Consider the following 72,089-nt stretch of genomic DNA (forward strand, 5'->3'; position numbering starts at 1 on the left):
GGCGTCTGGGAAAGACCTGTTGCTCAATGAGATTTTCAAAGTGTCTAAAGTTCTACTGTTGGCAGGATTCTTTGCTTTACAGTTCTGAGACCTTTTAGGAATTCTCTGTAAATACATATCTGTATCTGCTTATATGAGTATATAGAAACTCTGAAAAGATACACAGGAAACTAATGAAAATGGTTATCTGCAGAGACTTGGGATGGGAATTGGCTCAATGGAAGACAGGTGGGTGTAGGAATGAGAATTTTTATACTGTTTAAGTTTTGAGCCATATGAATGTATTACCTTTTCAAAAATTAAGAAAGAGTATATCCATGAGAGTGCAGAACCATCAGAAGCCATTATCAGCTCTTAACAACTGGGGTGGGGGGCATTTATTTATAGCTTGTTTTTCAACTGGTGCAGCTGGTTTTATTGCGGGAGGCCATGATAGACTGGGCAGGAGTGGTTTGTCCTTGTTGAGGAAGGGGAGTCAGAAAGAAGGATGAAGAATTCAGGGGACCATTTGGAGAGATTTGGCCTGGGCAGATCACACACCTGACAAGGTGAGAGGGAGAAGAATTAGGCTGGTTGAAGGGAGGGGTAGGGCATCAACGATCCTCTTTCCCAGGGGCCCACCTGTCTCTGGCTGGACTTGATAATTTCCAAGACTCCTCTTATCTAAAAAAGTTCCTGACACCCCCATCTGTGTATCTGTAGGCACGTCCTTTCAACTTTCTGAGCCTGTTGACTCGTCTATAAAACAAAGGGGCTGGGGCTTCCCTGGTGGTGCAGTGGTTGAGAGTCCTCCTGCCCATGCAGGGGACGCAGGTTCGTGCCCCGGTCCGGGAAGATCCCACATGCCGCGGAGCGGCTGGGCCCGTGAGCCATGGCCGCTGAGCCTGCGCATCTGGAGCCTGTGCTCCGCAACGGGAGAGGCCACAACAGTGAGAGGCCCACATACCGCAAAAAAAAATAAATAAATAAAAAATAAATAAAAATAAAACAAAGGGGCTGGATTAATGATCCAGTCCTAAGTCCTTTCCAGTTCTGATGATCTTATGCTAAGATGCTGTCTTCTCTCCCTGTGACCCCTGTGATAAAGTCCCACCCCTGTTCAGAAAAGACACAAGTTATAATCAGAGAATAACACATGTACCTTCAGGACATGCCAAGCTTAAACCCTGAAGAGAGCTTGCCTGTCAGAGCACCTAGCAAGAATATTCACGGTTCCTTCTTGTGTTTAAATGTTGCTCGCTGAAGTTAAGTGAACGAGCAGGTGGTGAATCAGCTGACAGTGCAGTTGATGTGCTTCCTGCCCCACTCGCCCTGCATCCTGGGGACTCCCTTGCAGGCCCCCTAATGCCCTCGTGCTGCAGCGCGCTCGCCCACCGGCCAGTGGCCTTCTGCAGAGCTGAAAACCCGTGCCGGTGACCGTGACCCTTGAAAGGCTGCTGCCCCTCACCTCTGAGAGAACCCCAGTGAGAACGGGGAAGGCCCTCACCTTAGGAGCGCAGTGGTGGCAGTTGCTATGGTTGTCAGTGATCAGAGCAGCGAGGTGGGTGATAGGCCGCATTTGGTGATGACCGGAAGGACACTGACCTGGTGTGGGGTGATGGCGGAGCACCCAGGCTGGTCCGTGGGTCTGGAGGATGGGTGTCCCTCAGGCACAGGCTCTGTCGAGGGGCAGGAAGACAGGTGGCCCGGTGGGAACATTCACAAGGGCTCAGCTTTAGATTTCGATACGACAGCAAATGAGACAATAAATTCAGGGACACAGGTACAGTGACAGGACTGAAAGTTGTTTGTCACATCACTGAAAACGGGCAGCTCCTGGCATCCAGACCTCATGGTAGGGCAAGAACAGTAGCAGCTGCTCACAGAGGGGCGGAGAGAGTGGGGGGCAAAGGTACCATTCAAGCCCCATAGACCCTACTGCCTATAATGTGCTGTAAAAGAAAAAGAAAAGATATACAGTTTATATATTACATATGTGTCATTAAATTCTGTAATTATTGCATGGCTTGTGCTTTTGTGTTAATACAGTAATTTGCTCAATGTAATCATTTAAATGATATCAGTATTTCTGTGACTTTGTTTTGAGCCTTCATTTCCTAACTGACTGGGAGTCACAGTATGTGGAGGTGGGCCAGGCTCTTCTTTCCCGGAGGCTCCGTGGGGAGCCCTCCTCTGAGGATGGTGGGCTCATGGTTGCCCAGGCAGCCAACAGGGAATTGGAACAGCAGCTGAAGAACTGACTCAGCTGTCTTCTGGCATCCTGAGCACAGGGCTTTGCCCTCCATCTCTTCACCTAGATCACCTGCCCCAGGTGCGGAGCATACCACCGGATGTCAGGTGCCTTTCTGTGCCAGGGGCTTCTGCACTGGGAGCTCCAAGTTACTATCTCCAGGTGGCTGGGACTGCATTGCCTGAACTCTCTGCCCAGGCGGTCAAAAGCTACACACAGATTTCTTTTAGGAATATGACTTTGGTTGGCTTCTCCTACTTGGCATTTCTCAAAGATTTTTCATTTCCCTATTTCTCCCTGACCTCCTCCCATTCTTAATCCTACCAACAGGAACCTCCTAACAACCTCATGGTCTCACTCCCTCCCAGCCTCATGTCCTGGCCCCCTTTCCCCATGAAGCCCTTTGCTGATTTTGAAATTATGGCTTACGTCTTGTCAGCAGCCTCTGGCGGTGCCAAAGCAAAGGGAGTGGGGAGGAGAGGACCAGAGGACAAGCCAAATGTTTGTTCTTTTCCTTTTTTAGTTCTGTGGTCTCCAGAGGCTGCTCAGACAGTATGACCCAGAGTTTGAAACTTCCACTGCTATTTATCTGAATACAATTTGAGTTACACTGTGTGCGAAGGGAAGCTGGTAAATGAAATGAGTTTGGGCTTTGAAGTTAACCAAATTTGGGTTGAAATCTCAATTTAACAATTTAGCTGAAGTGGGCAATTTTCTGGAGAAAAATAATTATTAAATTTGATGCAAGAAGTGATGAAAATATGTATGAACCACTAATCTCTGTACTTTCTCTGTACAGAGAAAGTATTCCTATTCTCTGTACTTTCCTGTATGTTTGAAATAGTTCATAATTCAATATATTTTAAAATGCTAATAATGATCAACAAATATAGAATCTTCATCCCATTCCTTTAGGGAAGAAACTAGTCACCCTCATCCATAGTTCATACTAACATACAAGTTGAAGCAATCTTGTGAAAGAGTAATTTGACAATATCATCTAAATTAAAAATGTGCTAATTTGATCAAGCAATCTTTCTTTTTTTTTTTTTTTTTTCTTAAAACCACCACCATTTAATCTCACAATTTTGTGGACCATGAATTCAGACAAGGCTTTGCCTTGGCAATTCTTCTGCTCCACATTAACTGTGGTCACTTGCTAGTACTGTATTTAGATGGCAAAGGGGCTGATTTGGATGGTCTAAGACAACTTCACTGAGTAGGAAAGGCGGGGCTCCACTGGCACCGTCAACCAGAGGGTCTATATACATGGCCTCTTTGGCATCTGGATATATCTCAGATTAGTTGGACTTTTTTTTTTTTTTTTTGGTGGTACGCGGGCCTCTCACTGTTGTGGCCTCTCCCGTTGCGGAGCACAGGCTCCGGACGCACAGGCTCAGCAGCCATGGCTCACGGGCCCAGCCGCTCCGCGGCATGTGGGATCTTCCCGGACCGGGGCACGAACCTGTGTCCCCTAAATCGGCAGGCGGACTCTCAACCACTGCGCCACCAGGGAAGCTCTGGATCTGTTATTTGATGGACTACTTACATGACCTGGCTGCTCGAAATTTGGTCCATAGACCAGCACTATAGGCATCACCTGAAAGCTTGGAAATGCAGAATCTGACCAGAAATCCCATTTTTAATAATCTGTAGGAAATACTAGTAAGTGTACAGATATCTCTACAAAGATATTCCCTGAAGCATTGTTTTTTACAGAAAAAATATTGAAACAGAAATCTCCATAAATAGAAAAATAGTTAAATAAACCTTGGAACATCCACACCATGGAATACCATGAAGCCATTACAAATGAGATAAATCTATGTATACTGGTCTGGAAAGATGTCCATGATATACTATTTGGTAAGAAACAAACAAACAAATAGCAAGATAATATATCTATATCTATCAGGACTCCATTTTTGTTCAGAAAAAAATTTCAGGAAATATCTCTATCATCCATCCATGCATCTATCCATCCATCCAAAAGTTCAGAAGGATGGGCATCAAATGTATAAAATTTACCTTTCGGGATAGTGGAGAGATTTTCACATTTTTCTATATTGTATTTTAATGCACAAAAAAAAGTGAGAGTAGGAAAGAAGTTTTTATTTTCTGTTTTGCTTTCTCTATATTTAAATGAAAAAAACAAGCCTTAAAATAAAGCCAAATCACTGTATTTTGGGAACATTTGTGCTGAACAATCATGCTTAAAGGTCAGGAAGATATGGTTTCCCGGTCTCAGAAAGCCTGTCAGCACAAACACCCTCACCCTTGCAGTTTCCTCAACTGCTTTTGACAAGCCTGTTACCTTGATTTCCCATCTTTTGTTGCGAGGAGTCATTTCATTGAAACCCTCTAACTTTAGATCCTATTATATTCCTTGAAGTGCTCAAGGAGTTGATTTTTGAAGTGAATCCGTTAAAATGTTCCACTTTTCTTCCTCACCTGGGTTCACAGCTCAAGACAAGTGCTTCCATGTAGAAAGCGCTGTGAAATATTCTCGGTAAGACTGATCTAGTGTTTGGTGCCTACCCTTTTCTCCGAAGAACAAAGACAGGTGGTTTAGACTAGGGAGGATTTCTATTTTCAGGCAGAGAAAGACATTTAACTCCACCACTACAAGATAACTTTAACAACAGCAAGCAGATTTTGATGAAAAACCGGAGTGCATGATGTTTGGGAATGTTCTTCTGGGTGCTTTTCCCAGAGACCAAAGCCCAACAAAGACATGAGATCCGGTCCTCAGTGCAGGTCTGCCCCCTATGGGCTAGATTCTCAATTTATTAGTTTCACTAAGTCAGCCTTACTCAGAAGAAGGGTCTTTTTAAATCACCAAGTAAGTCCCTGGAACAAAATTTGTCCCTTTCTTGTCCACTGTGATGAGCTGTTGCCGCGAAGGCTTCTTCAGGACTTCCTTCCTTTTCTGGTCCTTCAGGCCTCAGGGATGGCTGGTGTTGGGCTCATAATGTGGGTTGATGACTAGACAGCTGACCTGGAGTTGCAGCAGGAATTTTAGACTATGAAAGGGGAAGTTTAAGGAAGTGCTTTCCTTTCTCCTTCCCTGGGGGCAGTGTATGTTTCTAGCACAAGCATTGACACATGGGTTAGCAGTTTCCATTTTGGTCACATTAGAATCAACGATGAGCAAACAGGGAGATGTCCAGCAGTGAATTTCGCTTGGCTGTGAAATCACCTCCCTGCACCAGCTGTGCCTGTAGATGTCGACACTTTGATGTTTGGTACCGACCAGAGTCAAAGACACCTAACTCAAAAGACCAGTTATCACCATTCATTAGGAAATGACCCATGTGTTACCAACTCTACTCCTGTCTGAAAACTATCACCTCCGGGCCCTGCTGCCACAAACCCGGCACAGTGCAGGCAGGCACTTTAGGTGAAACGTGCCTGTGCTTTGAAGCTCCTTTTAAATGGGTCGCTTTGGGTCTCCTGCTATAAGACAAAACTTGGTGGTACTAAAACATGCTTAAGGCAAAATGGAGAACACTGAAGGAGAGGACCTATCTAGAACCATGGCAGAAAGTTATCTTTAAGGTGTGCATTTTTATATTGACAGAGATCTTAGCAAAGAATTCACACTTAGTGCCAGGCACATTAACCGTTTTATGTGGGTTATCTCACTCACTTCCTCCCAGCAATTCTGTGAGGTCAGCATTCTTACGGTCTCTGTTGCACAGGTCGGGGAGAAGGGGCTCAGGGTGGATTAGTGACCTGCAGAACACCATGTCCCCTGCGTGCTGCACAGCCAGGATTCCAATCCAGGCCATCTGCTTCCAGGTCTGTGCTCCTTACCTCACCCACTCCAGCAGCTCACGTAGGGCACTAAATACTGATTAACTGGGCAAAGGCAAGGAGGCGCAAGGAGCCCCTTTGCTGAGGACACAGTGCTGGGCCACGTGTGTGCCTGCATAATCTATGCCTTTACGGGTGGAGCCATATAAATCCTTTCCTTCTCATTTCCTGGGTTTATTATTGGACCGGGTGTATTTCAGAATAAATGTGCTGGCAATTAAATTAAATATATAAACGTCTTCCACAGAAGCTGAGTGGAAAGAAGCCCGAGTGGTCTTTTGTGCATAGTCAGCTGCGGGGAGAAACCAGGAGAAGGGATTTGGAAGGCCCTTGCTGGGTCCTTCCGGGCTCCAGATGCTGAGGCTGGAGAGACTTATAATAGGCTATGCCTCAATCCACTGGGAAAAATCTTGTTTAATCCCGTATCCCTTAAGAAAAATGTAAAGGTAAAACATTATATCCTTTGAGAGCAAATCTTTCATAATTTCCCCTACACATCTTGTGGATGTCAATTTTAAAAGAAAAATCTTGAATACAAGATACAAGCCAATACATTGGCTTCTTAGCTCTGTAAAGTTTCTCTACTGACTTAAAATTGTCCTTCATCTCTTTTCTAGAGTCCTGTTTTCTACCTAATATTATTAGTGAGTGCTGCTCTTTGCAATGGAAGATGGTGCCAGTGGCTCACTTTCTGGAGGGCACATGTCTGAGATGCCTCTTCTAGTGGGCAAGGATCTGCACTGTCCACATTTGGAGGTTGCTATTCTTATCCATGTAAGACGAATGAGTCATTATGGGACTCAAACCTCAAACTCAGCACTGACCCCACGCTGTTTCTAGGTACTAAGAGAAACACTGATGACGATACACCCTGAACCCTATATGAAATAATTACTTTAAAATGCTTACATCATGGAAAGAGATCCATGAAAATTTAATCCTGGGACATTAAAAATCACTTAGTACAACCTCATAGTTTTATATTGGCAGTAAGAGCTCTTAGCAAATAATTTTTTTATTTTTAAAGCAAGTGTAGATACTAAAGCCCAAAGAGCAATGAGACATGCTCAAGATCTTATCACTGCTAGTAGATTATCAACCCTGGCCGCGCACTGAAATAAGTGGGAGAGTTTTAAAAAAATACTGATACTTGGGCCTCACTGAAGACAAGAGTTTCTGGGTCTAGGGTCTGGTTACTGACACTTTTTTTTTTTTTTGCTGTACGTGGGCCTCTCACTGTTGTGGCCTCTCCCGTTGCGGAGCACAGGCTCCAGACGCGCAGGCTCAGCGGCCATGGCTCACGGGCCCAGCTGCTCCGCGGCATGTGGGATCTTCCCGGATCGGGGCACGAACCCATGTTCCCCGCAATGGCAGGCGGACTCTCAACCACTGCGCCACCAGGGAAGCCCTGGTTACTGACAATTTTTAAAGCTCTCCAGGCAACTAAACTAAGCCAAAGTTGAGACCCGCTGAGGCTAGACAAGAACCCTGGCCCTAATATTCTCCCAGGGTTATCAAAATTGGGGCAGGCTCTCATTCCTCATTCCTGAGCACATGGAAGCCTTGACTAATGAATTCTGGAACTCCTTCCTGCTGCGTCTAACCTGGCCTCCTTCTCACTGGAAGCTACCACCTGTACTTCAGTGTTGGGAGACGACCTGAAGCCTAGCTCCACCTGGGCACTCTACCTTGCGTCCTCTAAACAAAGTCATGGAAAATATCTGAAAGTATTATTCTGGTAAAGCTGGGATTGTGTATTCTCACATCCAGTGTACTCATCAGTGAGTCGACCAGGGCTCTGCTGGGGAATACCAGGGTGAAAGCCCTGGGTTACTCAACTGAGGTTCTGCTTTAGCTCATCTGGCAGAAAGCAACTTCTCCTTTCCCTTTACACACAGATGGAGAGTCAAGTGGATCTAGGTTTGAATCCTACTCTGCTATTTACAACCTATGTGATTTTGGGCAAGTTCTTTGTGTCTCAGTTTCTTCATCTGTAAATAAGAATAATGATAAAACTATCTCCTGAGTCCAGCCTTCTTGCCTCTCCTCTGGTATTGATCTCTAGCAAAACTGAAGCCTCGGCCGGCCGGTCTTCTTTATCTGTCTGAATCTCGATCCTTTCAGGCCCCTGAAAATAACTTGTTTTGATAAACAAATCCTTGAGAAGAAAGGCCTTACTCACTAGTATTCAGAGTTCCTACAAATGGCCTTCTGATGACGATGACTACATTACAAAACAACTTTTCTTGGGTGCTTTGTACTCTTCTAGGCAGAGATGAGCTCTGCAGTCTCCTAACAATTTGGATTTTATCAGAATCAGTTCTATTCAAACCTGAGAGTAAAGGGTAAGACGGCTGACCAGATGCAAGACACAGCAGTCCAGCAGCCTGGGTCATCACTCAGGGACATGAGCCTATGTCATGCAGAGAAACCATCTTGCTTCTAGTTGGAACCAGAGTTTGGTTAGATCTGTGAGGCCAGCCAACCCCCCAGGTCTCTCTCCCTGTTGCTTTTTGGCTAAAATGTAAGTTCCTTCAGGCTCTCATCTCAACACTGCTCAACATCTCTAGCCATCCCCTACTCACTCACCTCCCCGCAGTGTTGCCCCTGGGCAACTTCATTCCCCACACCTTCCGGAATGCCCTTTTGTGGTGAACTCCACATGCCCTTACACTGCCTTAACTAACAAGGCTTTCTTGGAATGGCTCCCTGAGGTCCTTTCATTCTCAAAGTTTGAGATGTTATTCTTCTCCCCCTGAGTTCAGATGAGGACACGCAGTCCTCTTGGAAGGAAGGGGAAGATTAATTGTGAACAAAAGTTCCACACAAATAGTACGCGTCACTCGGAAAAAGTGTTCGTCATCTTTCTCCCTCGACTGCATCTTCCAATTAGTTCCATTTCCATCTCATGGGACTACATGGGACAGGTTCTTAATCCAATCCTACCTCTCCAGTGCAGCCTCTTATCTAACCACACCACTCTGCCATATTTGTGGTATAAATCAAGCCAAAGAAATTTACCTGCAGCTCTTTAAAAACAACTTAAGAATCATTACCTACAAGAAAGAAGAGCCTCCTTCCCTCCCACTTGGATTTCAATGCCTATGCTCTGTAAGGACGCTGTTTACTTCTCTCAGAGAGTATTCATGGCCTCAGGAGTCAGTGGTTCACTTCTTTCTGCCACTGGCTGAAAGCTCCAAGGGGGTGCAGATCATGCGTTTTGGAAACCTGCATCTCTCTGACCCCAGAATCTGGGCTCTTCCTCACAACACGAACACCATCTCCCAACGTATGGCTAGCACAACACTGGACCCACAAGGCATTCTAAGAGGAATGGTATTCAAGTATCTCAAGCTGCAAGGAAACTCATATGTCATTAAATTCAACTCTCATTTTGAATTTGAAGCCCAGGACTCAGTGGCTTACCCACGATGCCCCAGGAAGTTAGTGGCACACGGTCCCAGATAGTTTCCCCTGTACCACTAGGAGATCATTGCAGACTATAAAGAGATTGCAATCTAATCTCCAAGATGAATATAAAATAAGCACACAGATAATTATAATACAAGGCATTATATGAGAAATAGAAAGTTTGAGAGCAGATGGGAGGGGGAGAAATCACACCTTTAGGCTGGGGTGAGGTAATCAAGAATGTGCAACAGTCCTCAACCTTTTTGGTCACAGGACCCTTTTACTGTCTTAAAAATTACTGCAAACCCCAAAGAGCTTGTTTTTTTGTGATTATATCTATTGATAGTTATCATATTAGAAATTAAAACTGAAAACATGAAAAACTATTTAATTAACTGAAATCCACTGCAAATCACTTGTTCGAATCACTACTAGTCTCATCAGTAAAGTCTCATGCTCAGATTGGTAGATACGAGTTTTCCAAAATTCTAATTTTTGCTTGAAGACTTACGTTTTATCATTGGCAACAAATACTAACCAGTAATTTTCCTGGAGGTGACTCACTTTGTTAATTTTTGAGAAAATGTATGCTAAGTAAGTCTGAATACCCATAGTTTGTCCGTTGTTCTTTCAAGCAAAAGTGGATTCCATGAAAAAAGTGGTCTGTGCAGCTCACAGATTGCACAGGTGCTTTTTGTGTACTCCCCATTAATCACACAGAATATTTAAAAGATATGCTTTATTAATCTTACTGCCTTTATGAAGGACATTCTTAAGTGAAACTGACTTTTTCTATTGCAAGTGCATGGTGCCACTGCTTTGAATCGTAAGGTGCCAGCAGTTTTTATTATTTGCACCACGAGTATAAATGTCAACAAAGTGAAAACGTGTAAAAGCACTAACGTCTTAGTGTTATGAAAATAGGTTTGACCATGTGCGCCCCCTGAAAGACTCCTGGGCACTCCTCTGTGAGTGGACAACACTCTGAGAACCACTAGGGTACAAGACACAGGCTTTGAAAAAATGAGTCGGATTTTGATAGAATAAGATGAGGGAGGGCAGGAACATTAAGACAGTAAGATGTGAAGTATATCTAAGGAACAGTGGGGGGGCTGTAGGTCTAGGTGGAAGAGGAGGGAAGAAGAGGCAGAAGAAGCCAAAAAGATACCGTGAAAAGCCTGGAAGGCCTTCATGAAGATCAACTAGGTTTAAACCAGACAGGAAGAAGAGGTTAGGGTGAGCAGGTGTTTTGTTTTTTTGTGTTTGAAAGTTATTTCAACTTATGTAAAAATAAAGCTAGACATGTTTACATTTACTAGTTATAAAATAAAAGTGAAAGCAGAGCTACCTTCCTCATATGGAATATTTAGGGAATGAATAAACAAACGTGGTGAAATGCTTTCCTATAAGAAACATGTTGTACCAATTAATTTAGATAGTATTACTTTTAGAAAGAAGAATGAAGGAATTTATTAAGCACTTATTCTGAACTAAAAACTATACTGCTATATTATTTTCACGTTATATGATTTAATCCCTACAACAAGCTTACAAGAGAGGTATCACCACTCATATAGATGAGGCAAAGGAAACCCCAAAAGTTTAGTAACTTTCCACAGGACATGACTTTCAACTCTGATTTTGTAACACTTCATATTGTCACCCATTATCTTTGGGGAAAGTCTGAAAACAAAGTTAATTATCAACCACATGTATATCTATATATTCCATGCAATATTTTTAAATAGGGCACATTTTGGTGTCACAAACCCAAATAAATGTGATACAATGTGAAATCTCTAAAGAGATTGTATATTTTGAATTTTTTCTTTCCTTCCAGAATTACCTTAAACAGTATGTAAAGCTGATTACTAGCTGGTATCAGCTGATAGAAGTTTTGTTAAAACCTAACAGCCGAAAAAAAAAATCAACATTCGAGTTACTGTTGAGCTTCATCACAATACTTACTGGATTCAGGACCTTTTCCCCACCACATTTAAAAATATCAGATGAGTAAGAAAAGGAAGGAAAACGATTAGAAACCATAGTTTGATGCCATCTTCTTTGGCCCAAGAAAAGAAGTGTTAAGTGTACTGACATCATCGTACAGGTCTGGATGCACACCACCGTATCAACATGGCTCCTTCCTGCACTTGGACCTGTTCTTTCAGCTACTACACTCTCCTACACGTGCATGTACACAAATACACGCTTACACCCACACTAAAACTTATGGCATGCCTCTCTTCCCCGAGGAAAATAAATAAATTCTTTGTTCAACTGGATGGTTGGAAACATTTTGTTGACATTTTAAAGGAAATTATCAAAATTATATCAAATTAATCCCCAAATGAATATTTTATTATAAAACAAAAAATACACCTAAATACAGAGTAAAGCTACTTATTATTTATTCATTTCTAGGCAAGATAAGTGTCTGAGAGTACAATGCAGTTCAAATAAAGTAGCTACCTGGCTTGATAAAAAATACTCATTAAAGGTAGAAAATTATTATGAATATTGAAAATAAATATGCAAAACATCTTGAAAGTTTTACAGACTTTGTCCTTAAAAATTATAGTTGATTAGAAACTATACTGTTCTTCTACATTGATACTAAAATAGATGCATTTTGGCTTAAATTACAACTGGTAATAATCTATACATTTGTATATAAACATAATATTCTTTCTACATTTTCGATTAAAAATTATACAATATTAAAAAGTTTATAAATTGCCAACAAAAATGTGAACTCATTTATACATTTCTGACATTAGAGAACTAATTATTATAATTATTATGTTATGGAATGCCAAACATGGGCAACATATCTAAGTTATAGAATAGTTATGATGAAATAATAAAAGAGGAAAAAAATTTCAAATCCATAATTTAGTAAATTTGCTCATTTAAATTAAAAAAAAAATCACCATTATGATTAAATGTGCCAAATTCCATGAGGTTCTGAATGTGTGGATCTTGTTGCTTTGCTATTTTTTGAAATAGGCAACTTCAATCCAAATCCCCATTTCCTTTTTTATTTTCTTTAAAAGGATCCATTTTTTTTAAATGTATGTATGTATTTATTTATTTATTTGACTGCATTGGGTCTTCGTTGCTGCACGCGGGCTTTTTCTAGTTGCGGTGAGCAGGGGCTACTCTTCACTGAGGTGTGCAGGCTTCTCATTGAGGTGGCTTCTCTTGTTGCAGGGCACGGGTTCTAGGCATGTGGGCTTCAGTAGTTGTGGCATGCAGGCTCAGTAGTTGTGGCTCGCGGGCTCTAGAATGCAGGCTCAGTAGTTGTGGGACACAGGCTTAGTTGCTCCGTGGCATGTGGGATCTTCCCAGACCAGGGCTCAAAGCCATGTCCCCTGCATTGGCAGGTGGATTCTTAACCACTGCGCCACCAGGGAAGTCCCCCACTATGTTTCCGACACAATTACACTGAGATAAAAGTTTAGGGGGTAAAAAATTTTTATTGAAAGATAAGATTGGTAAACATATTCTTAATACAAAAAATGTGAGCATCTGCCACAATGAGATTTATCCTGTTGGAATACTAGACTTACTGGAGCAAGTGATACACATATGCAAATGTGTCACGGTTAGGAGAAGGAGTTTAATGACCAGATCTTTCTTTGCCTGAGTAAAATGGCTGGAACAGATTCAGTATAAGACTACGCAGATCATAACTTTGCTTCAGTTCCTCCCTTTCAGCAAGCCTGTGTCATGCATTTGAACAATATATTAGACACAGGCGGTAAAGAGCTGCTGGCAAATTGGAATCTCTTGACGGGGCTGCGAGCTGGTAATTTTGAGGTGACCGATCTTCTGAATGTGCTGCTGCTGTAGGGCTCCTCAAGTCTTAGTCATATTAAGAAGGAGCCCAACAGGTTACCTGTTGGTTCAGCTATGCTTTCTTTTTTCATGTACTCACCAATAAACAGTATGTCAACCTGATCCTACCAGAAAAATCTACAGGCTGTCTGAGAATATATTTTACTTGCTGTTCTCTTTACTTAATGGAGTTTTAGGGCATTCAAGGCAAGAAGGTACTTGGAAAATCCAAAAATGACCTGTCTGTATTAGGATTTTTCCTTGTACTTTTAGGTGCATCAAAAAACCCCACTTTTATATAGAAATGAATACTTGCTAAAAGAGCAAACTAAATAACTTCTGATATCTAAATGAACAAAAGGAGGAGAAATAAGCTAAAACTGGTAATATATACTTACTACTGTGCATAGTATTGCTTTGAATTGGTGAAGTTAGATCAGATACAGGCAGTGTTTTCACCTACAATATACCTATACTCCCGAAAACCCTTCAATTAGCCACTGATCACATGGTTTCTGACATGTCTAAATTATGATCTTTGCTAACAACAGATTTGACTGGAAGAGGTGATGTGTACACCCCTCAATGACCTCTCTGCAGGGCCAGCTTTATCCCTTTTAACTGCTATAAAGAGGAATGTTTATGCTAAGTATATTAGCAGTCAGTAATACTGCAGTTGCTACTGAATGGCTATATATTTGTATGAAACTCCACAATGAAATTTCTATTTAACAGGGGACAGGCTAGCAAAGAAGTATTTGGATAACTTGTTACCTTACTTCCTAAGTGAAATGTCCATATATCAAAAAGGAATAATTCCAAAACGTTAAAGCACATTATCTTCCCAAGTCCATTTGGTCTTTGAAAATTTATACAGCCATTAAATGAAATTTCCTGTCTTTTCCAAAGGGCATGATACTATGTCCCTTTACCTAAATATTGTGACAGTTAATAGAGACCGTTCTCATGGATGCATCTGTCTGAATGTGGAAAGTCTGCGTTCTTAGTGTTTACCGCAAACCCAGCGAAGGTGATGATCCGTCTGAAGGTCAGTCAGCTCTTCAATGGTTCTCCAGCTGCACTGGCAGGCGTATGCCCGTGTTCCTTTCTTCTTTACCAACTTTGTTTTTAATTTGTGGAATTCTGGCATATTGTTCCTATTAGTGAAATAAGAACGTTTTAGCATAGTAGCTTTGCTCAGTGCTTAATGACTTAAAAAAAAAAAAAAAGAAATTCTAACTGCTTTATTTTCCTATCTTCACAACATCCAAACGCTAAACTACCTGGTGCTCTCACATGAAAAACAGAAGATACACTTTGGCGTTCTCTTTCTGAGGATTTCAATGTTTTTAAACGGCAATCCTCTAGGTCTGTTTATTAAGGCTGTTGTAGAACACAGCGACCTAAAGAGAAGAATTATTGATCTGTCTTATCAGAGACTACATGATATAAGAATAGAATGGAAAAGATGGTGGTTCATCTCCTACCTCAAATACTCACCTGTGCCATATTTTAAAAGCCTGCAGTGTGGAGGGGCTTCCCTGGTGGCGCAGTGGTTGAGAGTCTGCCTGCCGATGCAGGGGACACGGGTTCGTGCCCCGGTCCGGGAAGATCCCACGTGCTGCGGAGCGGCTGGGCCCATGAGCCATGACCGCTGAGCCTGCGCGTCCGGAGCCTGTGCTCCGCAACGGGAGAGGCCACAACAGTGAGAGGCCCGTGTACCGCAAAAAAAAAAAATAAAAAAAAAAATAAAGCCAGCAGTGTGGCAAATGGAGGGCATATGAGAGGCATAAAGATAACAGGCTTCTGATGGGTTAACTATAGAAATTTTTCATTAATAGAGAAAAACTGCTTGTTATTTCTATGTGTTGAATTCATATTATATCTCATTGGTTTCAATGATCTGCTTATTTACGTACACTACCAGAAACAAAACAAATGCCTATCCTGAAATAAATGTCAGTAATTTTAACATAATTAAACCTATGTGCAGAACTCATGAAAAATGATAACCATCTGACTTGATGCTATTACAAAAAAGACTGCAGAAGTTAAATTTCATTAATAGGAAATCAATTATGATTTTCATAGTCCATGTACTGAATTTATGTAAATATTCCATGACAAAAGAAAATGAAAAAATTCAAAGTGAAATGATGAAAAAATACATAGTGAAATGATGAAATACAGTATAAGTATTTTTAAAGAAAGAAATACACTGTTAACTGTTGATGTCACTGCTACAGAAAGCAGGAAACAAAGTGCCCTCTGGTGGCCAATGGGCACCACATTCAGTACTGCACAAAATTCAGGCACAATTGAGGTTAGACCCTAAAAAAACCCAAGAGATTTTCCAGGCCAACTGTCTGACTTCAGGAAACTGAGACTTTGACCAGCTGAACAACTTAGCTAAGGTTACAGTGAGATAGGGGAAGAACTGAATAAGTTTTACTGCAAAGAAAAAAGCCAAACAAAACTAAATGTGTTTAATGAAAACTAAATGGCTAAATGAAGGACTGTCCTTTATTCAATCTGCAATATATTTTGACAAACTTAACATGTCACACTTGATTGAATACTTAGAGATTTCAGGAGTAGGAATCATGAAAGCCAAGGAACTATCAATAATTAATACATTTCAAGTAGTGCATATTTTAAAAGCTGAGAAAGAAAATTTCATTATTTCCCATAAAGCTAACACAGTTTAATAGAAAAATAAGAGCATTTTATTTAGCTATCATGGCAGGATGGTCAAGTAGAGCTTATACTTCTTTTAGAAAGTTCTAGAACTTGTCAAAGCTAGGATACACTTATTGCCCTCAAGTGTTTCCTCTCCCCTCTACTTTCAAGCAGATCACATCTTCATTCACAAAATCAGGCAGTGAGATGTGAAAAGGCCTCCATTTCCTAGCTGTCCCCTTGAACACATCAGTATATGACCTCTTTCCACCCAGGCACAGAGGCAGCCTCTTCCTATCCAAGGCCCACTTTCCATCAGCACTCTAGACCCCAAAGCCTCCAGGACCTTGTTACTCACATAACCTTCCCTTCTCTTGTCTTCCCCACCCCCCCACAATATAAACATCAAAGCATCTCCTATCTTTTTTAAAAAAAATATTTATTTATTTATTTTTGGTTGTGTCAGGTCTTAGCTGCAGCACGTGGGATCTTTCATTGTGGCATGCAGGCTCTTCGTTGTGGTGTGCGGGCTTCTCTCTGGTTGTGGCACATGGGCCCCAGAGTGTGTGGGCTCTGTAGTTGCGGCATGCGGGCTCCCTAGTTGCAGCACATGGGCTTAGTTGCCCTGCAGCATTTCGGATCTCAGTTCCCTGACCAGAGATCGAACCAGCGTCCCCTGCATTGCAAGACTGATTCTTAACCACTGGACCAGCGGTTAAGGGAACCACTGGACCAGGGAAGTCCCAGCATCTCCTATCTTAACTAAATGATCCCTTAACTCTGCATTCACTGACAGGCTTCCAAGTCACCTTTCTGGGTAATATCATCCAGTTTCATGGTTTCATCTACCACTTTACAGTCTACATTTCTTAATCTGAGCTTCAGAGCCCCAAAGAGTACGGGCTCTTGACCTGGGATTTTGGGACCACACTAGGCTTTATTTGGGTTGGGTACTATGAAATCTCTCAAATTGTAATTTTTCTATGTATCTGCATATTTGAATCTTTCTGTGTGTATGTTGAGAGGATTCAGATTTTCAGAACAGTTCTTGATGTGAAAAGTCTAAAAACTCTTACATTAACACTAGAGGAGACTCCTAGAGATTTACATGAGAATGGATGCCAGAGAGGTGTGAAGAAAGCCTCGCACGGTTTTCTTTATGCTACTGAAGAGTGCTGCAATAATTCTGATGACTTGTACCTGAAAATATAGTCTTTGCTTAGGCACAGGTTTGGGGGGCCAAAAATGCATGATATGTGTACTTTACTAATTTTTAGCCCTTAATTTTTATTTGAAAACGTGAATGTATAGTTCAGATACATTTTTATAACTTAAAAACATTAGGTATTCACTGAGTATTTAAGGATGTACAAATTACAAAAATATAAGTAAGACACTATCCCAACCACAAGGAGGGAGGCAGACATACACCAACCTAAGATATTTTCAGTCTTTTATTACAGTAAGTGCTATAACCGGTACAACGTGCTGTGGACACACAGAAGAGGATGAGTTTACTTCCAAGTTGAGAGAGTGGTAAGGGAATCATAGAAGATGAGCAATGAACCATACCCTGAGGGACAGGTAGGGTTTAGGTAGATAAAATGGTGGGAAGGTAGCCCAAGAGGTGGAGAGTTTATACAAAGTCACAAGGAATGGGAGCATTATGGGAGCATTGTTTTTTTTTTTTTTTTGCAGTATGCGGGCCTCTCACTGTTGTAACCTCTCCCGTTGCGGAGCACAGGCTCCGGACACGCAGGCTCAGCGGCCATGGCTCATGGGCCCAGCCGCTCCACGGTATGTGGGATCTTCCCGGACCGGGACACGAACCTGTGTCCCCTGCATCAGCAGGTGGACTCTCAACCACTGCGCCACCAGGGAAGCCCCGGGAGCATTGTTTTGATGTAGCTAAAATCTTGCAAAGGTGAAAAGTATACCATGGAAAGACAAACAAAGCTGGGTAATAGATAGTTGGGGACTGGATTATGGAAGGTCTTGAATGCCATGCTGAGGAATTTGGACATTATTCTGTATGCAGAAGGGTTTTGGGCAAGAGGATGGCATACTCAGAGTTATGCTTTAATTCTCAGCAAGTGAAGGGTGGTCTGGAAGAAGAGACTGTACACAGGAAACTCAGTGAGGAGGCTACTTCTGAACTCCTGTCCAGAAGTAACATGTCCTTAACTAGGCTGACAGCAGACAGATGGAAAGGAGGAGATGATGCGAGAAATATCAAAGAGGTGGGGGCCACACAATCTGGCCAAGGCCACCAAGAGGCATTACTGCACAGTAAGAAATATAAAGTTGTATATTAAGTACATTTTTCACAGAGTGAAGTTCTTTAGAAACATACCTGAAAAACAGGTAATCACATGATTTGTCCCACCCATAGTCATCGTAGCTTACTACCCAGAAATCACAGGCTATACAACGCAGATGGTCACATGCTCTGTTCAGAGAAAAAGAACTGTACATTAGAAATTACTGTTAAATTTAAATATGAAAATATGCTGATTTATTCATGGACTATACCACATATTACAGATTACTGAGTAAACAACAGAAAAGTAAAGATGAATCTGAGTATAAATTTTTATACTATTGGTCTGATTACCTATTTGAACTTTCAGGTTAAATTTCTGCACAAACCTACCTATTTTACTAAGATCTTGCATACTGATACATATATGCACACATGTATATTTACATATATAAAAGAAAAAAAATGGATGTGTAGATCTTTTAGTTCAATGGTTTTCAAATTTGTCTGAGGGAGATCTTCACTTAAGCTACCTTCTTTACGTGTTTCCCTTCCTAATGAAAATTTCAGGATGCCTCTATCACAGAATTTGTCACATTGTATTGAAATGCTGGGACAATATCTTCTCTGTGCTGGGACAATATCTTATTTGTTGCTGTTTCCCCACTGCTTGGCATTAATGTATTCATTCACTCACTTAAAAAGTATTTACTGAAAGACTACTATGTGCTGGTGAGATTCTGTCCTCTAACAGCTTAGATTCTAATTCGAGAAGAAATACTCATAAATCATGTAGCACGTTAGAAGGTTAAAAGTGCTTTAAATGAAATAAAAAGTAGAGTCGATAAAATTGAACGTACTGGGAGGAAGTGTGTTATAATTTTAAATACAAGAGTCTGCATAGGCTTCACTGGTAAGGTATATCTAAGCAGTTTCTTTAAGTGGAGTGGTAGTTGGTAAAGGAAGTGGGGTTAATAGAAGGTTATATTTAAGAAGGAAAAAGAGTCGGTTTGTATACTGATGGCAAAGATGCAGTGAAGGGAAAAATGCTGCTGATGAGAGAGGGTAGAACTGCTAGAACGATACTCAGCACATAACAGTTACTCAGTGACAACCTGAGGAATCGAAATGCCAAGCAAATCTCAAAATTCATATAGTTCATAGTAACTTCAGGAGTAAAATGATAATATATGGTAAGAATTATGAATTGCTGCTGCAAACCATTTGATTTGTATAATAATTGTGATTTAAAGAGAACTTCTCCATTGTCTGAAGTATTTTAAAACTAGAATCAATATAGATACATTTGATCATCTAAAAATTAAAAGGAAATAACAAGAGTTTTAAAGATACCAAAAACAAAGTGAAAAGACCAATAATAGAGTGAAAGAAAACATTTTCAACACATAGTCAAAGACTTATACTGATAAAGAGTGCTTACAAATGACAACAAAGAAAGAAACTCTAAAAATATAATGTCACTATGTCACTAATATAGGTAGCATAGATTAGTAGTTAAAGAGTGTAGATAAGATTGCCTACGTTCAAATGCTGATTCCCTAGCTGCGTAACTATAGTCAAGTAACTTAACTTCTCTGTGACTCAGTTTCCCTATCTATAAAATGGGGATAATAATGCACACCTCATAGAAGAATTATGAGGAGCTAACCAAGTTAATATTGATAAAGTGCTCATGACAGTGCCTGGCATACAGCATTTATTAAAAAGTTAAAATACTACATAAAGAATTAAAATTTCAAGCAACCATGAAATATATATTTAAACCAATTAAGTTAGCAAAAATTAGCCCTCTCAGACATCTCTGGTGGGTATGTGAACTGCTATAACCTTTTGGGAAAAATCTTGGCATAATTTTACGATTAAAATTATACCTAGCTGCTGCACTAGCAATCCCATTTTGGGGAATATATTACATATAAATAAAAGCACCAGAGTATAGGCGTGTATCTCAAGAATAATTTCTACTGCAGTGCTGTTGAAGTGGCAAAAAACAGGATACCACCTGGATAGCTATCAAAGAGGGAAAAGACTGAATAACATTTGTACTATGGAATATTAGGCAGTTGATACAAGAGTTAATTAGATTTAACTACTGACATAGAGGTGCACAAGGCAAGGTACACAATAACATATATAACATGATCCTGTCTTTGTAAAAACTACCCCACAAATTTTCCTGTACAGGTGTTTATAACAAGTTTGTAAGAACATGGAGAAAAATGTGGAAGGTAATATACCATGCAGCTATCACTGGTTGCCTCAGGAGGGGTGGGAACGGAGAGGAAGGAAGGAGAGTACTATCTTTCTCCTTATACATTTTGACTTTTTATTTTTTTCAAAAAGCATATAATACTTCTGCAATTAAAAAATAAAATAAAAATCCATCACTATATATTTTTTCACTTATTTCCCTCTAAAATTGAGATAACTTAACTTCAAAATTGCAAATATATTTTGGCCTGAAAGTTTCTTTGAGAATGAATGCTTTGTATTTCTAAAAACATTAATCACAACAATAATTAAACACTTAAAATCTTAAGTTTCATAAACAATTCTGTATTTCCTTTTAAACTGTTAGCAATTTATGAAGTTGAATTTGTACATATGGAAATTCAACACAATTACATTTGTACACATTTGAACTTGGATTTTGAATGTACAAGTCAGGAAATGCAAAATGATGGTTCCCAAAGCTGCTATAACTTGCTTTCTTATGCATATGTATTTATTACATGATTGCACAGAGTGTTAACTTTAATGCCTTAATACATATGTGCAATTTGGCTGAATTACTGCTGTTGTGGGAACTATAATTTAGAATTTCCTGACATTCTGTATGTGTAAAATTTCAACCATAATGTTAAATACAGCTTTTTAATTTAAAATTTAGCAGTTTATTCAAATCTATTCACACTACCACATTTTCCTACCAACACTGTCCTTTGAGAAAAATAAAACTAACTTGCAGCTAAGAAATCATTCTGCTGCTACGATTCACTCTATTAGACCATTATTATACCAGTCTATGGAATAATCCAGGCTTGCAAGTAGGTTAAAAAATAACGAGGAGAGTAAAATTCAATTTGGCTTGAAAATAACACCTTGGTTTTATCTACATCTTATTAATGCCACCATGCTTTGCTACTGCTCTTCCCCTTTACACCAAGTGGGTAAAAGATTCAAATCTTTACACTCTAAAATCATTCGAGATTACTCTCAAATCAGAGCTTGATCCAAAAATCAAACAAACATAACACATGGAAAAGAGGCAGAACAGACTCGATTTCCTTCATGCCCTAGGCATGTAAATCAGTGCTTATTTTTAGGACTTAAATATATTTTTCTTTTATAACTATATATAAAAGAATATCTAACATAAAGTCATGGTTCCAATGAAAGATAAATTGTCAGGTCTTTCCTCGAAAATGTGAGTAAATACAAACATGGAAGTGTCATCAACAGCTTTGTCCTTTTATCAGGCTAGCAAGTAAAATCTTTACTATTTTAAAGATGTTAGTGGTGGGAATGTCCCAAATATAGCCCAATATAGTCTTCTGCACAGACCCTGGTTCTCAGTCAAATCCTTCAGATCTACACAGTAGACCGGGGAGTCTTGCTGTTTGGGCAGCTGGAAAACAACAGCTGCAATAACAAAAGCGGCTTCCCTCTTACATACATTATAAAAGCGTCTGCAAATTGGTATACTAGAAGGAATAATGGACTAGGCATAAAGTTACACGTTGGAGTCCTTGCCTTGGGCAAGGCACAGGGCTTGGGAGTCATTCTTGACAACTTTCTCTCTTGCCTCCAACAGCCATTTAATCACTGAATTCTGTCAATTCTATGTTCTAATATCTCAAGTGTGACCCTTTTTCCCTACAGCCACTGCCACCACTTAGGTCACAGCCGCCATCCCTGTCTCTTTCCTGGACCACCGGTACCTACTGCCTGTTGACTGGTCTCCCTGTGTTCTCTCCTGTCTTGTCCCTCCAACTTCCAATCCATTTTCCATTCTGGAACCAAAATTTCTTTCTTTAGAAACACAAATATGATTATGTCATCCCTATCTGCTTAAAAAAAACCCCCAAACAACCCAATGGCTTCCACTGCTATAGGACATATTGTTCTAAAATCCTCAGGGGACCCCAAACCAAACGTCCCCTGACTACCTCTCCAGCCCCACCAGGAGCCATTCTTTCCCCCACTCACTACACTCCAGCTCACCTGGCTGCTCCCTGTTCCTCCCACACCCCTGGCTCCTTCCAGCTCAGGGATCGTCTAACGTGATGGGTCCTCTGGCTCCAACGCTCCCCTGTCTTTGCTTAATTCCTACTTATTTATCATATCATAGTCTGATTAAATGTTATTTGCTTAGGAAAGCATTCCCTAACACTTCATATTAGTTAGGATGCCAATTATCTATGCTTAGAGTATTCTGTACTTACCCTTCACATTACATATTATGTGGAAATTAAATAGTTATTTGTGGAATTAAAGTCTCTTTCCTCATCTAGACTGAAAGCTCATTGAGGGCAGGGAAGTGTCTATTTATTTGTTCACCACAATGTGTTCACTCAAAACCTAGGACTTAGCAAGGACATGATGAATTAATACGTGTTTAATGAATTTAACATCAGTGCCTCAATTTCCTCATTTATAAAATGGGGTTAAAAATTCTTGCTCTATCTGCATCTTGGTTTTTCCCTGTGAAGCAGGTGAACCAATACACATATACTTACAAAAAAGTGCTCTGGACAGTATAAATACTTCATACATATAATATTTTACATGCACATGAGTATGTATGTGCTTATCTTTCTGTGTGTGTTGATCTATGTCATGAAGAAGGTGGTCAATGATTAGTATCTTTGTGATGGGTGAAGAAGATCTGTGAATATAAACATTTACCTGTGCATATATATGCAAACTGTATGTGTTTTCCCTTCTTGTCACTGTGCAAAAGGTAGGAATGGGGTTGAAAGATTGTGGTATTCTCATGGATCAATGTTATATAATAGACATACACTGTAATTCCATCTGGAACGAGATTCTTCTCTGCTAGAACTAAATCAAAGTACATGTAAAAATATACTACATAAAAGAGAATCTTAATAAAATATTTACTCTTGGAAGTAAACCAGAACACATAGAGATATTTCCTGAGATAAAATGGAAAAGTAGTAGAATATAGGATTCTTGCAGCTGAGGTATAACACAATGAGAAGGCAGCACAAACAGATGAGAAATACCCACAAACAACTCCAAACAACTGTACCTATAGTAGCTAGCTGACCTGCAACATGGGCACAATTTTAATGTATTATCTCATTTAATCCTTACAATAACTCAGTTTCCTCACCCATAAAAACTAAAGTATTTATGGGTGAGGAAACTGAGGTTTTGTAAGATTATATCCCTTCTCAAGGCTTCACAGCTTGTAAGAGGCAGAGTGAATATCTGAACTTAGGTATTCTGTCATCAGAGCCCTTTTTCTTCATGCCCTGGGTATAATCATTTGTTTCTTTATCAGTTTCTCTACTGGCCAGTGTTTTACCTTTTTTGGTATCTAGTACCTAGGACATAGAGGGCATTCAATGAATATTTAAAAAAAGAAAAGGAAAAGGAAGTTCAAACAGAATGACAAAATGAGTCTACAGTAAGTGAATTAAGCAGGTAAGACAGTGGGGACATGCATTAGAAAGGAGTGTCATTCTAGACAGGGAGTAAGTGTAAAAATACTCAGAGGTAGAAAAATATAAGTGGAAAGCAGAAGGATAACAAGTGTTCTAGTGGAAGTGGAGTATCTAGCCCAGGCTTTAACTGGAGGTGAAAGAACTACAAAGAGAAGAGGAAGAACAACAATTTGGTAAAGCAAACAATGAGTTTAGAGTTAATATGAGACAGATGGCAGCTCTCATTTTCCTTCTGAACAGGGGAGAGGTGCTCAAAATGTTATGGTAGGTATATTTTCTTTAATGCTCTATGTGGGTGAGACTACAGAAGATGGAAGTGGACGGTAACTAGGAAACGTTTGCCGTATAGCTCAAGGATGACTTGAGGGAAGCCTGGATTCGAGGCAGAGTGGTCTGGCAATGACTGAGACAAATCCAACTGGGTAGACACAGTAAGTCAGGATTGATAAGCAGCCAGACTGTATTCTTCTCTAAGGGCAGCGTGTGTCTCTAATCCTTCGAATAGACAGTCCTCAACGCACGACGATTCAGGTGCTATCAACTCTTTATTTACAGCCCTCACAGCAGGCATCACCCCTGTGGGTTGCTATAGCCTGTCTGTTGCCTGGTGTTCCTGGTCTAGGCTTCCCCAGATTCCCAGTTTCCCTCTGGTCCTATAGCCCTTTTTTTCCAGGCCTCCTCGGATCTAGGCCAGCTCCACAACCCTCCAACAATGTCCTTTTGGATCCCACTTCCATTATTCAATATAATGGTTCTCTCTCCTGAAACGTGATCAGAATGCAATCATACAGCTCAGTCTTTTACTTCTTTTACCAGAAAATGAAAAAGTGCTTTAGAAATAACTAGACAAAATATAATAATCTAGTTAAGTAGGCCTCTATAAAAATAGAACCAAACTTAACAGGACAGTAAAATGATTTGCTGAACTACTTACAACAGACAAGACATGGAAACAACCTAAATGTCCATCGACAGATGAATGGATAAAGAAGATGTGGTACATATATACAATGGAATACTACTCAGCCATAATAAAGAATGAAATAATGTCATTTTCAGCAACATGGACGGGCCTAGAGATTATATACCAAGTGAAGTAAGTCAGAAAGAGAAAAACAAATACCATATGATATCACTTATATGTGGAATCTAAAATACAACACAAGTGAACTTATCTACGAAACAGAAATAGACTCACAGACATAGAGATCAGACTTGTGGTTGCCAAGGGGTAGGTGGGTGGGGGAGGGATGGCTTGGGAGTTTGGGATTAGCAGACACAAACTATCATATATAAAATGGATAAACAATAAGGTCCTACTGTATAGCATATGGAACTATATTCAATATCCTGTGATAAACCATAATAGAAAAGAATATGAAAAAGAATGTATATATATGTATAACTGAATCACTTTGCTGTACAGTAGAAATTAACACAACATTGTAAATCAACTATACTTCAATAAAAAAAAAAAAATTGCTGAAAATCGATCTGTTTCCCCACTTTACGACAATGACAATGGAATAGGCTAGGAGTCTGAGGCTGATAGGGGCTTGGGGTAGGTAGCATCATGACCATAAGATTGCCCTGAAAGAGGTACTGAGTGAGATCCTGGGTGAAAGGAGGGGTGGGGAAGAGACAACAAAAGGAGGCTTTCTCCTTTTGAAATATGTAAAATCAAGAGACTGTGCTTAAGAACTCCTTGGGTACTAGAGACCCACAGCTTCTCATGCTGACTGGCCAAGGCAGTGGGGGTGACACATCCTATAGTTCACCTGTCCTACTCACTGGTTTTCACTGCCTGGAAGGAAAAATGGCAAGATAGAAGCTCAACTCCTGGTGTCTTGTGGAAACCAAGCTGGGATGGAAGTGATCCAGGCACTTCAAGTGGCTCTTAAAGAAGGGTGTCAACACAATGAACAACACATACCCAACACCATAGCTTTTAACAGCTATCACCCAATAATAATCAGTATTTCAGTAAAGTGTTCTTAGTTAGACTGGCTAACAAAATATACCTTTTATTATGAAACAGACTCATGCCAAGATGATAAGAACTATGTTTTAACAGGGTATCAATTTGGAAAAAACTAATTAAGAAAGTATAACATATTTCTGACATCTTACCTCTGTGAAGTATTTGTCCCAACCCCACATGGAACAGCGCTTCCACCAAGGTATACTGGGCTGCAGCTGGACATGTTCAACAGACGGAAGAAAAATAAAATTAAAACATAAAAGAAACATGAGAAGTTAATTTGGCCTCATCGACTCTGTATTCTTGTAATCAAATTGTATATTTTCCTGAGCAAGCCAACTATTTCAAGGAAGAGGTATTTATTTCAGGGTCAGTGTGTTATTGGATAAAACCTGTATATTCAGGAACACTCAAGGAGTTAAAATGAGTCACAGAAAAATGTGTTTGCCAAATAATGTAAGGGACAAAGTAAATACTGAAGAATATAACAGAACATTAATTTTGAGAAACCATTCACACCTTTTTTTTTTTTATGCAGCAGAAAATTATTTACAATAGCAATAACCTCCCATTCAAGTTCCTTTACACTAAGGAGTCACAGACCATAAGAACACTGAAAAATGCTGCTGTTGGTCTGTCTCCTGAAAGCCGACCAGTGGTGCTTTGTTGCTCAATGTTGTTAAACGGTAACAAAATCTACTAGACCATGCTCACCAGTGTGTATAATTCACCAAAGCAATCCCAACTTACCTCTTACCAGGGCCTTGAATGGAAGCTCTGACAGATGTGTTACCTGAAGATTTAGATTTTAATTTCTGTTAAAAAAACAAAACAATAAAAGGCCAAGGGTAACTTAAGAGAATTGTAACATGAAAACTAATATTCTTTATTTTATAACAAGGATATTTTAAAAATGGCTTAAAATTTCCTATGATTTTAAAGTTTCTGAAATGAAAACAATGATCAAAACCCTTTAAAGGCAAAAGGAAAGTAGACCTCCCTGAGGAATTTACGAATTACTATGCTAACGTTTAGTCTAGAAAATTGATATACTGCCATTATTAGCATGCTAAGATTTAGAGTCACTTTATAACTCTTCAGTTAATACTAGAGTTCAATGATTTAATATGAAGGAGCTGCTATTTAAAACTTCATCCTGGAAAAATTCAATTGAGGAGTAAAAAAACCTCAGACTCATTTTAAAGGCTGTGAATGGTACTCACCTGAACTAAAAATAAACTAACCAAACTCCTGGGTAACTTCAGGAATATTAATTTTGATCAGATGAAATGGTATCAACCATTAGATGTCCAAGGAAAATGTAGAGCTACCTAGTCACAATCATACAGTAGTTCCTATATGGTTACATAACATCATCATTAGCAAGCATTTATTAAGTGTTAACTGGTATAAGGTACCAAACAACATGGCCGACCACATACTAGGACCACCGCCAAGGAAAGGAAGTAGGATGGAAAGAAGGCAATTTAAACTATGCAGAGACATGCCATCAATTTACCTAGTAGGTGAGGAAATTTAATGGAGGCAAAAATACTTTACTATTTCTCTTAACTCTTTTATTTGTTGAATAAAACTGATGTTAAACAGAACTGGAAACATTTTTGGTGCATAGCTGAAAAGTAATAATGTGCCTAAGTCTCTTTTTGTCTTTGGGGGCACGCTCCATGTGCCATCCAGGCTTGTGTTTGCAACTCAAGGCTGGCACACTGGGACATCTGCTGTTGTTTCTGGGCTTTCTTGTGTGAGTCTGCAACTGATATAATATTGTAAGTCAACTATACTTCAATTAAGAAAAGAAAGAAACACAATAGGACGGGCGAGCAATGGAGGAGGGACCAATACTCTCAAGAGCATCTGGCCTCTGAGGACAAGGTGGGCATATGGACGAGCAATTCACAGACACTTCCTTTCCTCATCCAATCAGTGTTTTACATTGATTTCCTCCAGAAGTTTACTTGGGTTGCTTTCTCCCCTGCAGGCTGGAAAACTGGATATAATAACTAACTTCAAAAAGGGAGCACACAGAAGAAGTGCATAAAAGCTTATTCTTCATGATTATAAGAGCTATTTTTATTTCAGATTAGTATATCTTCTCTAATACTTCTTTAGAGAAGTATTTCCTTCTCTTTCTGAAATGCCTTGAACTGAAGAGACAGTGCCTCACACACAGATACATACCCTGTAGTGCTTACTAAATAATGAATTGCTCAGATGATCAATGAATAACATCATGTAGTTTTTTTCCTACCACTAATTAAATTAGTATTGCTATTCAGCATTTATGATGCATTCTGTTCGCAGAGTATTCAACACCATTGCTATTGTGTTGACATGTTATTCAACTAGGCCATCAGCTTATTAATTTACCACAGATGAACTGAAAATGTTAAATTTAGAGAAATTAAGATTTTTTAAACTTGGTTTTATTTTTATTTTTTGTTTTTCTAATTGAAGTATAATTGACCTACAACACTATGTTAGTTTCAGGGGTAAAACATACTGACTTGGTATTTCTATACATTACAAAATGATCACCACAGAAAGTCTAGTCACTGTACAGAGCTATTACAGTATTATTGACTATATCCCTCATGCTGTACATTTCATCTCTGTGACTCATGTATTTTGTACATCCCTCATGTATTTCACTGACCTCTCCCACTCCTCTCCCCTCTGGCACAGAGAAATACAAAGCTTAAGATCTATACCAGTCACTTAAATTTTAGTCTGACAAAAAAAGAAGTGGCCCATATCCATAATCTTAACACAATCATTGCCTAGTTATTTTTAGTCCACTGTCTTGCTTTAATCTTCCCTACCTTAAAAACAAACAAACCAACCCTCTTTGGTATTATATTTATTTCTTAGATTTTTTTCCTTGTGGTCCTTGTAATTTAGACTTCCATTTGGTCTCTTTCTAACAAATATATATATATATATATATATATATAAAAATCTAACAAATATATTCTGTGCCTACCAAACTGGTAAAAATGAAAGTATATACATTCTCATCACTGCTGGTGAAAAGAATGCAAATAAGACAGTCACTTTGGGAAACATTTTGGCAATGGGTAGAAAAGTTGAAGATGAGCACACCTTGCGACTTCCTAGGTTTATATATCCTAGAGAAACTCCTATACGTGGGTTAAAAAAAAAAGACATACAAAGATATTTGATGAAGCACTGCTTGTAAGAGCAACAACTTGGCATAATCAAAATGTCTCATCACCAGGGATGTAGATAAACTGTGGTGGAGTTACGTAAGGGACTGCTATACATTAGTTAAAATTGTTTATGGTTACATACATATGTAATAAAAGTATAAAAGTATGGATGGAAAGGCTAATGGTTACCTTTGGGAAGGAAGGCAGTAGAGTAAGATTTGGAGAGTTCTTAAACTATAATTTTTATTTCTTTAAAAAAAGTCCAGGCAGTTCCCTGGCAATCCAGTGGTTGGGACTCAGCGCTTTCACTGCTGTGCCCTGGGTTCAATGCCCGGTCAGGGAACTAAAATCCCACAAATCACATGGTGTGGCCAAAAAAAAAAATCCAGAGGAGCAAATCTGGCAAAATGTTAAGATACGTTCAGTATGACTAGTAAATATACAGGTGGCTGTTATATTATTTTATGAGCTTTTATAAAGTTGATATAGATATATAAGCATTTAAAAAAATAAAATACTACCAACTTAACTGATTAGTTCATGGGATGAGAGCAACGGCAAAGCATTTGAGATGCTAAGCACATTCCTATAATGAAAGCTGATTTTGGACTTTTAGAAAAGTATTCTTAGAGTATACAAATAAATACAAGTAACCAACTTCATCTGCAAGTTGACTCTTGTTCAACAGCTTTTCTAATTTCTCATTCTTGCTGAGAAATAAAAAGCAAAACACAGTTTCTAATTTTTTTCTTATTTAAATCTAAGTGGAATAATTTCTTTAAATAATTGTATTTCTCAGAATTCAAAGGACTATAGATACTTGTGTATTCTAATAAGTTTTCAGACTATTCTAAACATGTCTTGAGATAATTAAAGAATTACTGTACATTTAGAACATTTGACTTACAAAGCATTTTTTGTCAAAGTTGGGCTCTTCAAATATTTCGTTAATAAGACTGTCAAGATCATGTTCTTTTTTAAATGTTTCTGTTGATCTGAAAAAACAAACAACAAACAAACAAGAAAACAGCTGAAGCTGAAGTGCAGATAAAGTCAGCCAGCAACAGAAGAGTTTTGTTTAAATAAAGTCCATTACTAGAGTTGATAACAGAAGGACAAATGTGATGTTCTTTTTTTCCTACTATGAACATAGCCTAGGATTCTTGAGAAAAAGGATGTAGTCTATCAGGTACAAATTCCCATGTGTACTTTTACATACTTAAAATATAACGTTTAAAGCTGTTCGTTATATATAAGAGAAAGGTGGGTATGCACTTTTCTAAATTACATCAACCATTTATTTAAGAATACAAAATATGTACAATTATAAGTAGAACCTGAGAATTATAAACAAAGATAATTTTAATATGTCTAATTTTCCCCTAAGGGTTCCATTGTAAGTCAAATAATCATACCTCTTTACTACAGGAGCCAAAGGTTATACAACCAAATGATTAATTACACACATACACACAAAAAAGTGATATTTGCTTAACAGAGTATCTCTACCTCTTTACCTTCTGCGGGTATAATCATCACAGGATTACTGACAAAATGTTACTGCATGGAGCTCCTATTTAATAGCTAACATTTACTGAATACTTTACATAGATGAAGACATAGGGACTGAGAGATTCAAAAACTCGCCAAGGTCATATAAATAGTGGGAGGAGAGGCTTGGAATTGAGTCTAGGGCAGTCTAGACACCTAACACTAAATGAGATTAACTCTCTTTAGAGTTTACGTTACAGATGCTGTATATCATTATAACTTTATAACTTCATTGGATCATTAAATTATTTGTTTTAAAAGACAGGTTTTTTTAGACTAACTCTCTATTTCTAGAAACATATTTGCTCCGAAACTGTTAACATCAGGATTATAGCCCTCCTTTGATACTGCTTAGAGTAAGATAATTAACCTGATGTAAGAAAACACAGAGGCTACTGCCTAACACTGAATGTCTGATTCCATCTATGTCCAGACTTTGCCTCTTCAGTTTTTCCCTTTCTAACTTTTACCCCTAATATCTTCCACTGTATACTGGTTTCTTCCCAAGTATGCTAAGTATGCTTTCCTCTTCAAAGAAACATTCCAAAACCCCTCTTGAAGCTGCCACCCTATTTTACTCACTACTGAAGAGTAGTCTATATCCATTATTTCTACTTCCTTACAAGTATATTGGATTTAGCATCTGCTGGTGATCTGGATAAGGGTTTCTTAACCTTAGAAATACTGACATTTGGGACCAGATAATTCGTTGGTGTGTGTGTGTGTGTGTGTGTGTGTGTGTGTGTATCACAGTGAGAGGGGCAGGCTATTGTGCACTGTAGGATGTTTTACAGCATCCCTGCTTCTACCCACTAGATGCCAGTAGCACACCCTTCCCCAGTTATGACAATCAAAAATGTCAAGACATTGCCAAATGCCCCTTGAGTGGTAAAGTCATCACCTGTTGAGAACTACCCACCTAGTTTAAATTATTTAACCTCTCTGAACCTCAGACATTTCATATGTAAAGAGGAAATCTAGACAACTATTTAAAACTTCTTCCAGGTGTAATATTCCATCTCTGGCCTCTATATCCCTCAACTATAGTGAAACTCTTTTTTTCAAAGTCACTACTGCCCAAATAACTATATTCAATGGCCCTTCTCGGTTCCAATTAGCTTTAGTCTTTCAGAAGCACCTGACACTTGTGTACCAATTCCTTCAATTTCTTTTGTGACAGCAGGTTGCTAAGATGTCCTCTAGAAATTCTCTCCTCTGGTTTTCATGATGTACTCTCTGGGTTCCCCTCTCTCACGCAATTTCACAATTTCAAGAATCAGATGCGTTCAAACTTTACCAGTCTATTCAGTACTGTTAGGGACCCAAACTATCAGCTTCCGTAAGATTCTGGTCTGTTATTAGATCACACAGTTTCATGATGCCTACACTTGCCTATGCTTTGCTACAGAAATGGGAAAAAAACTCCATCATTTCATTGAGAAAGCATATATATTTTAAACGACAGTATATTTCTTGTTTTTTGATGCTGTAATACAATAATCTTAATCAAAGGTTAATAAACATTTATTGATTCCCTACTTAACTTTGCTTACTATATTGAATCTTGATGTAAGATATAATTTCTGTCAAAAATAAAATATATATTCGAAATAAAATAAATGTAAAAGCTTGAAACCCACTATTAAATGTGAAAGCTATACATAAAAGCTTAAATCTGGATGTACAATGTCCTGGTAGACTTGGAAATATGAACTTGGGCAGGCAACTATTCTTCTAGGTCTTGGTCAGTGAAATGAGCATAATAATAGTATTCACCATGTAGGGATGCGGAGATTAAATGAAATAACACATATAAGGCATATAAAAAGGACTCAATAAGTATTGGCTATTATTATAGATATCATCTATGAGTTTATGATATTATCTCTAAATATTCCCATCTGTATCACCCTGAACCACTTTATTCTTATTGCAGTTCAACTCACATCAGTCTTTTTTTTTTAAAAAAAAACTAATCACATACTTCTCTTTATCATTTTGAACTCTTCATCAAGTTGTATATGTTCTGACCATTTATATTAGCAGGTTTCTGGTATCCAGATGTGTCATGGTCATTTATTATCTGCAGAGCTATCATTTTTAAGGGACAATTTTGGTATTTTAACTCTTTTAAGAAAAAGAGATACAGGCTATATCACTACACAATTTGCAGGTAGTCTCCTCTGAATAAATTCATAATGTAAATCAGTTCTTAACTTTTAGGTATCAATTTTGGCTCAGGACAAAATTTTAATATTTGACATTATATACTACATTTTTTATTAAGTTTAGGGTCTTTGTTGCTGGGTTTTTTTTGCATAATTTACAACTACACTGCCAAATGAAGTGAATGACAACACTTGAATTCAACACATGAATGACAACAGTACTGGTTTGTTACAGCTTCTATAAATGTATTATTGAAAAATCTGAGGCAGTAAGGTGGGATGGGATGCTACGAGGATTATGGATGGATTTTAGTAGTATAACAACAGGCTACGGAGAGAGGTACAAAAGGACCTGTGCTTGGAGAGGATCCGTCCACCTTAGTAACCCTTTCCATTTTCAGCAGCTGCTCTAAGACATCCTATCCCTCTGTGCTAGTTCTCCTAAGATGAATAGGCTCTGGAAGGCTCTTTGATAAATTTTCTCCATGCCCCAAAGGAATAAATAAAAAGAACAAAAGAACTTGCAAGGTAACATTGTTGTAGGATAGGATGGTAGATGTGCTGGGAATGACTACATAAGAATGTCCAGCATTCAAGATAATAATATACAAATTAGTGAGAGTGCTATTTGCATAAACAGTCAAATGAGCGTTAGCCCATTCAAAGCAGTCATCTTTTTCGGCCGAGTCCCCACTAGGGATGAACCCATGCCCCCTGCATTGGGAGCTCGGAGTCTTAACCACCGAACCGCCAGGGAAGTCCCCAAAGCAGTCATTTTAGTTGGCTCTACAGTTATTTTTTAGAATGCTGCCAAGTACTCGACTAATTTTTAGAACTTCTGCTTCTAAATTTTAGACTCTTTTCAATGTTTTTATCTTCTGAGGGTGAATTTTTATAAACAAATGTCATTAGCGGCAAGTCTTGTAAATTGGGTAGCAATGGTGTTGGGTTCTGGGAAATCACACACAGGTGCGCAAAAACAAAACAAAACCCACAGATGCAGCCATAAATAAACAAGATTGACTTTCTTGGGCTGTTCCAAAGCTGCCTCTGTGTAATTCCACAAGCGTCTCCAAGAGATTCAAGCAAGAGTCACTGCAGAGGCTCCCAAGCCATCACTTTGAAGGACAATACTCACTCTGGCAAAAATTTTGTTCTTTTGGAATTGAGGGGGGAAGTGAGATAAAGAAGAAAGTCCTATTATTGAATAATTACACAGAAGAAAAATGACTGACAAATTTGAAAGATACTTTTTCTGGATCAAAAGCCAAGACTTAAGAAAATTCCCCAAATTTCAATTTGGATGCCTGAGATCATCTGGTACCCTTAGCTGGGGCCATGGGGAGAAGGAAAGTGGCTGGATTAATAATGACAGTGTTACCAATAATTAAACCTTTTAATCTTAAATCTAATCTCATTCAATTATCTGAGCTTAAAAAAAAAAATCAACTAATGATGGACTAGAATGGAATCGTTTTCTCCAACAATTGGCCCAAGAATTGTTCTGCCTTGGGAATGGGGTCCCAAGAGGACCAGAGGCAGTAGGATGAGGTTCTCTGTGCGGGCATCTCAAAAGCGGAAAAGAATCGCTCACGCAAACGGAAGCCTGGGTCACCGTGACCCCCTCGGGGCTCAAGAGAGAGAGCCTAAGCTGCATCCCCTCTCCCGCATCGGAACCTGAGCGAAACCGCGGGCTCTAGAGGCGGGGCATCAGCTGGGCCAGTCCTCTGGGGCTTGCTCGGGGGGCGGAGTCGGGCCTTGGGAAGAGATGTTAGGATCCTACAGGCCGGGGAGCTGAAGTGTGTGCGGCCCCGGTAGTGAGGAATTGAGAGTCTGGGCCCTAGCAGGAAGAGGAGCTGGAGGTCGCGGGCGGGGGTACATTTCTTTGGGTCCGGCGGCGGAGGGGTGGCTTTAGGACCTGAAGCAGGCTTCACCAGAACAGCCCACCCCTCCCGCCTGTTAACCTGAGATTCTCTTTCGCCTCGGCTCGGTTCCGGTCGTTGCTGAGGATGCCACCGCCACCGCCACCGCCACCGCCTCCGCCTCTGGGCCGTTCGACCATACCCAGTCTCAGTGGGTCTGGTCTGCAAAACTTGGACTCGACCTCATCCAAGAGCTCGTCCAGGTCCTTCGCCATCTTGAATCGTCATGTCCTTCCCTTGCTCTGGTAGCTACAGCACTGTGTGGTTTCCAGGGGCAACGCGAGGATCCGCAGGGCGCGCTGGCCACCCCCGCGCATGCGCGAGCCATTCCGAGGCTGTCTTAGGAGCTCGCGATGCCTGGGCGCTGACGCGCTCGCGCGGAAGGATGCCGTGGAGTAGCGAGGCTCCGGCGCACAGGCTTTCCCGCGGGGCAAGAGGTCTGTCCAAGGAACTGTCCATTCCTACTTCGCGACGCTTTGCTTTTCTTTGTTCCAGATTGTCTGGAGTGTTTTGTCCCATCTCCCTCTTCTGGACTCAAGTTGTAACCACAATCACACGACTGCCTAGCTCCCTCATCCGCTCTTCATCTTGCCCCATTGGGGTCCCAGTTGTATTCCAGCAGTTCATAAATTCTTTAAATAATCTGTGGAGAAGTCTGCAAAAGGAAAACAAGGATTTGTACCAAAAGGTTGGTTGGTCGTAGTCGGCAGGATTCGAACCTGCGCGGGGAGACCCCAATGGATTTCTAGTCCATCGCCTTAACCACTCGGCCACGACTACTGTTGACGTTGTCTTTGGCAATGAGATCTATGTAGTCTACACACAAGTATCTACTCCAGTAACAGGTATGTTTAGATCGTGAGGAAAACATTGCAAAACTGTTCTCCCAGATAAGAGCATATTTGAATGTTATGGCTCTAATAATGTTACCTTCTTGAAGGGCTCTTAGAGCATATCTCGTCCAACCTTTTACTCCCCATCAGAAAAAAACTGAATTTTAGTAAAATCGCTAAAGTTAGCGTCAGAAAACAAGAGGTAAGGAAGAAAGCCTGGTGCTGCTGTACACCTGCTTGCAGAGGTGTGCATTTCCAGGAGGGAACCGGCAACCGTGGGGCCACCGACCAGCCTCCGGGCTTCCTTGCCGGGCTCCCAGCTCCACCCCTGCCCCTCTCTCTTGGACAAACAGCTCCCAAGGACTCTTTTTACCCACTAGGCACTAAAATGCTGTTGCCCACTGATTTAAATTCACTATGCAGGGCCAGACTGTCCCACAGTGCCGTAAAAACACTACTTTGAAAAGTGTGATACGTGATAAAATGCAAGGTATTGTCATTTCATGGTACTGCTGTGAATACTGTGCATACCGAAAACTGAACTTTGAGTATTTCTAACGTGGGATAGCAAAGAGGTTGGCAGCCTTGGAAACTCTGGAGCTAGTTTAATCGAGTTGAATTAGTAGCTCCATTTATTTGGTTTGTTGTTTGTTCAGACTATCTTTAATGTCCCTGAAGAGCAACATGAAGTGGTGTGATGGAGCGAATGTAGAGCCTACCTTTAAATATTCGACTTTTGGGACCCAGCTGTTAAATGCAACCATTATTAAAAAATTAAATTAAATATATTAAAAAACAAAAGCAATACTCAAAATTCACTACAGTCTAGTTATTTCCCTACATTTTACTATAATTTATGCTGTTGAGGTTATTTACATCTATTGTATCTGAAATACTATACAGTGGGTTGTTATTGTGAATCTCTTCCTAACTTCCTGTTAGTGATGTCACTTGGGTAGCTTGGAATCAGGCTTCCTGAATGTACTTACTCCAGGGAAATTGCACATGCTACAAAGTACTTTTCTCACTAGAGTTAGTTGTCAAGCATTTAACAGCACATCACTAATGTTTACCACCAGACCAACCTTGAATGTTCCCAGCAAGGCAACATTCCACTTACCTGTCTGGCTGTCCTGGTTATACTCCCTGAAGCTTTCTTTGTTTTAGCTATCAGAATCCTAGCATATTGTATGACTTCCCACTCAATATTTTAAAGTTTTGTTTTGTTTTTCCCTAACTTGCTTTGCTGGGTGATGGTACTTGGAACTGGCCTCCAAAAAAAGACAGGAATAAGCCACTTGATACTGAAATTGCCCTTGCAATATGGTTCTGGGGGAGTTATGCATAGTTGCCATACAGTTTAATAGGCTTAAATTAATAATTTGATTTTTCTCTAGAAAAGATGAAATCTGAGATATACCACCAGTGGCTGAAAGAATCTTTTAGCATGTAGAAGATTTGCATGAAGGACTATGAAAAGATAAAAGAGGAAATGTTTCTAGTTGTGTGTTTTGTTTACATGAATATTGGAAAAAATTGGAGCTTGTTTCCTTCTTCCACTCCCACTCCGGTTTTAATAGAATATCATGTGTAGATCATCAGAGGTTTGGTGTTTTGAGAATTTCACTTACAGCTTGTTCAACTCTTCATTGGGTCTTCTGACCTCAGTTGTGTTGTCTTTCTGGTTTGCGTTAGAGTGAGAAAAGTCAAGTTCAGTATCTACAATGAGAAACGCCACAAATCACATATGTGTATGGCTGTTTGATAAATGGGATGATGATAGCATACTATTAAAAATCTGCAGGGAGTTCCCTGGTGGCCTAGTGGTTAGGATTTCAGGATTTACTGCTGTGGCCCAGGTTTAGTCCTTGGTGAGATAACTGAGATCCCACAAGCCACAGCGGCAAAAAAAAAAAAAAAATCTCCAGATGTCAGGAGCGATACCAGGTGAACTTCAGCGGCCTCTAAGCAATGGAGGTGGATGTACGTGATGAATGTATACTTGGCTTGGGAAGAGTCTGCGTTCGTGCAAATCATATTAGAAGATAATTAAAAAAATATTATCTATTCCTTTGGTCTTTTTGTTTTTCAAAGTGAAGAATCTCATTTATTCTCTCTATAATTGTTAATATGTGTAGACAGTGATGTGAATCCTTGTCCCTTAACTCTTTCCCAGTCTTGGAAAGCATGCCGAGTGTCAGATGTTTCATAAAGGAGTATAGCCAAGAGTCTTCAGACAATACAATTATTAAACACGGTAAAAGTGGCGTGCTGTGTATTATTGCATTTACTTAGCATTCCAAGCAAGTATTTTAGGGAAAACGTGTCCATGATAAGAAAACAAAGCCCTGTTGACTTTCCCAAGTAAATAGATAGATAAATAGATACCCACCGCTGGGCAGTGACAGTGGCGTGGGTGTGAGGGAGGAGGCACCTTCACAGAACAGTCACCAGCTTCCCAGCAGCTAATGCTATAGAAGAAATGGAAATAGCATTGGGGGCAGCTCTGATTCTTTTAAGTCGTCCTGAGTTAGGCCTTGATGCCGTGTAGGTAAATTCAGTCCATAACACGCAGAATCTTTATTGGAATTTGTACATTCATCTCTCACAGCTGTGGAGAGTTTAGACTAGTCACAACTCTCACTGGGATACTATCATCTTTGTAATTTGAAAAAGGATCAGGAGCCTGCAGGCTTGGAACATCTTGAGAAAGCTCTGGCCCTGAAATACATCATCACACGTGGGGGACACCACTTGCGGCATCATCGCAGAGAGCTTAGGAATGCCGAAATCAAGTACTTCTCTGGCATGATTTCAAATGGCCTGAGAACTGTTTTTTTTTTTAACTGCAAAACAGATTCTTTCCTCTTCCATCAACCCTGTTGCTGTCAATGTGTCCAGTGTTAGGTGCCAGAAATGAGCATAGCCTCTTAACAATAACAATGACAAGGTTAACACGGCCGCCGGGGGCTCTCTCAAGAATCTGTTAGGGTGTATTTGGATCCACAGGCACGTTCTGAAGATGTGCACCTCTTCAGTCTTTCTAGCCTAAGTACATTTCTCTTCGGCAGCCTGGACAAAACCTGTCACTTTTTTTGCCAGACCTTCTCATGCTTTCAGGCCCCTCGGCCACTATTTTTCATGGACCCCCATGTGTCCATATGGTAGCGCTAGGCTCAAAGTTGGTATATGGGAAGCAGCCTCTGACAGCGCAGAGGCCTGGTGAACTATAGTCATTTGTTCAAAAGGCCAGTACTCACAGATGTGCTCTAAGAGGGTCATGCAATTTTTGATCCCACCCAAATGGACATTTTATCACCATGCACATAGCAACCAACAAACAGATCAGCCCGAAGAGGCAAGTGCTAATGTATGTGGCGCAAACCCATCGTCCCTCTGAGGAGTCAGTAGTCGAGCCTTTGTTTGAGGCTTTGACATTAAAATAATTTCTTCACTTCTGTAGTTCTGTGAGTCCAGCTCCCTCTTCCCTCCTCCTTGTTTCGTATCATTTTTTGCTTTATGATTTTCAGCCTTCAGAAAGTTAAACCTGATTCAAGCAAAAGAAAGAAGGATCAGTTGAGGAACCATGTGGGGCAGTAGGAATTTCAGCTAGGCGTTATAACGAAAGCAAAGTGAGAACCAAATGGATGGAGGCCATCAGAAATGTCTCACAGGCCGGGGCTTGGGTTTAGTGCCGCGTAGTCTTCTGTGTTCCCGATTGGCCATAGTGCCTCATAGGAAGGAGGCCCGGGTTTTAAGCTGACCAGGTTGCTCTATTTCCTCAGTCACACTTCCACCTGTCAATCATTCTTTATAGTTTTAAAAAAGATGCCTGTAGGTTTCTGAAAATCCAAAAGCTGTCCACCTACATGAAAAGCTCACAGAAGTCCCTAAGGATAAAGCCAACAGAACTGTCTCCCTTACAGTGAACTGCCCAAGGAATATTATAGGGGGATGGAAAGGACTTTAGTGATTGTGTATAAAACTCTTTCGTTTTACAGACGAAGCAGTTAAGGTCAGAGAAGTGAAGCAATTTAGAAATTCTTTAATTAAGAGATTTTCATTGCAACCATTACATTGTCTTATTTCATTATCATACTGGTTATCCTGCATAATACTGTTTTTAGTGGCTATACAATTAATGATATAAATTTAATATCAGATTGCCACACTTTGGAATCCTTTCATGCCCGGATTGACCGTATTAATAAAAGCTATTTTACCCCCTCTAGTTCTTTGTCTCTGATTGTCTGTGTCATTTGGAGGTACCCACTGCTCTGTAGTTTTGAGGGATTATGTCTAGACCTCATATTGCATATGAGGACACAAACTCCTGAAGGACAGGGGCTGGAACTGATGCATATTTGTTTCTCCTGTAGTGCCTAGGAAGGTGGGGGAGAAGTGTGGCCTTTGAGAACATTTAAATTGAAATCCTCTTATTATACTACTTTTGGGGACTAGGAAATCCCCACTGTATGCTAACAGTGAGGCTGACTCAACGACCTGTGAATTAGAAGCCTGTAGAGATGCTAAGGTCTTCCTTTCCCCATTCCTGCTAATATGGGCGCAGAATGGTCTGTTCAAGCCACAGAAACTCTCAGCTGAAGGAGAATGAGTCTTTTGAGCGTGCAGGGAGGTCTCAGCTCCAGGAGAGGCTGTGGAACTACAGAGAGACCTTGAGCTCACCTCTGCGCCCCCAGTGCTGGCATGGGCCTGGCCTTTGAATGAAGGGGCAGATTCCTTCCATAGAAGGAGCAGCATATTTTCTGGCCTTTGGGTTTTTTTCTTATGAAATGGACATCATCTCAGACTGCATGCAGTCATATTCTGTGAGTTATTTATCATTTATTGGCAGAACGTCTCTGATTGCTCTTTCAGTTCCTGTTTGCCCTGCTTGGTTGTGGGTACTGAAATATCCCACCTGCAGGATGAACCCCACCAGCCCCTGAGCCGTCCCAGGACTTGCTTACTCTTCTTCATCATGGTTAGATCTGGAATTAGTCTGGGATGGCCTAAGTCTGATATCCAGGGAGCAAAATGCCACATTGATGTCTGCCCCATGAACCCCTGTGTGATGGACTTCTACTTTTAGATTGAACTCCATTTCTATTCTTGGGCTGAAACTTTATCCAAACCCCAAACCCTTGTCCAGGGCTCTAGTAGTTTCCTAGGGCTTCCAAAGATAAATTGCTACAAACTTGGTGGATTAAAAGAACAGAAATTTATTCTCTCAGTACTGAAGGCCAGAAGTCTGAAATCAAGGTGTGGGCAGGACCACACTCCCTCTGAAGGTTCCAAGGGACAATCTGTTCCTTGCCTCTTCCAGCTTCTGGTGGCTTTTAGCATTCCTCGACTTGTAGCCTCGTCACTCCAGTCTCTGCCTCCGTCTTGACATAGCCTTCCCTGTGTGTCTTCTCTGTGTGCCTATTTTATGAGGATCCATCTGACTGCCTTTAGGACTCACCCAGATTATCCAGGATAAGCCCCTCCTTTCAAGATCCTAAAGTTAATCATGTCTGTAAAGATCCCTTTTCCAAATAACGTAACATTAATAGATTCCAGGGACTTGACATGGATATCTTTTTTGGGGGGGTCATTACTTAGTTTACAAAGGCCCTGATAGCTCCTGGCCCATGTAGGCCCCTCCTCCTGGGAGATGGGCCCCTTGTCTTTCTTGTTTCTGGCTAAGTTTCAACATGAATGAGTCTGTCTGGAATTCTGTCACCCACTTGACAGTATCTCCACAGCTGTGGACACATCCTGCGAGTATCTCCACAGCTCCCACGTTCTTACTGCCTTTCCGGGCCTCCAGTTCTAGCCCCTTGGGTATAAGTGTCAGGCTGGATCAGATCCAAGCTTGCCTTTAAATAATGTGATTTTGCCTGGTGGACTCCTTTCCCACAAATAAGCGCAAGGGCAGGTCAGTTCTCTTAGCCTGAGTCGTACTGGAATGGTTTCCATCCTCTTGTCAACCTGGCATTGAGGTCTCAGAATGCCTCATGGCAATGCCTGTGTCAGGTATAGTATTCTCATGTCTATAGTATAATTTATTGCACACCTGCCATATTCTGAGCTCTTTGTATAATTTATTTTATTGAATTGTCACATGTGAAGAAATAGGGACAGAGAGCTAAAGTTACTTGCCCAAGGTCAAACAACCTGGGTTTTGAAATTGGGTCTAACTGCAAAATTCATGTTCATTTTTTTGTGCCATACTATATTTTATGTGTTTTCATTATTTATCTTAAGTTTATCTTCTCTCCTCTCATGGCTAGTGATATCCTTAGCTTTCTATGGTACAATCAACTAAAATAAAAATTTAAAAAGATAACTTTCTTAATCTAAAGGAAACATAATTTAATGAAAGGCAGCATACTAATGGTGGTGAACATGTGGCTTTAGGAGTCACATGGGCCTTGGTTTCAGTCTCACTTCCCCAGTTTACTAGCTGAGGATGGGGGTACTTGAAGGCATTCTTTATCTTCTCTGTCAGTTTCTTCATATGTTAAAAAATGGGGTTAGTAATACAGTAATGGCTTGGCAAGGATGTTGAGAGGGTGGAATGGGAGCCCAAGGTGGAGGCGACAGAATTGCAGAGCTACTGAGAGAGCAGGACAGCCTCTAACAATGAGCCCAGTGGAAAAGACCATCTTTATGGCCTAGCACCTCTCTGGGCTTGCCTAATGTTTTCTGTCCAAAGTCAGGGCACTGCTTTGTAACAGACAGATTACTGGACTAAGTAGAGAGGAGTTAGTTTCATTCCTTTAAAACAAATCTACGCGTCAAAGACTACTTTGCTTGAGCCCTAGGGAGGGGCACAAGATGGAAGTTAAGCCTCCTGAGAGTGAGGAAATAGTCAGGTCTGAAGGGGCCTTCGAGGGATCCCTATTGAGGGCAGAGAGAACAGGTTAATGATGTTCCAGTGCAGATTAAGTCGGAGAAAACATATTCTGTTGCACAAAATCCTTTCTGTTGAATCCTGCTGCTACTACCCCAGTTCAAACTCTTGTCCATTACAAAAATCTGCAAATATCCTCTAACTGGTTTCCCTACCCCCAGGCACTCTTCCTCCAATCAGACCTGTATACTTATACTCCTGGCAAGCTTCTTAGAACTGACTCACAGTAAGAAATTCATTTTAGATGACAGCACAGTATACACATACATCTCTCTGCTGTCTGTCTGTCTAGTCATCTACTTCCTTACCTGTATGTTATCTATCTAAAGTGAGACAAAAGTTTTATGAAATTGTATTTTAATCTATGTGAGATGCATTCTGATATATTCTATTCTCTTCCATTCCATTCCATTCTATCCTTTTATTTGGAAAAAAAAGTGCTAGTCAAAACCTACTTAAATTGATTCCTAATAAGTAGTGACCCATGGTTTGAAGTGTTCTGTCCTTAGAGCATTACTCTGATTATGTCCTTAGTTTCTTACTAAAGCTCTGATGGTCTTACATTGCCTTCCATATGAAGTCCAAATCCTTAGCCTGGAAGGCTCCTAGTGCCCCCTCAGATCCCCCTGGCAGGAGGCAGCAGACTGGGGGCTTTGGAGTCAGGTGGGCCAGAGCCGAAGGCGGGTCTATGGCACTCAGAAGTACTGTGGCTGTGGACAAGTTAACTTAATTTTTTATATCCCTGAACCTTCCCTTGTAAGAGGGAATAATGCTGCCTACCTCACTGGGCTGTTGTGAGGGTCAGATGAGAGTACACACGGTAAGTGCTCAGTATAAATGAGTGGTGAGGTTTTCTGCCCAGTATGTGCTCTGGTTCCCAACATGCTCCACTTCTGGCTGTTTTCCAGAAGAACTTGGTGCCCTCCTATATCCGTGCATTTGCTCATTTTATTACTCCTTCCCTGACCTGACTGCCTTTTTTGGGGAAGTCTAATCAATCTTTCTTGACTCAGCCAAAATGTCACCATTTTAGTTTCAACTGATCGATGAATGAAAAGTGGTCCACTCCTCCCTTGAGTATCTGTAGGCCTATAACCATGTTGTGGCACTTATCGTCTGTCATAGTTATTTCTAGTGTCCCTTACAAGAATGTGAGATGCATGAGGATGGGGAATGTGTTCACCCCATGTGTACTCTCCCAATGTGCATCCCCTCAAAACACTTAGCACAAATAATATATTGAATGATTAAGTGTGTAAAATTTCCACTTGCTGTAGGAAGCTGGGATGAATATGGCTCTAAGTTTTCTAGTTAAAACAGAATGTTTGATAACTGTGTATATAACTGAGGATGTCTTGCCTATCCTATATTTTTAATTCCATCAGAAATAAAAATAATCCTTGGTTGATCTGAACCTTTCATATATACATAGACTGCTCATGTAAGTGACCAGCTTGGGCTGTTTTTTTTTTTTTTGGCTGCATTGGGTCTTTGTTGCTGTGCGTGGGCCTTCTCTAGTTGTGGCAAGCGGGGGCTACTCTTTGTTGCGGTGGCTACTCTTTGTTGCGGTGGCTTCTCTTGTTGTGGAGCATGGGCTCTAGGCACGTGGGCTTCAGTAGATGCAGCACGTGGGCTCAGTAGTTGTGGTGCGTGGGCTCTAGGGCATGCAGGCTTCAGTAGTTGTGGCTCGCAGTCTCAGTAGTTGTGGCTTGCGGGCTCTAGAGTGCAGTCTCAGCAGTTGTGGCACACGGGCTTAGTTGCTCCGTGGCATGTGGGATCCTCCTGGACCAGGGATTGAACCCATGTCCCCTGCAATGGCAGGCAGATTCTTAAACACTGCGCCACCAGGGAAGTCCCTCAGGCTGGTTTTTTATCAGTGATATCAATGTGGTTAATGACCACTCCCAGAATTAGCTTGTATGCACATGTCTGTGTGTGCTTTAATTCTTATATCAGTGCATGGTAGGGGAAAATTAGTTAGCAAAATAACAGAATGATATAGTTCTAGAAGAAATCCTGGCTTAGGAGTACAGGGTGGTGGTTATGAGTACAGGCTCTGGACTTAAACCTCCTGAATTTAAACACTATTTAAATAGAATTCATCTATTTACTGGTTGTGCTATTTAATCTATTTAATCTCTCTATGTGCCTATGTCCTCACCTGTATAATTGGGGGCTAATGAGAGTACCTACATTTTTAGGACTCTTGTGAGGATTAAAAGAGTTAATACATGTGAAGTACTTAAATAGTATCTGGTCAGCATCTACCCGTTGAACACTATGCATACCCTATATTCTAGAAATTCCGCTTCTAGGTATATACCCAATAGATATGAGTACATATATTTACCAAGAGACATTTACTGGAATGTTCACAGTAGCATGATTTATTGATATAATAGCCCCAAACTGGAAGATACCTCAATGCCCATCAACAGTACAATGGATAAATAAATTCTATTATATGTAAATAATAGGATGTTATATAGCAATGAAAATGAATAAACTTTATGTGCATGTGACATGGATGAATCTCACAAACATAATATAGAGTAAAAGTAGCCAGGTATGAAAAAGTAAATACTGTTTATGATTCCTTATATAAAGATCAAAAACAGGCAAAACTAGAAAATAGAATAATGACTGCCCTAGTTGTGGAGAATGACTAGAAAGTAGCATGAGGAGAGTATCTGGGGGTGCTGGATATGTTGACTTTTTGTTGTGGATACTGACTATGTGGGTGTGCTCAGTTTGTGAAAATTCACCAAGATGTATACTTGTGATTTCTGTACTTTTCTGTATGTAAATTATTTTTAAAAAGTTTTTAAAAGCACCGTTGACCTGAACTTAATAGACCACTAGGTATTTCTCCAGCAAAGATGGGTTTATTCAGGATTGGCAGAGAATTGCAATTTTGGCTCTGCAACCATGGCAAGCCATGTGCAAGTCCCCACGCGACAATGGAAGAGTGCTTTCATAGAGGGAAGAAGTAAGTTGGGAGGGCTATTGTAAACCAAAGTCCATGGCTTTTCATTGACTGAGTCCTTTCCAGGGAAGAAGAGGAGTCATTCTTGTTCATTTTGGGCTCTGCTATCGTTGCAGGGCATGGGCGCTCCCTCTTCTGGTCTCCCAAATCTATTTAATTGAGGTTTCTGTTTATTAATTTTTTATATTTCCCCCTTTTGATCAAGATCTTTCTCTGAAAGCATCCCTGATCAAGAGTCAGATTTTCAAGTTTCAGAGGCTTTTTGTCTCTCAGTGTTAAGAAAGATGTAGTGTCTCAGGTTGGAGGGAAAGTGAACAGATTGGAAACTTATTAAGGTCACATTCGAGACAAGGAGGGTTGGAGGGAGAACTCTCAGGCACTTTTAATCTAAAGTCTATATGTTATCAAGATTATAGACGTTAGAGATCATCTGAAGTGTTGTACAATCTCAAAGGTTTGGCAATAAACTTCCAAGAGGCCTGGTCTAGATATCTTGGGAAAGCTGTGTCATCAGTTGTCTTCTCCTTCAATTCCAGGACGTCTTAACTTTCAGGTCACCAGATGATGTGCAGGTCGAGTCACGTTTCATTGCTTTATTTAGGTGTTTCATGTGAATCCAAGAGTCTATTCCCTAGAATTTGGTGGCATGTGGGTTACTTAGCAATACCTGAAAGGGGCCTTTCCAGCAAGGTTGAAGAAGGTTCTTCTGGAGGTGTCTTTTCTAATAACCAAAATCTCCAGGTTGCAAGGTGTGGCACTTAAGGTCTTTATCTCCCGACATATTTTTAATAGAAGCAATTAGGCCTTTGCAATATTAGACTATCTCTACTTTTATCAGTTGTGGGTCAAAAGAAGCAGTAGCCAAGTACATTGGGCATCCTATGACTATCTCAAAAGCTGAGAGTTTATGAGTTCCAAAAGGTGTGGATCTGAGATTTAGAAGCATTAATAGCAATGTTTTGGCCAAGGTATTTGAAAGACCTCTACAAATTTTGCCAATTGAGTCTTAATAATGCCATTAGTGTGTTTGAAAAACCAGAGGATTGAGGGTGCTAAGCATAACAAAAGTGTTATAAAACCAGAAAACAGTGCAGACCTGTTGAAGTACATGGCCAGTAAAATGCATTCCTCAATCACTATGAAGTTTTCGAGGAGTTCCCCAGATAGGGATAATCTTTTCCAAAAGGACTTTAGCCACAGGAGAGGCAGTAGTCTGAAAGGGAAGGCTTCAGTCCAGTATGAAAACATACAGACCATGACTAAAACAGATTTATATCCATTAGACAGAGAAAGTTGTATGAAATCCATTTGCCAGACCTCTAGGCTGTTTACAGTGTTTGGGAGCAGTATGAACAGGCTTCCCTGGTTTGTATCAGACAAGTGGAATAGTAAGGTAGGCACTTTTTGTGGCCTGGTTAGTATTTTCCCTGCAATATTGGTTCAATAAGGCTATCATTTTGTCAGTAGACCAGTGGTTTAATGCATGTACTGGGGCGAGGAGTGGGAATTTTAGTCTCCAGTAGGACTAGGTTGATATTTGGTCTAAACCAGAGCTTTCCCTTTTTGTCAAACCAACAGTTGTTGAATTTCCAATCTTTTTTTTTTTTTTCTGAGGCCAATTGTTGGGCTTCTCTAAGTCAGTTTTTCTAAGTTATCATTTGGTGAACTATCCCTCTAGACCATGACAGAGGTTTGGCTGTTGTTGGTCCCTTTAAAAAGGCAGCATTCCTTGTGGAAATATTAGCAAGGCAATTTGCCTTAGCTTCCAGAGAGTCAAGTTTAGAATGCCTTGGAATCTTAAAAATAGCTAAAGTGGCAGGTAAAGGTATTGCATTCAATAATTTCTGAATGTAGGAGCCAGTTTTAATTTAATTTCCACTGGAAGTAAGAAAGTTACGTTGCTTCCACAACATTCCAAAATCATGAGCTATTCCAAAAGCATATCTACTATCAATAGAAGTATTGGCAGTTTGGTTCTTGGCTAAAGTACAAGCTTGTGTAAGAGCAGATAATGCAACCTGTTGGGCTGGAGTAGCCATAGGTAAAGATGCTGACTCAACAACATCAAAAGGAGTTGTAATAGCATACCCAGCACAGTATTTGCTATTTCATCTTTTAAATAAGGGACATGAGTGAACCATTAGAAGTCAGCATTACCCAAAAGATTTCCCTGCAGATTATCACGAGGAATCAGGAAATGGTCTGTTAGGCAGTGGTGAGGGACTTTGTCAGTGACAGAGGGGAGAAGGGTAGCTGGGTAAGGTTATTACCTAAAAGAGTTATGTCAGGAGCAGTTTACAAAAGGACTTCATAGGAGGTGAGGCAACTAGCTGAGAAATACTGAATATGAAGAACATTCAGGAGGACTTCTACGGCATGAGGTACAAAAATGGTTAAAGGGATCCCACAAGGATTTTCTCAGTGGCCTTAACCAAAAGGGCAGTGGCAGTAATGGCTCTAAGGCAAGGGGTGTATCCCCACGTCACAGGGTCCAGTTGCTGGTCCAGTTGGTGGGCCTTGTGTTTTTAGGTGAGTACCCAAAGGGCATTTCCTTCCTTTTCCTATATAAAAAGGAAAAAGGGAATTTGATAATTGGGATGCCAAGGGCAGGTAGGTTCATCAAACTCTTCTTCTAGGCACTGAAGTCTGTGTCTCCAGTTCTTCCCATAAACTTGGGTCAGGGTTGTTATTTTTGAGTAAAACGTGTAGAGGTTTGGCCATAAAAGAGAAATTTGAAATCTAATTTCAGTAATAACTAACTAGCCCAAGAAAACCTGCAAGTTTTCTAAGTTGGCACTTAGTTTTGGGAAACTTAGGACACCATGAAGTCTATCTGGATCTAGGTGTAACCCTGTTTTGATATCAGATGCTGTAAATATTGAACCTGGGTTTGGACAAACTGCAATTTTTCCTTGGCGACCTTATATCCCTTTAACATGAAAAGCTTTATCAAGTGGATGCCGCCTTCCTGAGGAGGCTTGAGAAGGAGGGCAAAGAAGCAAATCATCTATATCAGCAGTCTCCAACCTTTTTGGTACCAGGGACTGCTTTTGTGGAAGACAATTTTTCCACAGACCAGGGTGGGGGGATGGTTTGGGGATGATTCAAGCACATTACATTTATTGTGCACTTTATTTCTATTATTATTACATTGTAATATATAATGAAATAATTATACAACTCACCATAATGCAGAATCAGTGGGAGCCCTGAGCTTGTTTTCCTGCAACTAGATGGTCCCATCAGGGGGTGATGGGAGACAGTGACACCAGAAGTGTGTTGCTATGTCCAGTCTACTCTGTAATCTCGTTTTGGTTGCTGTCACTGCAGAAAAACCCTGCCTCACAAAGACAGGATGTTGGAAATGGAAGCAGGCTTCTCAGTGCTTTTGTGGCGATCTCAGGATATTCTGCTTTGACTTTAATTCGAACATGTGGAGATTTGAAGTTGTCTCAAACATACTTTTAAGGGCACCGTCATTTGCGATCTCAAGCAGTTGATCCTCTTCCAGCACGGGCAAAGTCAATTCACCTGGCTTATTCACAAATGGGTTGCGGATCCATTCCTTCCCAGTTTGGGGATCTTTTGTGGTTGGGAAGTAATGCTCAAACTCTTTTGAAAGCTGAGATAGGTGATAGCTGGGAGAAAGTAGGCCCTGGCTCAGTCTCTTTCCAAATCTCTGCTAATGTTTTTTTTTTTTTTTGCGGGCCTCTCACTGTTGTGGCCTCTCCCGTTGCAGAGCACAGGCTCCGGACGCGCAGGCTCAGTGGCCATGGCTCACGGGCCTAACCGCTCCGCGGCATGTGGGATCTCCCCGGATCGGGGCACGAACCCGTGTCCCCTGCATCGGCAGGCGGGCTCTCAACCACTGCGCCACCAGGGAAGCCCTTGTCTTTTAAGGTAGGGTACTTGGTCTCCACGTGGCAAAGCACTTTTGAAGGTTTCATGGCTTTGTTGGAGAGCGGGCTTGGAGAATGTGAATCACCTGTTGCAATGAACCTGTAATTTAAGTAGGACTCTTGGTATTTTCTTTTAAATGCAGCTTTCTTTTTGTTGGCACTCTTAGTATATGTGCTGCCGAAGCGAGCACTTTGTTGGCACTCTTAGAGTCTTCTGCTGTCTCATCATTGGGTCTTTCCCCCTTTTCAAAAAAGCTCTCCAGCGACATTTGTTTTTTACTCATTTTGGCTAGGGTTAACTTGTGGGCTTACCATAACTGTGACTGAGACAAGCGCGCAGGGTGGGAAAGAGGCGCGGACAGAAGTGGAAAATAAAATAATGCGCGGACCATGCACAGACAAAATAAGTGTCGGATTCTGACTTAAAGCCTGCCACCAGATGCAGGTGTACAACTGAAGTTCATCAACTCACTTGCCACCATAAAGCCTGCTACTAGCAGGCTTTTTTGTCTGCTTTTTTTTGTTAGTGCAGCTTAATTGTCACTTGCCACTCACTGATAGGGTTTTGATATGACTCTTCAAGCAATTGATTTATTATTATGTTCTCTGTGCCGTCAAACCTCTCTGCTAATGATAATCTTTATTTGCACCTGTTCCCCAGTGCTAGCATCACCGCTCAGCTCCACCTCTGATCATCAGGCATTAGATTCTCACAAGGAGCATGAAACCTAGATCCCTCGCGTGTGCAGTTCACAGTAGGGTTCACGTTCCTCTGAGAATATAATGCAGCCACTGATCTGACAGGAGGCGGAACTCAGGCGGTAATGCGAGTGATGGGGAGCGGCTGTAAATACAGATGGAGCTTTGCTCACCCTCTGCTCACCTCCTGCTGTGTGGCCTGGTTCCTAACAGGCCATGGACTGGTACTGGTCTGTGGCCTGGGGGTTGGGGACCCCTGATCTCCATATTGCAACAAAGTAGAATCTCTAGGGAACTTTATATCATCCAGATTAGCCTTCAGGATTTGCAAGAAATAATAAGGACTTAGTAAAACCCTGAGGCATTACTGTCCAGGTGAATTATTTTTCTTCCCAAGTGAAGGCAAAAAAAAAAAAAAAAAAATTGGCTAACTTCATCAACTGGAATACTAAAGAATGCACTGCATAAATCAGTTACAGTAAAGAATTTGCCTCTGGTGTAGATGGATGTTAGTAGTGTTCGAGGGTTAGGAACAACAGGGTGTCGAGGGGTAACGATGTTGTTTACTGCTTGGAGGTCCTGGATAAACCTACACTCTTGGCCCTTAGGTTTTCTCACTGGTGAAATGGGAGTGTTACAGGGATTACTACAAGGGATAATGAGGCCTTGAGCCTTGTAATCTTCTAGTATGGGTTTTATACCTTGAAGGTCTTTTTTTACTTACAGAGTATTGATTAATTTTGGGGAGAGATTTTGAGGGGTCTGTTTGAATCTTGGTGGGAGGTACATCATGAATTTTGCCACCATCAGTTGGAGATTTTTCCCGATAGGAAACTGGTAACTGATTCAATAGGGACAGATGATCAGTGTTTCTAGAATCAGCTCTAATATCATCAGAGACCGAAGAAATAAAAGATGTCAAAGGTATCATTTAATTCACCTGGTTGGTTACTTCCATGACTACTTTAAAATTCTAGATTTATTTCCCCCTTTGGGAGAAAGAAATTCCAGCATGATACTTCTCTAAGAAGTCTCAGTCTAATAAATGGATAGGGGCAGAGGAACTAAGGAGAAAAGGGTATGCATCTCTCAAAGGGCTCAGAGGCAGGAACCTCTTGAGGCTTATTGGAGATCCCCACTATTTGAATTATTTGAGTACTCCGAGGCAAGGGCTGTTTTATAGTACTGGGCACTGAGAGTGTGGCTCCAGTGTCAATTAGGACTGGAAGAGAAACATTTCTCTTCCCCAATCTGGAGAAATGTTTCTCCAAGCTGATTAAGAGGGAGAATTGGGAAGAGCCCCTGCACTTCCTTGGAGGTCCGTCATTGAGAATCGGGAGGATGTTGGAAAGGCTGGTTAGAGGGCTGAAAGTGCCTAAGGTGCTTACATTTGTAAAGATCTCTTTTCCAGTACCCTAGATCTTTGCAATAATAGCGGAAGCTAGGAGGGTTTGGTTTCATTTAGCAGGCTTCATTTGCTAGAGGTGAAGATTAAGAATTTTGGTGGTCTTCCTTTGAGGACATTCATCTAGGGTGAGAGAGAGTTGGTTTGCCAGATTAACTAAATCTGGCGGGAGGTAGTTTCCCATTCCATTCTGGTCCTTTTTACTAGAAGGGAAAGGTCTCAGTTCAGTCCATAAATAAAAATAGAGCAAAAGCTAGCCATGTGGACTCAACATCTGAAGGAAGACCAGAATTTTCCTTAAAAATAATCTGAAGTTGAGTGTAATAATCATGAACACGTTCATCAGATTTTTGTGTGCAAGCCTGAATTTTATTCCAATCAACAGGCATTGGGAAAGCCCTAGGAATTGCTCAATGAAGTCGCCTAGCAGTTGCGCAAGCCTGACTGTAATAAGCAGGCCAGTCTCCCAGTTGTAATTCTAGAGACCTTTCAGGGTTTTCCCAATTAGCAGTTCCCATCCAATGTTGAGCCTGGCCTTTACCAACAAGCGTATGAATTAGGTGGTGTAAGTCAGAGAAACCAGGTTGATTAGTTTGAACGACTGTGTTAACATTTCTCAGCAAATCTGTGAAGATCTTTGGTTACTTTGGGAAAATCTTTGACTATGGCTTGCAGTTAGGCTTCAGTCCAGAGAGTATAAGAAATTAAGGGCTTAGCCTCTCAATCCTTAGGATGCTTAATTTTAAAGGGACAGGTTCTGAAAAGTTCAGAGGAAGAGGGAGTGGGGAGAATTTCAGAGAAAAGGGGAAGTTGGGTGAGAGAATTAGTATGGCAGTATTGAAGTTGAAAAGGAGGTGTCGGCAGGGTAGAAAGGAGGGAGGAAAATGGCACTGGAGGCAGAGTCTGGGCTTGAGAAGCAGAGGAAGAGAGACAAGGTGGCTCTGGAGGCAGAGCCTGAGACAGAGAAGACTAGGAAGAAGAGCCTGAGGCTTCAGGGCCACTTTATTTTTCTTAAATCGATTGTTTGCCTCAGTTAATCTTAAAGTTTTATTTTGCAGAGAGGCAATTTTAGATTCCTGATAACACTGGGAAACCTCAAAATCCAACTGAAATAAGCATTCCACTAAATTCTGGAAAATTTTGAGCTATTGTAGTCCAATTTGGTTTTAAGGAAATTAAGTTTGAGGATTTCAGAAAGTTTCCCATAATGGCCATTGATACTTTTGATTGCCTTTCGTCAGGTTGGTCCTTTTAGTTAGAAATGTGCATGAGGAAGGACATAAAATTGGCAGGAGTCATTGTGTGGGTGCACCCTCAAAATATTTAGATAACTGGGATCCCATTTCTCAGAGGTTTTTCTCTAGTCTAAAAGAACAGTTTTCAAATGGTTCAAATAGCTTACAGTTCAAGTCCAACAGCTTGCAAGCCTGAATACCAGCCAATTCAAAGGCAATAGCCTTGTCCCGGAGGAGTAGCCAGGCTGAAATCTTTTCAGCCAGTTTTTGGAAGATAGCCCCTTCCTGAGGAATAGGCTGAGGGCTGAATGGCCACAGTTTCATTTGAAGCAACTTATTCATGAAGGATGAGCCAAAGTTTGTTGATACAGTTTGACCTCAAGATCAGACCAAAGTGCTAAATGAGTACTCATATACAAAACAAGGCCTTAACAAGAGAGATGAAACCTTAAAATAGAGCCCAAGTAAAATCTGGAAATCTTTGAATGAAAGAGGGAGTGAGCTTGGATTGAGGATAAAGATGTACCTTCAAACTGCAGGGTTGGTGAGAAATGTAGTGAGCGACAGTGGGCTCGCTTGTGGGTATTGTCCCTGTTTGCTCATTCGACCCAGAGCTGTCAAGGTCTTCTCTGGTTCCCATATGGGCCACTAAGGTGTTGACCTGAAATTGACTGCTAGACATTTCTCCAGCAAAGATGGGTTTATTCAAGATCAGCAAAGAACTGTAATTTGGGGACTGCAACCATGGCGAGCCAAATGGTTGGGAAGGGAAGGAGAACACTTTTATGGATGGGAAAAGAAAGTTGGGAGGGCTAGAGAAAATGAAGAGCCCATGGCTTTTCATTGTTTGAGTCCTTGCTGGGAAAGAAGAGGAGTTGTTCTTATTCCTGTTGGGCTCTGCTATAGTCACGTATGGGAATAGCCCCTTCTGGTCTTTCAAGTCTATTTAATTGAAGTTTCTGTTTATTAATTTTTAAAAAAATTTATTTATTTTGGCTGCATTGGGTTTTCATTGCTGGGCACGGGCTTTCTCTTGCTGTGGTGAGCCAGGGCTACTCTTCACTGTCGTGCGCGGGCTTCTCATTGTGGTCGCCTCTCTTGTTGCAGAGCACAGGCTCTAGGCACATGGGCTTCAGTAGTTGTGGCACACAGGCTCAGTAGTTGTGGCTTGTGGGCTCTAGAGCGCAGGCTCAGCAGTTGTGGTGCACGGGCTTAGTTGCTCCGCGGCCCATGGGATCTTCCCAGACCAGGGCTCGAACCCATGTCCCCTACATTGGCAGGTGGACTCTTAACCACTGTGCCACCAGGGAAGTCCCTGTTTATTTTTTTAAAAATTTTTTTTTGATGTGGACCATTTTTAAAGTCTTTATTGAATTTGTTACAATATTACTTCTGTTTTTGTTTTTTTTTTTTTTGGCTGTGAGGCATGTGGGATCTTAGCTCCCCGACCAGGGATTGAACCTGCATCCCCTGCACCGGAAGGTGAAGTCTTAACCACTGGACCACCAGGGAAGTCTCTGTTTATTAAGTTTTTACAGTATACAGTGAATAAAACGTGCTCAATAAAGGTTATTATTATTATTTTTATTGTTAGCCAGAAAGACCAGGTTTTGAATCCTGGTTCTATGATCATTGAAACTAGGGGGTTTCTTAAACTCTCCATTCTTTAAAACAATAAACAGAGATGATGATAATGATACTTGCCTTGAAGAGATGTTAGGTGTTATTGAAAACTGCTGAGATGAGATGTTTAAAATGGTGCCAACCTCTTTAATAGCCAGCAACAGCCTTGGAGCAGAGTTATTAGAATAGGAAAAATCACTTGAGTTAATCCCTTTGCTGTAAAAATGTAAGGCCAGTAGATATCTCTTATCCCTGGGGTGATATTATCAAGGGATTTTTTTTTATGGTCTGCCAGAGGTAGCCCCCTCACCATAGCCCTTGGTATATAGAACTGGTCTTGAGTAGGAGTTGGTAATTTTTCCAAGTAGCCAAGGAACCCCCTGGAAGCAAAGGGATAAAGTCCTTGGTCCTTCTCTTTTGAGAGTTAATGTCATTAGACATTGATGTACTGGGCTAATATTTGTTGGAAATAAAGAACACCAAGGGGCCTAGAGTGGAATTCACCATGGGCATATCTAGCTTGGATTCAGAATCTGGGTCAGGGCTTCATGGGGCCCTTGGACCGTGAGAAGGGGTGGTTCTACAGCACTTGGGTGAGGCAGGACCTTTCTACACCCAGCCAGCTGGGCATTGTTTCATGCTTAGAGATGATGACTGAGTGAATCCATTTGACTTGAAAGGATGGGTAGAGGCTTGACGGTGGCCTGAGCAAAGCAAAGACTTCTCCGTGGCAGAGATAATCAGCCTTTGGACTGGGTGGGACCAGTGTCTGGTATGACCATGAGGTAGCCACCAAGCAGTGGTACTGGTGAGCTAGTAGACACTTTCTAGTTATTTCTCTCACCTGGCATTTGGAAGTACGACTGACTCTTTAGAACTGAGAAAGGCCCTAGGATGTTGTACTCTATAGGGATGAAAGAATGGATAAGGCCTCAAGGAAGGAATTTCAGACTTCATGCTGGTAAGGTCTCTGGGCCTTAAGCAATTTACTAGAAGGATAGAATAAATGATATAATATTTGTATTTTAAGCTTGTGAAGCATACATCCTGGTTAATAATAATAGCTGTAATAATAGCTATCATTTATTGGGCATTTTATATATGGCATGGAGACTGATCTGTGTTCACCAAAACTTGTCCTCTCCTTCTTCCCAGACATGATATAAGTCACTATCCCAATATCCTTTGAGTCAGATGTGGTCCTGTGACTACATTCAGAAAAGAAACATTGTGTAGCACTTCTGGTCTTAGGCCTCAGGACAATAGGTTTTCCTACAGTGCTCTCCTTCCCTGCTGCTGGTTGGAACCCAGAGTGGTCCAGTTTTGACCAGGTCGATGTTAGCAATGTCCTAGGGGATGACAGAGCAACAAAAAGGAAGGAACCGGGATCCTAAATGACTGTGGGGAGGAGGGCTTCCCTGCTACCCTGGACTGTCAGCCCCGTAACTATTCTGTGAGGAAAAATAAGCTTTTTTTGGGTCATCTAAGCTTACGTTTCTCAAATTTTAATGGGCACATGGCTCACCTGGAGATCTTGCTAAAATGCAAATCCTGATTCAGTAGGCCTTGAATGGGGGCTTGAGTGGGGCTTGAGATTCTGCATTTCTAACAAATTCCTAAGTGATGTTAGGGATGTTGGTTCAGGATCTATAATTTAAGTCTCTCTCCCAGGAATTCTGATTTAATTGGTTGCAGTGGAGCTCTGGGACAACTGAAAAAAAAAAAAAAAACTACCCAGGTGATTTCAATCTACAGATAGGGTTGAGACCCACTGCATGGGAGAACATTTTCTGGGGATGCAGGAATCCTTTCCTGGTGCCCTTCAGCAGAGGAGACAATTCCTTCTAGCTTTTCTAAACAGCCTTGTCATCCTGTCTTCTTATTTATTAACCACTTATGGATAATGCTTCTGGTTGCTTGTGTGCACTGCTGGGAGTACTTGTTTTCCTAAGCTTCATTTCAGCCAGAAAGTTCTTTTTTTTGACTTCTTGTTTGACATCTTGTTTGGGACGCTGAGCTTTGTCTTTGAACAAAATAATTCAAGATGATAATGTATAGAGAAGCTGATTGTTGGCTCTTCCCAAAATCTGTCTTTAGGGACCACATATGGAACATTTGATCTTCAACACTACAGCCGTGGTTTAACTTGAGCTTTCAGCCCTAAGACAGACAGACGCTCACCATTACTGAGATGGATGATGTAATAATTAAACTACTATTTTGTGCAATCAGTTTCACTTGACGGTTTCAAAGCCTTAAGAACATCTGGTGGCAATTTGTAGTTAACACAACATTATTTTGCATTTATTAAGTGTTGATAATGCAATAGGTGTTGTACAGAATACAGTCCCTGCTCAGAGGTCAGGAGAGGGCAAATATGTCCCAAAGAAAGAATGTGAGACTTATAATAGTTAAGGATTTTTCCTAAAAACCCCATGTTAGTTGAAACTTTATAATTTTGGAAAAAGCTGTCACTTGTATAACTTTTCTGCAGTTTATAAAATGCTTTTACATAGATTAGTTTAATCTTTACTTTAGCCTTGTTGCATTGTGATGTAGTCAGTAGCTTACAGTGACTGGTTTGGGTTCCTGGACCAAAGGAAGGGTGGGGTTACTGTGACTGGCATAGACCAGTCAGGATCCTCTCCCGGAGCTGGGCTGGGAGTCAGTTTCCCATGGGCCACGTGGAGGGGTTGGATGAATGAACAAAGTCAGGTCTCTGTTGGGAAATAAGCAGAGGGGAACGGACGCTGGTAGCACTCAACAGGGTTTAGTGCCAGTATTTGGGGCTGATTTATAGAGGAAAAACCTGAGGGTTATGGAAGTTGAATGACTGCCCAAGATCCCACAGTTAAGTGGTGGCAGAACGGACACTTCTAATTGTAAATCTGTTGTCCACTTTAGCAGTAGAACCAACCCAGGACAATAGTCAAAGCAGAGGTTTGTCTGCAGCACTTCCCTACCCCCTTCTTCCCCTCCTCTCTTATCCTCTTTCCCTTACAATTTAGCAAAAAGGACTCACTGGCCTTGTTGTGGTCCCAGCCCATTGATAGTGATGCTCTCTGCCAAGAATGCGCACGGCACTCGGCAGGCCTGACCAGCATTACTTGTAGGGAAACCCCCAAAGATATTGCCCCAACCCGGGCCAGTGTTGTGGGTGGACCAGCCCTTGTGGTTCTTACTGTAGTCGCAGGAGGCACTTCAGCCAAGCCATCAGGGAACTGTGCTGAACAAGATTTATTACTCGTGAGTCCTGGAGGGTACAGGGCACACCTGATGGCTACACAGCCAAGCTGGGGGGTGGGGAGAGAGAATGAGAGAGAGGACCTGGGGCTGTGCATATGTTAGGGCCCAAGGGTGGGATGTTGAGGGTTTTGTAAGTTCACTATTGGCTAATTTAAAGCATAACAAAGGGAATTAGGGCACAGGAAGGGAGAAGCGAAGTCACTCACGGGGTCAGTTATCTAGGTTACCCAGGGCTTTCTGAAAGAGGGACCTTCATGGGTGAGGGCAGCCTAACTCCTTATCTGATTTTTTGATAGTAGCGGTGTCAGACAGCTGGTAATGTAATTATTAAATGTGGACATCTTTGAAATGGATGCCTTGACAATCAAAAGCTTAATATCAGGCACTTACATTAGAGTAATGACGATACCATTTCTGCACTGTCCTGAACCCTAGAACCTTGGCCACACTTATTTTGTTTCTTTGGGCTTCTATTCTTCAAGGAAGGAATTAGAACTGTTGTGGAATTTGCTAAGAACTCTAATTTTCATGAATTTTACAACTCTTTTCTCCCTCTTCCCCTGGAGCCTCTTCTTATCAGTGGTTTCAAACTTTTTTGGTAAATACACACAGTGAGATGTGTATTTTCTGTAACGACGCACATACACTGTGAATTAAAAGTATCATTGAACAATGTTTACCCTCGGTACAGAATGCCATGCCCTCTTCTAGTATAATCTACTGTAGTCTATATCTTATCTCAACCTTTCTAGCTTATTTTATTTTTTAAAATTCTGCAGAAAAAGGACTACATTGATTTCATGACCCTTCCATGGATCTCAACCCTTAGTAAAGCTGTCAGGGTCAACCTTCAACTGACTCTTTGGGCCTTAGCTAGGCAAGTCTTCAATTCTCCCGATCTCCCCATCCACTACCCGACCCCCAGTAAAATTTCTCCACCTTACATCTCATCTCCTTGGGATCCTGGCTCCCGCTTTCCCCTGTGACAGTCGTCACTTAGATATTCTGACATTTAGCTCAGCTGTGTGCTAACACTCTTTATTCTGCCCAACCCTCTCAGGCCCAAGCGATTATGAAATCTCTTAGATCTAGTGACCTCAGATTTCTGTACAATCAGATTCTCTTCTCTTTCTACCTCTCCCTCCTGTCTCTCTCCCTTCCTCCCTTCCATCTTTTCTTCTCCTCAGAGTGAGGTGCTCAAGTCTAAGACTTAGTAATGGTTCGTCCCACTTAAATACTAAACCTCTTTACCACAAATGTTTGACGTTAGCTCTGCCCATAGAACTGTAGCTCTGCCCAGAATCCCTGCAGAAATGCTGAATTTGTGCAGGTTCACCAGCAACTTTCACCCCCAGAAATCAAGTCCAGTCTAGCTCTTCATAAGTACATAAATCATTTTAGGGAAGGTGAAAGTTCATCTGGCCCAATATTTCTCCTCTGTTTTTGGTTTATCTTAATCCCGTTTTGCTATTTTTTCACCACGCCCTCAATCTTCTCTGTCTCCAAAAGAAGCATAACTGCCCCTCCTCAACTTTTACAAATTCTGTTAGAGCCACTTTCTTCAATAACTTATTCCATATGTTGCAGACATAAGCTCCATCAGGATCCTCCCTCCCCCCGCTGCTTCCTCATTTTTGTCTGGCATCCCTCAGTGTTTGAATCATTACAAGTAGAAGGAGAAGATACTCTCCAGTCCCATAGCAGTGGGGCCTTTCTCCTTGGTACATTCTGTGTGTTGCCTCATTTCAAAGGTTTTGTGGGCGTTTAACCCAGTGAGAAAGATCAGCTCTGCCTTTACTGTCCTTTTTCTTCCCCTGAAAGCCCCACGTGGCTTGGGCGATGCTGCCCTTCCCTGCTCAGGACACCGTGCTTCCTGGGATAAAGGACAAAAAAGGCCTCCATCTTCCTTGGTGGGGTCCAATAAGAACTCTGAGCAGACAGAGGACACCTCTCTGGTTTTCCAGTCAATTTCCTCTGCAGACACTCTCTCAGATTTTAACTGTTTTTAAACAGATGTTTTTCTTTGTGTAAATAACTCCACTTATCTCCATTCTAGTTATTTTTCTGATCTGTGCCCAGATTTGACAGTTTCGTGAGAAACGTACTCTTGTTCTTGGTTCTCTGCTCCCAGACTAATTATTTCCCTTTGCACTGATAATAATTACTTTTACCTTTGTTGACCTGAAATGAATAGACTGCCAGCTATTTCTTCAGCAAAGATGGGTTCATTCAGGATCAGCAGAGAATTGCAGTTCAGGGTCTGCAACCATGGCGAGCCACATGCAGTTCCCCCCATAGCGAGGGAAGGAGAACACTTTTATAGAGGGGAAAAGAAGGTTGGGAGGGCTAGAGAAAATGAAGAGTTCGTGGGTTTTCATTGGCTGAGTCCTTGCCAGGAAAGACGAGAAGTCTTCTTCCTTCTGGTCTTCCAGCTCTATTTAACTGAGGTTTCTGTTTTATTAATATTTTTATACCTTTCAGGTGGCTATAGCTTTTCTTTGTGATGAGATCCTTTCTGTGCACCCACAGGCTTTACAACCTTTTACCTTTTTCCACATCTCTCTGAAACCAGAGAGGGAGCCTTGCCTGCTTTGCCCTGGGGTCAGGGCCCCACAGGCGCTAGGACCTGTAAACAGTTCACAGGAGGGAGGGCTGCGGTAGGGAGTTGCACGTCATTGTTGTTGATTTGTAAATTTGACCTTTCTTGCAAAGGTCAGCTGCCAGGAAGCTGCTTTAGAGTGTTGGCCATGCCTCCGAGGCATGGCACCCTGTGGATGTGGTGGCTGTGCCAGTGTCCGTGAAAGGGAGAGTGTTGCATGCTGAGTATTATTATTATTATTTTTTTGCGGTACGCGGGCCTCTCACTGCTGTGGCCTCTCCCGTTGCGGAGCACAGGCTCTAGATGCGCAGGCTCAGCGGCCACGGCTCACGGGCCCAGCCACTCCGCGGCATGTGGGATCCTTGTGGACCGGGGCACGAACTCGCGTCCCCTGCATCGGGAGGCAGACTCCCAACCACTGCGCCACCAGGGAAGCCCCTGAGTATTTTTTTGCAGTACCAATTTCTTCCTTTCTCCCCCCTTTCCAGTCTTTTGAAGATGTCATTGGGTTTGCTCCACAGCTCCAAATGACCACCTCTTTGCAAACACTGGCCTTATGTGCACTGACACCTGTCGTTGGAGGTACTTCTAAGCCAAAGGGGACTTGATAGATTCCTTTGTCTCTCATTTGACCCCATAGTGCATTATTTAAGGGGTTTCTTTGTCTGGCCCCATAATGTAGTATTCAAGTAAATAAACTCCGATGCCATACTGCCTGGATAAAATATTACAGCTGAGCTACCTATTCACTGTGGATCTTGGGGAAATTACTTAATCTTTCTGTGCCTCAGTTTCCTCATCTGTAATATGGAGCCGATAATGCTACTCTCCTGAGAATGAAACGAGTTAATGTATGGGAGTGCTTAAGAAGAGTGCCTGACACATTGTAAGCACCCAGAATATATCGGCTTTTATTATTTGGCACTTCCATATTCTGACTCCATTCTCCAAACCCCCCACCCTTGGACCACTTCTATGAATGGACAGTTAGGAGACATTGGTCCTTGGAACTGTATTCTTTTATTTATTTATTTATATATTTATTTTTTGCGGTACGCAGGCCTCTCACTGTTGTGGCCTCTCCCGTTGCGGAGCACAGGCTCCGGACGCGCAGGCTCAGCGGCCATGGCTCACGGGCCCAGCCGCTCCGCAGCATGTGGGATCTTCCCGGACCGCAGCACGAACCCGTGTCCCCTGCATCGGCAGATGGACTCTCAACCACTGCGCCACCAGGGAAGCCCCCCCTGTATTCTTTTTTTAAATCTCTGGTTTTATTTTGCCAACTTCTGAGATCCTATATCTATGCATAGAATGGACATAGGATTTTTGCATTTGGAGCTCCTCTGATGGACACAGTGACTCCCAGCAGGGAGAACAAAAGAGGCACCCCTGTCTGTGCCTCTCCTGGGAAGACAGCTGTATCACTTCCCCGAGTGCCTTGAGGGAATCAGTAGGAACCAGCTCCATCCAGTTGTCCCTTCCTTTTTTTTTTTTATTAATTAATTTATTTATTGTTGGCTGTGTTGGGTCTTCGTTGCTGCACGCAGGCTGTCTCTAGTTGTGTCGAGCGGGGCTACTTTGTTGCAGTGCACGGGCTTCTCATTGCAGTGGCTTCTCTTGTTGCAGAGCACCGGCTCTAGGCACGTGGACTTCAGTAGCTGTGGCATGCAGGCTCAGTAGTTGTGGCTCACGGGCCCTGGAACGCAGGCTCAGTAGTGGCACATGGGCTTAGTTGCTCCGCGACATGTGGGTTCTTCCCGGACCAGGGTTCGAACCCATGTCCCCTGTGTTGGCAGGCAGATTCTTAACCACTGTGCCACCAGGGAAGTCCGAGTTGTTCCTTTTTTATTGCCTGTATTACCTGCTCCGATTTAGCTATCACTTTGGTATTTATTAATTATGCTGTGGCTGACCTTTAAGGTATGTCTTTTTTTTATGCAACTTAGCCAAAATCACATTTTGGGGCAACACTAATTATAGTAATACTGGCAGGTACTATTACTTGGCTTTCTAAGCTCTTTCCATACCTAATTTTTAGCCCGCATTGGTAATTTTATGAAATGGGGTAATCACTTTCTAACTCTTGTTATCTTTCCTTGGGTGAACTTTCATTTTAATTTTTTTGGCAAGTGAGCTACAGATAAAGCCTGGGATTATAGCAAAACATATTTAAACACTTTGAATTGAACACAAAGTTAACTGAATCTTTTACTAAGTTGGCAAGTTAATTGAACGACTGATTAACTGGTTCCTTCAGTCAACTTTCTTGAATAGTGGGTCTGTTATCATATAGGTAGAGCCTGCAACAGTTTCACTTCCCTAACCCTATGCAAACACAAGTATTATTTTGCTGTGGTTCTTTGTCAAGCAGTACTTGCTCTTAAAACCCTGCTACTGGGGATATTTTCAGGTAACATTACATGGATTGTCTTTGCAACTCTTCTTATTCCATGTGTGAATCAGCTCAGCAGAATAACAGATTTGTCTGAACTCCCAGATTGTTTCTGTGCCTTGAATCACTTGCCAAGTGGTCTTGACCTTGAAGGGCAAAACTTAGTATTGGTTTGTGTCCTTTCTTTATCACCAAGCAGACCGACAACTAATTCCGCAGGGCCTTGGGGGGCAAGAGATGTCTCAGAGGCTGGTTTATTTCTCAGCTTGGGTCTGCTAGTGTGGCAGTCCTTGGGGGTAACTCATTTCTTATAGTTACAGGGTCTGCCTCCTAGACTTATAGGCCTCAACATTTATTTTATTAATTTCCAGGCAGTAACATAATGACCACTACGTAACTCTTACAGTGTGCAGGCGCAGCTCTAAGTATTTTAGGTATATTACTCCACTTAATGCTTTCAACAGCCCTATGAGGTAAGCTCTATTATTACACCCACTTCACAGATGAGGAAACAAAAAGCGCTTCAGAGAGATGAGGTTCTTGCCTGAGGTCCCATAGCAAGAGAGTGGTAATATCCAAGGTCCCAGAGCTGGTGACGGTAGAGGATTTAAAAAACCTGGTTCTGGAGTCATAACTATTATACTCTACTGAGGATGGACTTTAACTTTTGCTGAAACCAGAGTGGAAGTTGATTTATTTACGACAAGAGATATAATAACCACGATAATAAACATTGATTATTTTCTCTGGTCACTCCTTCCTACTTAAGTGAGCAAATCCACTTAAAAGTCCAAATCATGATCAACTGTTGTTAGATGAGCATAAAACCAGCACAAAGAAATTTAAAAAATTAATCAGATTGTGTGGGTAGGGAACCAGGGAGCATTGTTGGTCCCTCTGGGCTCCAGGTTACACGGCCTCAGCCATTTTATCGCAGATACATCAGTGTTTGGAGCCGCGAGGTGATGCCTAAATCTTGCTCCATGATGTCTTTGGTCAGTGTCAGGAGTCTGGGGCACAATTACCAGCTCCACCATGGGAAATAAGCAGAGAAGGAGCCAAGATGAGATGCCAGGAGAACCGAGAACCATGTGTGATGCGTGGGAAGGCTCCAAGCAGGCTATGGGGAGGCATTCTGGAAGAATTTCCTGAGCTAGAGTCCAGTGTTTGCCATGGATTCTTATGTGTGCCTCTGGTGTGGGCATCCTGGGAAGAGTTAAAAGAGCCACCAAAGAGGAGGCTTGATTTCTAGGACTCTAGGAAGCTGCATAGATCACCCTTTCTCCTTCTAGGGATGTGCTTAGAACTCTGACAGTGCCAAGAATCAGCCTGCCTTCCATCTTGGGTGGAGCAGAGTCCCAATAACATTCTTAACTCTCAAATTACTTAAAAAAATCTTTTTATTTTGAAATAATTACAGATCCATAGGAAGTTGTAAAAATAGTGCAGAGAGGTGCTTTACCCAGTTTCCTCTAGTGGTACTCTTACCTAACTAGAGTACAGTATCAAACCAGGAAATTGACATTGGTACCATCCATTAGAACTTTTTCAGATTTCACCAGTTTTACATGCACTTACTTGTGTGTGTGTGTGTGTTTGAGAGAGAGAGAGAGAGAATAGTTCTATGTAGTTTTTTCACATGTGTAGATTTGTGTATTGTATCACCACCGTAATCAAGATACAGAACTCTTCCATCACCACAAAGATCCTTGAATTCCTTTTAAAGAAGAAAAATCTATTCCTGAAAGCACTATCAAGTTGCTACAATACAATTGAGAAGTTTAGAGTTTTCTTTATATCCTTTACATTTCATTAATATTTTTGTGTGAATACATCCTATTCACCTCTAAGCACCTAACAACACTTGGATCTTTTTGGCTGGATTGGGAGGTTATGTTGCTTCCATTTCCAACATACCCTTTGGTAAGCCACCTAAGGAGGTGGGAGATTGGTCTGTCTTCTTTACCACAGTCTATCTAGCACCTAGAACAGGGCCTAGCACACAGAAGGCACCCAATAAACATTTCTGAAATGAATTAACTCATTCTATCTTGATCCTTACTACTAATGCTGTCAGCGAGGGGGCCTCCAACAACCCCATACAGTCTTTTTTTAAAAAAATTTTATTGCTTTACAAAGTTGTGTTAGTTTCTGCTGTATAACAGAGTGAATCAGCTATATGTAAACATATATCCCCTCTTTTTTGGATTTCCTTCCCATTTAGGTCACCACAGGGCACTGAGTAGAGTTCCCTGTGCTAGACAGCATGTTCTCATTAGTTGTCTATTTTACACATAGTATCAATACTGTATATATATCAATCCCAATCTCCCAGTTCATCCCACCCCACCCTCCTGTCCCCCTTGGTATCCATATGTTTGTTCTCTATGCCTGTGTCTCTATTTCTGCTTTGTAAATAAGATTGTCTATACCAATTTTTTCAGATTCCACATATATGTGTTAATATACCATATTTGTTTTTCTCTTTCTGACTTACTTCACTCTGTATGACACTCTCTAGGTCCATTCAGTTCTCTATAAATGACCCAATTTCATTCCTTTTTATGGCTGAGTAATATTCCATTGTATATATGTACCACATCTTCTTTATATTCCTCTGTTGATGGACATTTAGGTGGCTTCCATGTCCTGGCTATTGTAAATAGTGCTTCAATGAACATTGGGGCACATGTGTGTTTTTGAATTATGGTTTTCTCTGGGTGTATGCCCAGTAGTGGGGTTGTTGGGTCACGTGGTAGTTCTATTTTTAGTTTTTTAAGGAACCTCCATACTGTTCTCCCTAGTGGCTGTACCAATTTGCAGTCCCACCAAGAGGGTTACCTTTTCTCCATACCCTCTCCAGCATTTCCTGTTTGTAGTTTTTTTTTTTTTTTTTTTTTGCGGTATGCAGACCTCTCACTGTTGTGGCCTCTCCTGTTGCGGAGCACAGGTTCCGGATGTGCAGCCTCAGCGGCCATGGCTCACAGGCCCAGCTGCTCTGTGGTGTGTGGGATCCTCCTGGACCGGGGCACGCACCCATGTCCCCTGCATCAGCAGGCAGACTCTCAACCACTGTGCCACCAGGGAAGTCCTAAACTGCTCTTTGAACTAGCTTTCCTTTCAGGTATTCTCAGTTTGGGCAGAGGCATTACCTTTCTCTTGTTCTGATAGTTGATACCTGGTTGAAATTCTCTGTGTTTAGTATATTAATTGCCATTGGTTCTTCCTCTGACACAGCCTTCATCTAATGTCTGGATTCTTAAAACTAAATGTCTAAATGCTACCCTGACTTCCGAAACCACCTCTCCCTGCTTACACCCCTCTCCATGCTGCCCATTATTTTTATTTATTTTATTTTTCTTTATTTTTTGGCTGCATCGGGTCCTAGTTGCGGCATGTGGGATCTTCGTTGAGGCACTGGGATCTTTGTTGTGGTACGCGGGCTTCTCTCTAGTTGTGTGGGCTCCAGAGCACTTAGGCTCTGTAGTTTGCGGCATGGGGCTCTCTCGTTGAGGCACATGAGCTCAGTAGTTGTGGTGCGTGGGCTTAGTTACCCCGTGGCATGTGATATCTTAGTTCCTCAGTCAGGGATCGAACCCATGTCCCCTGCATTGGAAGGAGGATTCTTTACCACTGGACCACCAGGGAGACAAGAATGAGAGAAGGCAGCTGGGATTAACTGGGGAGACAGAGTGCCCTGAGGACTTGCCTTGGTGGGACAGCAGGAGCGTGAACTGTGAGAAGGAGTTAATGCTTCGTCATGAACAGACTCACCACCTGCATCAGTGCATCCTAGGTGAAGACAGGCAGGGTTACGAGGATGAAATTCCAAGGAGGATGCTGCCTTCTCCCCAGGCAGTGGTAGAATTTGCAAATGGATGGACTGCAGAGCTGGAACTGCAGGAGAGATAAGAAGACCTTCCAATCCCTGTGGTTGGGCTCATAGGTGAAGTAAGGGGCCAGGGTTCAGAACCCTGAAGCTGAAGGGAAGAAACCAGGGTCTTGCAGGACAGGGATGAGGGTTGGGAAGTGATGTGTAGGAGGACTAGAAAGTGAGCTAGTTTGGGGTTTGCTCTTTGGGGCCAACAAGAGGGAAATGCCTAGGCCCAGATTTCAGGACCCTTGATGCGGCAGACAAACCCACCAGCCCAAACTCTGGCCCTTCTGAGGCTTATCTGGTGCCAGAGCTGCTCCAAGGTCCCAGGCAGAGCCAGGGCTGGAACTCCTGCTGTTTTCCTAGGGTCAGTGGGTGGTGGGAAGGCAGGGGCGGAGGCAACGGCTGTGAACCCTGCCCCTCCACTTGCTGCCCTTCCCCCACCCCCCGCATTTTTAAAGTTCCAAACCTATTTTTGGGCTCCCCATCTTGGACCAGAAACGTACCTCAGCCGTAAGCACATCGTGAGTCTTTAGCTCTCTGGTAAGAACTTGAGGTTTGTGTAATGAAGATAGAAGTAGCTGTGTTTGAAGTGGTTGCCATGATATGGGAATAGATGGGGAAAGGCCTCTTGTCACAAGGCAAGGGGCTGCCAGAAAGTGAAGACTAGTCTCTTGGAATGTGAGAGGTGCAAGGAGAAAAGCTGCTGTTCTATCCTGGGAGCTTGGTGGCCCAGGAGAATGGGTGAGAATTAAACCTTCTTCCTGCCTTTTAATCTTTTTTATTTTCTATGTTACTGCATTGGTCTGATTCCACTTTCCTTCTTCCTTGTCCTTTCCTTCCTCCCCTTCCATCCTTCCTTCCTTCCTTTTGATGAAGGAGAAGGGGAACTGGCTAATAACCTGACATGATGAAATCTGCCATGCTGTTTAAGAAAATGTGACCTAAATAATTAAAAATAATATATCATAATGTTAAATTAGTAACATGGAATTGTTATGGAAACAACATGTGCTGGGATTGGTTAATGGGAACAAGCCTATTTCAGCTTTGAGGAAAAGCTACAGCTTGCGGTGGGTGGTGGATAAACACAGCATGTAGTACATCATATATGCCCATGCAGTGAAATGAGCCAGACGGGCAGGCTCTCAGAAGAGATGAAATGAATTAGAGGCCAGAGCTTGAAAAGGTAAAAGGGACCTTCTGATTGTCTTCAAGTAGTTGAAGATGATCAAATCTCAAGAAGAGTGTTTCAGGGAATTTACGAAGGCACAGGAAAACCAGTATTTTAAGGGCATTTCTTGGCTGGTGGCTTGGCTAGTAGATTACATTTATGGTTTAGTAGCTAGGAAATAAAGTGCCAAATTCTTTATATCCATTGAAATTTCCATAATTTTCTCAGAAAAGCTAGAAGCTGAACTTTATGAATGGTACCCTGAGTCAGTACCCTGGAGTCAGATAGGCTAGGTTCAAATTCACTTACCAGGGTGCTTGATCCCAGGGTAAGTTATTTCTCCGAACTTCAGTTTTCTCATCTTTGAAATGGGGATGATTATGGGAATTAAATGAGGTAATAATGTACACGATTGTGGTTTTCAAGGTGCTATTCAATACTAGTTGTTATTCTTCCCAAGTCCTATCTCTTAGACTAGAAGGTTTAGTGCAACACCCTGCAGGGTCGCACATGTTTGCTTTTTACCTCCACTCGGAGGCTTACGTGCAGTGTATTCCAGTATCCTTACCCAAGTGCCATGGAACCTCTGGGACCTGAGCCTATGTTTCTCCCCCTTCTCTATTAATGATAACAAAATGAACAGTCATAGTCATTGCAGAATCCAGTTAAAGCCAGGCTTTTTCTTTCCCCCACCTTGAGCTCTTTGGGCTGGGAGCTTGTATGGGGATAGTGGGAAGGCTTGGCCGGCTCCTGTGTTTCCCTGTCTTGTTCTTTTACTTCCACCCCACTCCCTCTGGTGTCCTGGGTGAGAGTGGGAGGAGAAGGAGGAAGGAGAAAGGGCTTGGAAGATCTTACTTGAAAGAACAGTTGTAACTGGCATTGGGGCACCTGAATGGCTTGGGTGCTACAGTGCTGATGCTGACTCTTGTGGGGAGAGGTCGTTCAGGGACTCTGGCCCTAGCATTTTCCCACCTGTAGCTCCCTTGATACTGGCGGTGGCTCCTGCAGCTGAACATTTGTGACTCTCTCCTCAGTTCTTGACTATCATCTCTCTGTTGGATCACCTTGACCTTCTAGGCGGTCCATTTAAAGCTCACCCGTTGGTCTCTTCCATGGGGTTTATAGCTGCCCAGTGAGAAACCTATGAACATCTTTGCCCCACCAAACTCTAGGAAAGCTGGCTGTTCCCTTTGTTGTCTTGCCTCTTTGCCACCAGACAGGATGCTCCAGCCAGCTTCTTACCTTTAACATTTGGGGAACGAGTCAGATGTCAGTCCTGCCATCACTAGGGAACAAATGACAAACTCTTGAAGTTCTTCTCTTAAAGAACCCTTCATTTGGCATAAGGTGGGGTTTGGGGAGAGGCACTGTCTTCTCTTTGTTCACAGTGGGGAGGACTCTTGGGTTACCAACAACTCTCTTCAAAGAAAATCCCAACTACCTCCTAGCTTCTTCCTGACCTAATGAATTTGTACATTGCTTTTTACAGTGTATTTTTTGGAGGGGGCTGATGAGCTCCCCTTGGAAGAACAATATTTTTGGTCACCCCCTTGTAAATCCTGCAGGATGGCCTTGGCATCTGTCTTCTAAGCTTTGAGGCATGGCCCACACTCAGAGATGGGAAGGGTCCCATCTGAACACTGTTTCACCAGGGTGAGGTTAAGTGTTCACAAAGATGGGACTGTAAACAGAATTTTTTCAGGGCCCTTCTGCTGCCCCTGGATACCTAGAGGCCCCTGGACCTCAGGGCCTCCTTCTGTGTACCGGCCTCAGAATCCTTAATACAAGTCATAAAGCTCTCATTCCCAACTAATCCCGAACAAAGTTGTTAGACAAAGCCAGTCTGGTTCAAGGAAATCACTTAAAGCAAATGCAAAACCAGTGCAGTTAAAAGGAAAGGAAAATTCACGAAGGGAAAAAAAAATCCAAGGAGAATTTCAGCATAGAGTTTTTGGCAGATGAAACCAACATTCTGTCCCGTTGTAGCCACCCTGTCTGAGCTGGGGGCAAGGAGAGGGGAGCTCTCCCTCCCTGGAGGGGTTCTCTTTTTGCCTCCCCCCGCCTCCACCAGTAGTTTGAAGTACCTGTCCCTTCTATTAACACTGGGTCATCGCCAGTAGGACTCATAGGTTTTCTCTGTAAGCTTGTAACCAGGATGGTATATGTACCAAAATGTTACCCAATTTGAAGGGTATGTGGGAAAACCCCCCAACCCTAGCACATAATTATCCTCTCAGCATCATCTAGAAAGTCACAGCCATTCCCTCCATTCCCTCAACCTCTAACATGACCAGTAGGGGGCACTGCAGGGTGAGATTCCCAGCAGTACCCCCGCCTCTCTACCAAGTTATTGGAACATGAAGTATGGAACATAATCCACTTATTTTAGTGATAGTAGTATACTTTTAGCTACAGTCATTCTTGCTGAGCGATTATCTATGAATTGAAGATCTCAGTTGCTCTTGGGATGTGATTAGCTAAAGAAGGACGTTTTAGCTTGAAGGATATGGGATACGTTCTGACTGGGTGTTAGGAAGATGTGAAGCAATGGGCCCTAGTGATTGTCCCTGGAAGAATGGTTCAGAGATGACCACTGGGGACCGTGATGCATTTGGCTAGGGCACTGAGAGAAGGGTCTGGCAGCCTTAGATGCGGATGTGAGGGAGCCAGAGACGTGAAAGCTGAGTGTTTTAAAACCTCAGGAAGCAGCTATCTTCTACGCCTGACTTTATTGGATACTGTGAACTTGGGCAATTGAACTTAAAGCCAACAGTGAGTTTATTATAAAATAAATAAAGGCACAAATAGTTCTTTTTGTCAAGGAAGGGAAATTGAGGGAAGAGTGGAGAGTAAAGAGAAAACAAATCATAGATTTTAAAAGAGTCACAGATACTAAAACAAAAATCCAAGGCAGATTTGGAAACTAGGGCTCTTTTATTTAAAACAAAATTATTTTTCAATCAGGGAATTTAGGTGATTCAAATAAAAAAGTACGAAGAGGTTGATAATGAGAGGTCTACCCCTTTGTACGAGGCACCGTTTTCCCCTCTCCATGGCTTTCTAGAGATACTTCATGCATATATACAAATGATGCATCGTTCTAGTTTCCTTTTTTAATATGACTGTAACTTGGAGATAATTCCTTTCTAGTCCTGAAGTGTTTCTTCATTCTTTTTTATTGCTGTAAAATATTTCGTTGTCTGTGGATAGACATCTGGGTTCTTTTCAGTCATTTCCTACTACAGATGAGGATTTGTTGGACATCCTTATACAGGAAGCCGGAGCTGTGGGGAGAACACTAAAGTTCTCCACAGTGGCCAATTCAGAATCGGGCTGCTTTGAGGGGGCTACCAGGGAGGGGTACCTTCCCAGGAGGAGACAAGGACCCAAAAAGTTCTTTATGTACCTACCAACCCAAGGTTGTAAAAGTTTATGAATCTGTGACCTCACCTCTACTCCAAGACCATTTATAGTTTTTGTAAAGTTTTACTTATACCATAGTCTTCCTGTGTAGATCCCGAGGAACTTTCTGATTTTCATCCTATTCCTTTGTCTCCTCTGGGCCTCAGTTTATTCATCTGGAAAATCAGAAAGGTGGACTTTAAGATGTTCTCAAACTTTTCCTTAAGCCACAGTACTTTTATTTTTTTTCTGCCAGATGAAATTTAGGAGGAACTCTAATAAATGGTCCAGATAAAAACAAGGAATGGTATGATTTCATAGTCTCTTAATTATTTCTTGGCAGATGGTTTTCTGTGGAACCCCTGAAGTAGCTCTGAAAAGCTGTGGGCAACTGTGGAAGGTTGGATGAAAAGAAACAGACACCAGCTTGAAAGGTTTTTTGTTTATGTCTGTGATAACATTATAATAATGGCTGGTTACCTTGATTCATAGGGGCACAAGATTCTATTGAGATTCTATCATCTACTAGCTTCTATATAAATTATGACATTAGATACATTGACCAAAAGGAAAAAGGCCAGGAACATAGAACATGAAAAGTAGGTCTGGGTGGTGGTGGTGGTGGGGAGGTGGGTGAGAAGGAAAGAGAGAAAAGGAAACAACTAGGGAGATAAAGAAGAAAAGATGTTCACATGACCTTTAGATTAATGCACTGAGCTGTACCTTTTGTGAGCTGATTCCTGAATGTGGGAGGCTCTGAGGTGGGAAAGGACCATATATAGGAAGCAGAGAGACTGAGATACTTACAATTTAGTTGAGATTTTAAAGATACAGCATGTAGATATTGACATTTTCCAGTAGCGTAAATAACTTCATCTCTGGATTTTAGACAGGTTGGAAAGATTCTAAACATGGTATGGTTAAATAGCCTGGGGGAAGCACACTTCAATCTTGTCTCGTCTTCTGGAGGAGGAATCATGATGGGGGTGTGTCTTTGTCATGCTGCAGGCAGACTGAACCATCAATGCTAGGCTGGTGTTTGGCACCATTCTCCTCTTAGGAAC

At 41.5% G+C, this 72,089-nt stretch overlaps 1 protein-coding gene across 1 annotated transcript; it reads right to left on the minus strand.

Moving 5' to 3' along the window:
* Positions 1-12,968: 12,968 nt before the first annotated feature.
* On the minus strand, positions 12,969-34,988 carry CFAP418 (cilia and flagella associated protein 418). Its single transcript, XM_082858374.1, has 6 exons — positions 34,803-34,988; positions 30,027-30,114; positions 26,682-26,746; positions 26,081-26,146; positions 18,330-18,425; positions 12,969-14,454 (listed from the first exon to the last, which is right to left on the minus strand). Exons 1-6 carry the CDS (start codon positions 34,973-34,975, stop codon positions 14,301-14,303), a joined length of 642 nt encoding a protein of 213 aa, XP_082714500.1. The 5' UTR covers positions 34,976-34,988; the 3' UTR covers positions 12,969-14,300.
* Between the last annotated feature and the right edge of the window lie 37,101 nt (positions 34,989-72,089).

The sequence above is a fragment of the Leucopleurus acutus genome, assembly GCF_964270905.1.
Source record: "Leucopleurus acutus genome assembly, chromosome: 17".
NCBI lineage: Eukaryota > Metazoa > Chordata > Mammalia > Artiodactyla > Delphinidae > Leucopleurus > Leucopleurus acutus.

Coding starts and splice junctions, on each gene's coding strand:
- CFAP418 (XM_082858374.1), bottom strand. CDS start 34,975: ATGGCGAAGGACCTGGACGAGCTCTTGGATGAGGTCGAGTCCAAGTTT. Junction 26,147..26,681: donor ATTCAAGGCCCTGGTAAGAG/GTAAGTTGGGAT, acceptor GAACATGTCCAG/CTGCAGCCCAGTATACCTTG. Junction 18,426..26,080: donor GGGACAAATACTTCACAGAG/GTAAGATGTCAG, acceptor TTCTCTGAACAG/AGCATGTGACCATCTGCGTT.